Source organism: Lepidochelys kempii, chromosome 6, assembly GCF_965140265.1.
Source record: "Lepidochelys kempii isolate rLepKem1 chromosome 6, rLepKem1.hap2, whole genome shotgun sequence".
NCBI lineage: Eukaryota > Metazoa > Chordata > Testudines > Cheloniidae > Lepidochelys > Lepidochelys kempii.
The window spans coordinates 15084734-15154923 of record NC_133261.1 but is presented as its reverse complement, the minus strand read 5'-3'; the positions used below and the strand labels follow the sequence as shown (position 1 = coordinate 15154923).

The 70190-nt window shown below is 49.3% G+C and overlaps 2 protein-coding genes and 2 non-coding genes across 9 annotated transcripts in view; 3 read left to right on the top strand and 1 right to left on the bottom strand.

Annotated features, from left to right (window-relative positions):
* Window positions 1-10369, top strand: part of PATL1 (PAT1 homolog 1, processing body mRNA decay factor) — a 22692-nt gene extending 12323 nt beyond the window's left edge. For 4 of the 5 annotated variants that reach the window (XM_073346867.1, XM_073346865.1, XM_073346868.1 and 1 more), the window contains 4 exons: window positions 1440-1595; window positions 3188-3279; window positions 8506-8655; window positions 9160-10369. In XM_073346867.1, coding sequence (XP_073202968.1) covers window positions 1440-1595; window positions 3188-3279; window positions 8506-8655; window positions 9160-9181 — 420 coding nt within the window. In that variant the 3' untranslated portion in view covers window positions 9182-10369. Of the gene's footprint in view, window positions 1-1439; window positions 1596-1933; window positions 3142-3187; window positions 3280-8505; window positions 8656-9159 lie in introns of those variants that run through there. The other variant, XM_073346869.1, reaches the window with a different exon arrangement.
* An 11716-nt stretch (window positions 10370-22085) lies between these two features.
* On the top strand, window positions 22086-47808 carry OSBP (oxysterol binding protein). 2 transcript variants are annotated; one of them, XM_073346862.1, is made up of 14 exons: window positions 22086-22514; window positions 35181-35389; window positions 38156-38406; window positions 39610-39808; window positions 40330-40432; window positions 40751-40805; window positions 41231-41362; window positions 41569-41814; window positions 42045-42165; window positions 44102-44205; window positions 44497-44592; window positions 45195-45367; window positions 45645-45865; window positions 45959-47808. In XM_073346862.1, the coding sequence occupies exons 1-14, from the start codon at window positions 22198-22200 to the stop codon at window positions 46099-46101; spliced, it is 2370 nt and encodes a 789-aa protein (XP_073202963.1). In that variant the 5' UTR covers window positions 22086-22197; the 3' UTR covers window positions 46102-47808. The 2 variants fall into 2 exon arrangements, with proteins under 2 accessions (XP_073202963.1, XP_073202964.1); XM_073346863.1 differs by lacking the exon at window positions 22086-22514 and adding an exon at window positions 22826-22904.
* Window positions 47809-52426: 4618 nt separating this feature from the next.
* On the top strand, window positions 52427-52499 carry TRNAV-UAC (transfer RNA valine (anticodon UAC)). Its single transcript has one exon. It is a non-coding gene; the product is annotated as a tRNA-Val (tRNA).
* A 548-nt stretch (window positions 52500-53047) lies between these two features.
* Window positions 53048-53120, bottom strand: TRNAK-UUU (transfer RNA lysine (anticodon UUU)). The gene has a single exon. It is a non-coding gene; the product is annotated as a tRNA-Lys (tRNA).
* Between the last annotated feature and the right edge of the window lie 17070 nt (window positions 53121-70190).

The following is a 70190-nucleotide window of genomic DNA, read 5'->3' as shown; positions in this document are numbered from 1 at the left end:
AAATAATTGAGAGAGAGAGAAGTTTTTGAAAGACTCAACACCCTCATTCCCTCAACTGAGGAATGAGAGCACTCCCACTTCAGTTTTCTAGTCTTCTAAGGAGACATCTAGCAGAAACAGGAAAGACCAATATTTCTAAGGTAAAAAGACGAGCTGGAAAATTTTTTTAAAAGTAAACAAGAAGTCTTTCAGACCTTCTTCAGACTTTTTTTTTAAATAAACGAAAAAGGCATTATTCCAATCTTCATTTTCTTTTAAAATACAGTTTAATATGGAGAGATTCTCAAAAATGGCTGAACTTAAAAGGCCAGAGTTTTTTCCACCCTCTGAAGAAGTGTCAGCTGTTTTACAGGACACATGGAAAGTAGTGGAATTGAAAATTCACTTCTACTTATGCAAAGTTCACAGTTTGATCTTGGAGTTTGTTGTTTATGTGGCTGTGACGGAGAGTAAATACATAATATCACTTGATACCCTTTCTGAGGGGCTAGAGGGAGTCTCAATTTCCAGGTACCTGGTTGAAACCCTATGGAATTAATAATAGTACAGGGCTTTAATAAAGTAATAGAGACCAGAGTGAAATCACCAGTGAGGCCAGCTGTTTGTTTTTTTGCTGATTTTTTTAAAAAGGGAAATGAAAAGATCTCAAACTTTAACTTCAGTGTTGCATTTACAAGCACTCAAACGTCTGGAACTGTCAAAAAAAACAGGTCTTGGAGTAACGTTAGCCACGCTGTATGTGAGGTGCATTTCAGAGTGCTAGCAGGATCAGGTATTGAGGGCGCGTGCTGTGCTATAACCCGCTGAAAGATTCAGAGGCCAGGCTTCAGTGCAAAGAACAAAGATCAGGAAATAAATCAGAATCGGATAAAATAAGAATCCTCCCTGGACGTTGACCCAAACCCATACTGAACCAACTCTTTTTCTGAGGCTGCCTCAGAACAAAACGTCAGCAACAAATGGAATGAGGGAATATTAGTAGCATGACTCCTTTTGTATTGCAGCAGCAGCATGTAGAAGCCTTTGGTGTGATTGGGGCCCTATTGTGCTGGGTGCTGCACAAACACATAGACAGCTCCTTTCTTCAAATGGAGACAATCTACATAGACAGGATTGGGTGGGAGAACTTAATAATATGTAGCCATCCCTGTCTCATCCTGGAGGTGATGCTGTCACTTCATTCCATGCAGGCAAACATCCCATTATTACTTTCCCTTCAGTTCCTGCCTGTCTTTTCTCTCTCCTGTTTTGTTAAGCATCTCCACTCTGTGTCACCTGGATAACTGGATTTACTCAAAAAGGGAACGCCCTTGAGAGCCCTTGCCCTGCTCACCAATAGGAAATGATACCTGGATTCGGTCCGATGGCCCCTCCTGGAGTGTGGGGAGCTGCCTGCCTAGTCAGGTGTCTGTGACTCATGTTGCTCTTCTCTCCCTCAGGTGCTGCTGTGCCTGTTGAGGCCGTTCTCTCTCGTTCTCTATCATCTTCCGTCGGGGACGGTCACCAGCCTTCTGCAGCAGCTAGCGAACCTACCTCAGAGCGCCACGGCGCCAGCACCTGCCAACCTGCACCTCGCAGCTGTGCTCCAGAACAAGGTGCCTATGCCTGAGCTATTGCTGAGCACTGTGAGAGGCTGCAGCATCTGCCTACTCAGTCCCTTCACTGCTGGGACCCAATTAGGGTATAGACCCATCTGGTACCCTCAGAACGTGAGAGATGCTAGAGACACTTCCCTTGAGTCTGTCCTTTCTATTTTTAACTGGAGGGTACCCTCATTAGTCCAAACACCCCCCACCCAATAGGAGAACGAGAGAGCTGGTCCCCTTCTCCACCCAGGCGGTGTGGAACCCCCATAAATGTGATTCCTGAACCCAGGGACAGGCCAACAACTCGTTGAGAGGCCGCCCTTTCTGACCAGCAGTTTCCTTGGCAGGAGAGGTAGCGTTGAGCTAACTGGCACTGAAGTCTCCTGCGTTGAATTGCAGCAACAGGGGTGGATGAGCAAGGCGCTAAAGGAATGGGACTGACTTGGGGAAAGGGAGTAAAATCTTCCTGCAGAGCACTTCCATTATCTCCCCTCTCCTTGCACTGCACAGCCAGCTGCGGGGTGAGTAGCTTTAAATGAGCTGAGAATTGCATATCGGAGTGAAAGACACCTTAGAAGTACCACCAGTTAGACGTGCAGATGATAGGAGTCTTTCTCCTTGTGCATCTCGTCCTCACAGTAGGGTCTGTTTCTCTGGTCTTCACTGCTTTTGCTTTAATGGTAGATAAGGCTGTATAGCACTCCTGGGGCCTGCAACATATCAGTTACTTTCTTTAGGATTCATTTGGATCCAGAGGAGAATTAATGTAAAAGAATGAATCCTGGAATTATATAAGCTCAGCACCTCCAAAAGCATGCTAAACAGATTCTAGTGGCTCTCCAACCAAGGCAATTAATGTGCCAAAGCATGATGGTGCTGGCTGGCACAAAGGGTGCTGGGCAGGTTTGGGAGCAGCATGCTGTTCTGGGGCAGTGTGCTGCAAAGGAGGAACAGTGCTATGGGAATTGTAATTCAACGCAGGGGCTGTACAATCCTTGCTGAATCTGGGAATAGGCTGCTTCTGGGCAATGGGAGTGTCTGCTTTGATAAACCCAGCACAGCAAAGGAACCAGAAAAGTATAATGGGGCTATTACAGACAGGAAACCAAGAAGCACATGTCCAAAAAGCTGAAGGGAAAGAAGACATGCTGTTGTAGCAAAGCAACACCTCACATTTCCAGTCCTACCCAGTGTCGCTCTTGCACCGTCTAAGGCTAAACATGCTAGGCAGATGGTTTGTGTCTTAATCTGACTTTTCCCTCTCTGTTATTACTAAATCTTGTATATAGGGGTCCTGGTCTATTATTAGGGCTCCCAGGTGCTGTGGTAATACAAATAATAAATGAGACTGTTGGGCTCTGGAAACAGTGCCTGTGCTGGAGTAGGTCTCGCAGATACTGGCTGCAGTCAATGGGCACAGGGAAAGTCAGAGGGCCATGAGCAGAGGCCAGAAAAGGGGAAGTGAAGGCTTCAGACCTAGGAGTGGGAACTGTGGTCGTATAGCAGCACCAGGAAGAGAGAAGAGTCTGCCTGCTGTGGGTCAGGCCCACAATCGTCCCCTCCTCCATCCACACGCTGTCTTACTACTTCTCTCTCTGCAGTTTGGCCTGTCCCTGCTGTACTTGGTCCTGAGTCGTGGGGAGGAATTGCAGAATTCCAGTGCTGCTACGGAGCTAATGCAGGACAACCAGTGGTGAGTTCCAGCTGCATCCCTTAGCTGCGTCCCCCCCAATTTGCTGACAATGCATGTTGACCAGTGGTGAGCAGAGCATACCCTGGATCAATGTAGACACTGAGTAATATGGCCTCCTAACAACAGATGCGGTTTGGTCTAGTAGTCAGAGCATAAGATTAGGAATTGGAACAGAACCCACAACTCTCCAGCTGGAGGAGGGATCACGCTGTGAGTTGGCAGCCTGCTACAGTAATTCCAGGCTTCTTATTGGTGTCTTGCTGATGTCTGTTACTACAAAGCTCCTGTGTATCCAGGAACTGATATTCAGTGGTTCTTTCTGGGCCTTCTTTGGAGTTAGTTGTGGAGAAGGTGAGCCCCACTGAAGGAGTCTAACTTCCTCCTAGGAAGGGGGACACTTCCTGGCCGCCAGGGGAATGTTCTGCATTAGAGTCCAGAGAGCCACAGAGGCACCCCAGTGACGGTGCATAGTTTTGCTGAATGCAGTCTCCGCCTGAAACATGGGACTCCAATGGCTGAAAAGGATTTAATTTCATAGAGGGAAAACAACTGAACATGAGCTTCTAGTGTGATGCAGGAGCAAAACGGGCTAATATGATTCTTGGATATAGAAACAGCCGGGAGGTGATTTTTCCATCTTTATAAGGCATTGGTGAGACAGATAGTGGAACACTTTCTGCTCTTCTGATATCCACATTTGTAAAAAGGATGTTGAAAAATTAGAGAGTGCTAAGAAGAACCACAAAGAACTGGAGAAAATGCCTGATAGTGAGACACCTGAGGAGTGGAATCTGCTTACTTCAATCCAAAAAAGTTCAAGAGGTGACTTGATTACAGTGTATCTGCACCTTCAAGGGGAGAAGATACTGGGTGTTACAGGAGTCTGTCATCTAGTGGAGAAAGGCAGAACAAGAACCTGTGGCTAGAAGTTAAAGCCAGAAAAATTCAACTTAAGTCACAATTTTTAACAGTGCCAGTGATTAACCATTGTAACAGATGACCCAGGGAAGTGGTGGATTCTCCATCTCTTGATGTCTGTCTTCAAATCAAGACGGAAGACCTTTCTGGAAGATGCTTTAGCCAAACACAAGTTACTGAGCTCAGTACAGGGGTAACTGGGTGACATTTTTTGGTTTGTGTTATGCAGGAGGTCAGACTAGATGATCAGACTAGGGAACGGATGGCCAGGATCCCCTGGGGGACTAACTTGAAGGGGAAAGGAGTCCAGGAGAGCTGGCTGTATTTCAAGGAATCCCTGTTGAGGTTACAGGGACAAACCATCCCGATGAGTCGAAAGAATAGTAAATATGGCAGGCGACCAGCTTGGCTTAATGGTGAAATCCTAGCGGATCTTAAACATAAAAAAGAAGCTTACAAGAAGTGGAAGGTTGGACATATGACCAGGGAAGAGTATAAAAATATTGCTCGGGCATGTAGGAATGTTATCAGGAGGGCCAAATCGCACCTGGAGCTGCAGCTAGCCAGAGATGTCAAGAGTAACAAGAAGGGTTTCTTCAGGTATGTTGGCAACAAGAAGAAAGCCAAGGAATGTGTGGGCCCCTTACTGAATGAGGGAGGCAACCTAGTGACAGAGGATGTGGAAAAAGCTAATGTACTCAATGCTTTTTTTGCCTCTGTTTTCACTAACAAGGTCAGCTCTCAGACTGCTGCGCTGGGCATCACAAAATGCGGAAGAGATGGCCAGCCCTCTGTGGAGATAGAGGCGGTTAGGGACTATTTAGAAAAGCTGGACGTGCACAAGTCCATGGGGCCGGACGAGTTGCATCCGAGAGTGCTGAAGGAATTGGCGGCTGTGATTGCAGAGCCACTGGCCATTATCTTTGAAAACTCGTGGCGAACCGGGGAAGTCCCGGATGACTGGAAAAAGGCTAATGTAGTGCCAATCTTTAAAAAAGGGAAGAAGGAAGATCCTGGGAACTACAGGCCAGTCAGCCTCACCTCAGTCCCTGGAAAAATCATGGAGCAGGTCCTCAAAGAATCAATCCTGAAGCACTTGCATGAGAGGAAAGTGATCAGGAACAGCCAGCATGGATTCACCAAGGGAAGGTCATGCCTGACTAATCTAATCGCCTTTTATGATGAGATTACTGGTTCTGTGGATGAAGGGAAAGCAGTGGATGTATTGTTTCTTGACTTTAGCAAAGCTTTTGACACGGTCTCCCATAGTATTCTTGTCAGCAAGTTAAGGAAGTATGGGCTGGATGAATGCACTATAAGGTGGGTAGAAAGCTGGCTAGATTGTCGGGCTCAACGGGTAGTGATCAATGGCTCCATGTCTAGTTGGCAGCCGGTATCAAGTGGAGTGCCCCAAGGGTCGGTCCTGGGGCCGGTTTTATTCAATATCTTCATAAATGATCTGGAGGATGGTGTGGATTGCACTCTCAGCAAATTTGCGGATGATACTAAACTGGGAGGAGTGGTAGATACGCTGGAGGGGAGGGATAGGATACAGAGGGACCTAGACCAATTGGAAGATTGGGCCAAAAGGAATCTGATGAGGTTCAATAAGGATAAGTGCAGGGTCCTGCACTTAGGACAGAAGAACCCAATGCACAGCTACAGACAAGGGACCGAATGGCTAGGCAGCAGTTCTGCGGAAAAGGACCTAGGGGTGACAGTGGACGAGAAGCTGGCTATGAGTCAGCAGTGTGCCCTTGTTGCCAAGAAGGCCAATGGCATTTTGGGATGTATAAGTAGGGGCATAGCGAGCAGATCGAGGGACGTGATCGTTCCCCTCTATTCGACATTGGTGAGGCCTCATCTGGAGTACTGTGTCCAGTTTTGGGCCCCACACTTCAAGAAGGATGTGGATAAATTGGAGAGAGTCCAGCGAAGGGCAACAAAAATGATTAGGGGACTGGAACACATGAGTTATGAGGAGAGGCTGAGGGAGCTGGGATTGTTTAGCCTGCAGAAGAGAAGAATGAGGGGGGATTTGATAGCTGCTTTCAACTACCTGAAAGGGGGTTCCAAAGAGGATGGCTCTAGACTGTTCTCAATGGTAGCAGATGACAGAACGAGGAGTAATGGTCTCAAGTTGCAGTGGGGGAGGTTTAGATTGGATATTAGGAAAAACTTTTTCACTAAGAGGGTAGTGAAACACTGGAATGCGTTACCTAGGGAGGTGGTAGAATCTCCTTCCTTAGAGGTTTTTAAGGTCAGGCTTGACAAAGCCCTGGCTGGGATGATTTAACTAGGAATTGGTCCTGCTTTGAGCAGGGGGTTGGACTAGATGACCTTCTGGGGTCCCTTCCAACCCTGATATTCTATGATTCTATGATCTCCTAGTCCCTTCTGGCCTTATCTATAAAGGGCTTCACCCACCCACCAGCCCCTGGGGTTCAGTCTGGAAATGAGAGATTGGTGGTCAATTGTTAAGGCACTGGGTGTGGCCAAAGTGGTGACCAGTCTGGACTCAGATGATTCCTAGAGTTCTTCAGAGTCAGCCACTATTCATTAGCTGACTTCTTATAGGCCAGCTAAGCTGTCTCTGGGAACTGAACTGTGGCCTGCATACCCTATTGGATCCTCATATGGGAGCATGACTGAGTGATTGCTACTTCTCAAACAGTCTCCCAGTGGCATTTCAGCCAAGTTGGTGGAGGCTTTTTGAGCTTTTTCTAGTAGGAACCATTGCTTAGGGTTTCACTGTCACATGATGGTGCTTCCTTCCTGCTTCTTGACACTTACCCTCTTTCACTTTTTGTTTGGCTTTGGTTTCATTAATGGCTACATGGCAAAAAGTTTCTTTCTGGTCTCGTTGAGTGCGTTTTACATGTCTTGGGGTAGAATGTCACCCTTCTTCCATGCTTAGACTAGGCCCTGGGCTATAGCACACTGTGTATCCGCTGTGCTAACCCAGCAGGTCCAGCTGCTTTGGACACTTGCAGTTTCTTGTCTTGGGGGCATCTGACTAGAGGTGAATAAACTGACCATCAAGCTTCCTTAAGCCAAAGTTAACAGGAGGAGATTTTAACAGGAGGAACAAAGCTTGCAGTAATTGCATCGCTTGTGTGCGTCCACATCTTTGCTACTTGTGTCGGCGGTGCACGTCCTCGCCAGGAGCACTTGCACCGATTGAAGATGGCTCCTGAAAGCCAGCAACAGCCAATGTAAGCAAGACAGTGTCTACACTGATGCTGTGTCAACCTAACTTCATTCACATTTCAGAGTAACAGCCGTGTTAGTCTGTATTTGCAAAAAGAAAAGGAGTACTTGTGGCACCTTAGAGACTAACCAATTTATTTGAGCATAAGCTTTCGTGAGCTACAGCTCACTTCATCGGATGCATACCGTGGAAACTGCAGAAGACATTATATACACACAGAGACCATGAAACAATACCTCCTCCCACCCCACTGTCCTGCTGGTAATAGCTTATCTCCCCCCCCCCCCCCCCCCCCCCAAACTCACTCTCCTGCTGGTAAAAGCTGTAGCTCACGAAAGCTCATGCTCAAATAAATTTCCTTTTCTTTTTCATTCACATTGATTCTATGCTGCTCATGGAGGGGGAGTTATTAAGTTGTTATAGCAGACAAATTATGTTGGCGGGAGCAAAATTTTAGTGTGGACTCTTAGTTAGGTCAACATGAGCTGCCTTGTGTGGACCTCACTCTGTAGTGTAGACCACAGCTTAGTCTGGTTCCCCTGAGCAACTTTCCCTCTTTACCTCTCTTATCCTTCTTGAGAGAATCCCTTTCTAAATAGCTATAGTCCTTTTGATCTGCCATGTGCATGGGCCTCTTCCTGGTCATGATGATGTCTCTTAATGACCCTCAGTTGTTTGCAGAGGAATGGCTTATCTGGAGCCATTCTGTTTCCTTCCTGCTTGTTTTGCCTTGTCTTCTCTCTTAAACTAAACCAATATAGTCCTATAGCAAACATCCCAATAACCAGGTCAACATACAGAATTAATAAATTATTGCAGAGCGTCTTCAATTTGGTCACAACTGGATTCCTCAGTGAAACAGACCCTATATACCGTCAAAACCTTGTTGAAACTGCCAGTCTCTATCTGCTGATAGGAGGTCATCTCACAGAATCTAGCTGGGTTTAGGAGAAGCCAATTAGGCTATCAGTAGAACTCCCATTCCTGTGCTTCTTGTCATCCACCTTGACCGCTAAATCCTGCCTGGGGTTGATGCAGGGAAGCTCTGTCATCTTGCCACCTACTCACACCTTCATCTGTGCCCTTCTCCTTGGCAGGACGGAGCTGATGTTCATGGCAACCCGAGAGCTTCTGCGGATCCCTGAAGCAGCGCTGGCAAAGCCAGTATCCACCCCCTCTAACCTGCTGTCCCTTTTTTCTCGCTATGTTGATCAGCAGAAGCTGAACGTGCTGGAGACAAAGTTGCAGTAAGTCCCTGTTTCTCATCTGGTTTAGTGCTGTGTTTGCTGTCCTGCTTCCCATGTGTAATAACAGGGAGGGGGGCAGGGAGTTGTGCAGTGGCAGTGAGGATTTGAGTGACACTCAGCAAGTGAGGAACAGGGAGTCAGGCTCTGTTGTCTGGAGCTGGGTGGATGTCAGATGCTTGAGGGTGGGGAGGAAGGAGTATGGCTGGGGAAGAGGTGACCAGGAGATATGTAGAGTTAGAAGGGTGTGGAGGGGGAGATTCAGGAGTTCAGCCCTGCTCTCCACAGTTAAACCATCAGGGATTTTAGGAGAACAGAAAAGTGGGAATTGCCAATGCTGGACAGGCAGCGATGAAGACCAGTGAAGGTGGCGGGGATCTCAGTGGTGTTAGATGAGGCTTGAATGTCTGCATGTGCTCCAGCCAAGGAGGGGACACCGATCTCCATCACACCCTAGTACTGCGGCTATCTAACTCTCTCTTGTTCTTGTTTCCTCTGCCCTGCCAGGTTAGTGCAGGGGATACGGTAGGAGGTCTTGACAGGTCCTCAATGCCGGCTGCCATCCTTGCCGCCGCCGCCGCCACCACCACCACCACCAGAGGATTGCAGTGGAGGAGGGGAGGCAGTTGCTCCCCTGAAGCAAAGCCTTGTGGGATTTTTCTCTTGGATATCTGGCATGGAAGACCTCTCTTATGCTCTGTGAACTTGGTTGGGTGTGTGTTTGGTTTGTCCTCCCACCCTTCGCTGCTAGGTTGCAATTCGGCATGTCCTTGCTGTGTTCCCATTTCCCTCTGCATCTTCACAACAGCTGCTGCTTTCTCCCAACACAGCCCTGTCTTCCCCCACCTACCACATTCAGGCTACTGAGGGAGTGGTGAGGAACCCACCCTCTCCTCCTTCCTGCCCCCCTGTCAATGCAGAATCCAGATAGCCAGGGAGACCACTAGTTGTGGGGAGAATCCCCATGTGCTCTGGAAGGTGGAGTTGGGGGCCTAGAGAGACATCTGTTGCCCAATGTCTCCTAAATGTTTGGAGGGTGTGACTTTTAGATGACAGGATCAGAGGGACAGTCTCTTTCTTCAATTTTTGCTCATTGGCTAAAACGTGAGAATCTGCTGGCTACTCCCCACCCCCATCCAAGCACTGAGATTTGGTCCCACCCCTCATACTGCACAGGGTGGGCTCTCCTGTCCCAGCTTGTCTTGGGCCTCTCATTCTTTCTGAAGTTGCACAAGCTGGGCTCCCCTCTGTCACCCCTCCTAGTCCTGTGACACAGTGAACACACATCTTTGCACACTTGCCTTGTCTTCCTGAGAATCATTTTGCACCCCTCTCTCTCACACCTGCCCCTTGGGTCAGGCCCATGCTGTCAAGAGCCCTCCAAGACAATAACCAAGGGGCCTGGCTTTGATCCCTAGTGGATAGAGCCGCTAATCTGAATGAATTTTCCATACCCAACCACTGCTAGATCCTGCTGTTTTGCTCCTTTTGGAATGTGGTGGGGTTTTTAATCTTACTTTGCTTTTAACAACAAAAATATTTGCACATGTAGGTATTCTACAACCAGTAAACTCCTCCCTATTAATAACCAGCTGCCCCTCCCTCCTAAATCCGCTGCTTTCTCCTAATCCCTCTCCCCAAAGAATTCTCCCCTCCAACCAAAACCACCTCCCCATAACTACTCTCCATACCCACAGTCGCCCCCCACCCCACACCCTCCATTTCCCTCACAACCAATCGAGTGGACCGTTCTTTTATTATATTATTCCTTTTTTGTGCTTTCCCCCTCCCTCCCTCCCTGTTTTTGGTTCTGATGAAAATAAGTTTCTAAATTTACATTTTTATAGGGTATTGTAAATAAAAATGAATTGTATACTTGGGGGAGAGTAGAGTGCTTCCTTCCACTTGGTGGTCTTGTGCCTCTTGGAGCTTTTTCCATCATCCCAAAGTGCCTTCCAGACAGGCTATCAGCAAATATCTCTTACCTCTAAAGCCTGAGGTGCAGAAAAGATTTTGATAGAGGGCTCTTTAATCTAGTGGACAAAAGTATAGCAGTATCCAAGACCTGGCACTTGAAGCTAGACATTTTCTGACTGAAAATAAAAACTTGTGCCTCAAAAACGAGGGTAATCAGCCATTGGAATCACTAGCCGAGGGCTGTGGGGGAATTCTCCATCTCTTTGTTGTTGAATCAGAATTGGACATCTTCCTAAAACAATATGCACTAGTTCAACCAAACATGGGCTCAGTGCAGGAATTGCCAGGTGCCATTCTCTGGCCAAACTGTGCAGGAGGGCAGACTAGCTGATCATAATGGTCCCTTGTTATACTCTGTCTTGATCATAGTCTTGGGAGTGGAGTGGGGGAGCTGTTTAACAGGGCATAGCACCACTACTGAAAGTTACGGCAGGATGTTAAGAACATCTCCACTGGAAATTGCAGGACTTGTCAAATCAATGTGAATCTTCAAGGCAGAACCTGACCAGGACCCCACTGTTACCATCTTGTGAACTTGCCAACTTTTGTGAAAAGTGCCAGGGAGGTTTTAACAACCAAGAAGTCTGCACTTCTGTTTCACGTCTCATTTGGAAAAGGGGACGTGTGGGCTCTTGCTACTGATTCAGAGGAAAGAACATATCCTGAATCATCAATGCTGCTCCCCTTAATAGCAGCCAACTTAACCTTTGAGGTCTCCCATCTCTGTGCTGACAATCCTGCTTAGCAGGTGCAGTTAGGCACTCTCCCCTCTTTCTGTACCTGAAGTGGAATGGCTGGATGATGAAGTTGTTCCTAATGGAATCTCAGTGCAAGCATCAGTTACCTACCAAAGGAGCAGCCTGAGAAAGTGCCAGGGCTGATATGTTCAGCACCCAGAGCTACATGTGAAATCAGATCAATCTCCGCTAAGCTGCCATTTGTACATGATATGGGTACATACTGGCAGAGCAAGAGCTGAAAAGATCACATCCCTGGGGACAGGTGGCCCTGCCACCCTGCATTGTTGAGTACGTCAGCCGCTCTGTTCTGAACCAATTGGAGTGGTTTTGTTTCAGGGGTATGCAGTCTCCTGGGCAGCTATAGATGGAAGCACCCTTTTCTCTGGGCCAGGGTTAGCCGCAAGGATTCCAGGTGAATAAGGAAGTAATGGCTCATTTTAGCAATCCAGCAGCAAGCTGCTTTCAGTGGAGAGTGATGCTATGGAGATAGGGAGTTCTTCAATGTGCTTCCATTGCCAATCACCATCTCCTCAGACCTCGATTTGGCCTCAGCAGCTGCTCTTCATTTAGGGAGTTCATCTCAACCAGCATGGGGGGGGGGGGGGGTGCAAAGATGATGTAAAGCTGGTTGGTGTTTCCCTGGTGCTGGCATTTTAGACCATGTTGTTCACGTAGCTCTTGAATACGGACCCAACCTCTCTCTGACCCTAAGGAACTCCGGAGGGGGAGGATCGAGTGGTCATAGTGGCACAACTGAAACCCTCTAAGTGCAATCCCACGGGCCTTTGCTGCTTGTGAGGCAGAACAGCAGGATTTCATGGTTACTGTAGAGAGGTCCAGCAATGGGAGACTGTGTAGCTAGTAGGAATGGGTAGGAAAAGGATTTCCTGTCCTTTGAGAATTTGAGGTTTCAAAGAATTTTGCCCTCCCAACTCAGGGTGATTTCTAAAATATGTATAAAGAACAGGAGGACTTGTGGCACCTTAGAGACTAACAAATTTATTTGAGCATAAGCTTTCGTGAGCTACAGCTCACTTCATCGGATGCATGCTGTGGAAAATACAGTGGGGAGATTTTATATACACAGAGAACATGAAACAGTGGGTGTTACCATACACACTGTAACGAGAGTGATCAGGTAAGGTGAGCTATTACTAGCAGGAGAGGGAAAAAAAACCTTTTGTAGTGATAATCAAGGTGGGCCATTTCCAGCAGTTGACAAGAACATCTGAGGAACAGTGGGGGGGGAGATGTGTAATCCACTCCCAGTCTTTATTCAAGCCTAATTTAATGGTGTCCAGTTAGCAAATTAATTCAAATTCAGCAGTCTCTCGTTGGAGTCTGTTTCTGAAGTTTTTTTGTTGAAGAATTGCAACTTTTAGGTCTGTAATCGAGTGACCAGAGAGATCGAAGTGTTCTCCGACTGGTTTTTGAATGTTATAATTGTTGACGTCTGATTTGTGTCCATTTATTCTTTTACGTAGAAACTGTCCGGTTTGGCCAGTATACATGGCAGAGGGGCATTGCTGGCAAATGTACATTGGCCAAACTGGGCACCTGAAGCCAATTAGAGCACCTGAAGTCACCTGATAAAAACCCCCTGCTTCAATCAGCCAGGGGAAGGAATTGGAGCAGAGTGGTTTGGAGTTGGAGCAGAGAGCAGTTTGGAGGAGTTAAAGTAGAGGAGAGTTTGGAGAAGTGCCGTGGCTGGCTAGAACACCAAAACCCCAGGTAAAGATACACCTGCCTTGTGCACAGAGAGAGGGCAGGAAGCCCCACAAGCTGAAGAGCAGGAGAGGGAAGTAGCCCATGGGAAGGAAGCACTAGTTCAAGTGGTTTGCCACTATCCCTGGGCTGGGACCTGGAGTAGAAGGCGGGCCCAGGTCCCTCCCTCTCCACTACCCTTCTCTGAGTTACTAGTGGGACAGTAGATACCCTAGTTCAGGGACAGGAAACTGTGCCCTGAACACACCTCCCCTCACCCCCTCAACACCCCCCCCACACACACACACGAAGAGGAAGTGTGGGACCCATCATCATCGTCCCAGCGATTTGCCACAATATTGAAATGGGATTTTGAAACTTTTTACCCAAATTTTTTGAGTCAGATTTGTCAAACTTGACCCTACTTGGAAACAGTTTGGGGTTTGATGAATAGGCATTTTTTATTTAAAAAAAAAATTTTTTTTTCAAGAAATTCCTGACCATCTCTTACATCTGTCAATAACACCAACACTGTCTGTTCCACAGAATCACAGAATCATCCGTGACAGATCAGGGTGGTGGTGGTGGTGGGTGACTCTTGTGAGGGGGACGGAGGCACCCAGGAGGTATGCTGTGTGCCAGGGTCCCGTATTCAAGACATTACAGAGGGATTGTCGAGGATCACCACCCTTTGACTCCTGCCCCCTACTGGTCATCCATGTGTGCACTAATGATACTGCAAGGTATGACCCTGAGCAGATCAGAAGTTACTACAGGGCTCTGGGAATAAGAGTGAAGGCGCTGGAGGCGCAGGTGGTGGTCTCTTTGATCCTTCCGATCAAGGGTAGGGGGCCAGACAGAGACAGACACATCCTGGAAATGAATGCCTGGCTGTGAGGATGGTGGCGCCAGGAGGGCTTCAGCTTCCTTGACCATGGGATGCTGTTCCGGGAACTAGGATTGATAAGCAGAGATGGGATCTACCAATCAAGGCAGGGGAAGAGCATATTTGAATACAGAGTGAGGAGGGCTTTAAACTGGGTTCAACAGCAGCAGCTGACAAAAGCCCACAGGTAATTCCAAAACATGAAGACCTGGGAGAAGGGTTGGAATCTGGGTGGAGCATGGGCCATTACAGTAGGGGTAAGAGAGAACATAAGGGAGAAATCAAATCAGTATCTTAGATGTCTGTATACTAATGCAAGAAGTATGGAGAATAAGCAGGAAGAACTAATGCTAGTTAATAATACACAACTATGACATAGTTGGCATCACAGAAACTTGGTGGGATAATACACAAGACTGGAATATTGGTGTAGATGGGTACAGCTTGCTCAGAAAGGACAGGAGGGAAAAAAGGGAGGTATTGCCTTATCTATTAAAGTATACGCTTGGGCCTAGGTTAAGAAGGAAATAGACAGACTTGTTGAAAATCTCTGGGTAAGATTAAAGATTAAAAAGGGTAAAAAACAAGGGTGATGTCATGGTAGGGGTCTACTACAGACCACCTAATCAGGAAGAAGAGGTGGATGCAGCTATTTTTTTAAACTACTAACAAAATCATCCAAAGCACAGGACTTGGTGGTGATGGGGGACTTCAGCTACCCAGACATATGTTGGAAAAATAACATTGCAAGGCACAGATTATCCAACAAGTTCTTGGAAGGTATTGGAGACAGTTTATTTCAGAAGGTGGAGTAAGCCGCTAGGGGAGAGGCTGTTCTAGAACTGATTTTGACAAATAAGGAGGAACTGGTTGAGAAGTTGAAAGTGGAAGGCAGCTTAGGTGAAAGTGATCATGAAATGGTAGACTTTATGATTCTAAGGAATGGTAGGAGGGAAAACAGCACAATAAAGATAATGGATTTCAAGAAGGTAGACTTTAGCAAACTCAGGGAGGTAGTAGGTAGGATCCCATAGGAAGCAAGTCTAAGGGGAAAAACCGTTCAAGAGAGTTGGCAGTTTTTCAGAGAGACATTATTATGGGCATGAGAGCAAACTATCTTCCTGCGTAGGAAACATAGGAAGTATGGCAAGAGACCACCTTGGATTAAGATCTGAAACTCAAAAAAGAGTTCTATAAAGGGTGGAAACAAGGCAAATTACAAAGAATGAATATAAACAAATAACACCAATATGTAGGGACAAAATTAGAAAGGCCAAGGCACAAAACAAGGATTAAACTAACTAGAGATGTAAAGGATAAGAAAAAACATTCTACACATACATTAGAAGTACAAGGAAGACCAAAGACCAGGTAGGCTCGTTACTCAGTGATGATTGGAGGGGACGGACAATAGCAGAAAATGTGGAAATGGCAGAAGTGTTAAATGACTTCTTTGTTTTGGTTTTCACCAAGAAGGTTAGTGGTGACTGGACATATAACATAGTGAATGCCAGTGAAAATAAGGTAGGATCAGAAGCTCAAATAGGGACAAGTTAAAAATTACTTTAAAAAATTAGATGTCTTCAAGTCACAAGTGCCTGATGAAATACATCCTAGAATTCTCCAAGGAGCTGACTGAGGAGGTATCTGAGCCATTAGCAATTATCTTCAAAAAGTCATGGAAGACAGAAAAGATTCCAGAGGACTGTAAAAACACAAATATAGTGCCCATGTATAAAAAGGGAAATAAGGACAACCTGGGGAATTACAGACCAGTCATCTTAATGTCAGTACACGGTGGAGCAAATAATCAATTCACAAACACCTAGAAGATAACAAGGTGATAAGTAACAGAATGGATTTGTCAAGAACAAATCATGTCAAACCAACCTAATAGCTTTCTTTGACAGGATAACAAGCCTTGTGGATAGGGGGGAAGCAGTAGATGTGGGATATCTTGACTTTAATAATGCTGTTGATACGGTCTCTCATGAAGAAAAGGAGTACTTGGGGCACCTTAGAGACTAACAAATTTATTTGAGCATAAGCTTTCGTGAGCTACAACTCACTTCATTGGATGCATTCAGTGGAAAATGACTGTCTCACAAACAAACTAGGGAAATGCAACCTAGATGGAGCTACTATAAGCTGGGTGTATAACTGCTTAGAAAGCCATTCCCAGAGATTAGTTATCAGTGGCTCACAGTCAAGCTGGAAGGGCATATTGAGGGGGCCTTGCAGGGATCAGTTCTGGGTGTGGTTTTGTTCAATATCTTCATCAGTGATTTAGATCATGGCATGGAGAGTACACTTATAAAGTTTTTGGATGATAACAGTCTGGGAGGGGTTGCAAGTGCTTTGGAGCGGGGTTCTCAATCTTTTTCTTTGAGACTTACCATGCTATAAAAACTCCACAGCCCACCTGTGCCACAACAACTCTTTTTCTGCATATAAAAGGTTGGATATTCGGAAACACTATTTCACTAGGAGGGTGGTGAAGCACTGGAATGGGTTACCTAGGGAGGTGGTGGAATCTCCATCCTTGGAGGTTTTTAAGGCCCAGCTTGATGAAGCCCTGGCTGGGATGATTTAGTTGGTGTTGGTCCTGCTTTGAGCAGGGGGTTGCACTAGATGACCTTCTGAGGTCTCTTTCAACCCTAATCTTCTATGATTCTAAAAGTCAGGACTGGCATTAGTAAGAAGCAAGCAGGGCAATTGCACAAGGCACCACACCACAGGGTGCCCTACGAAGCTAAGCTGCTCAGGCCTTGGCTTCAGCCCCGGTGGTGGAGCTCAGGGCAGTGTGGGCTTTCTGCCCTGGGCCCCAATGAGTCTAATGACAGCCCTGTTTGACGGACCCCCTGAAACCTGCTCACATCCCTACAGGGGGCCTCAGTCCTCTAGTTGAGAACTGCTGCTTTGGAGGATAGGATTAAAATTCAAAATGATCTGGACAAACTGGAGAAATGGTCTGAAGTAAACAGGATGAAATTCAATGACATGCAAAGTAGTCCACTTAGGAAGGAACAAATCAGTTACACGTCTACAAAATGGGAAATGACTGCCTAGGAAGGAGTACTTCAAAAAGGTATTTGGGGGTCGTAGTGGCTCACAAGCTAAATATGAATGAACATTGTAACACTGTTGCAAAAAAAGCAAATATTATTCTGGGATGTATTAGCAGGAGTATTGTAAGCAAGACACAAGAAGTAATTCTTCTGGTCTACTCCATGCTAATTAGGTCTCACTGGAGTATTGTGTCCAGTTCTGGGTGCCACATTTCAGGAAAGATGTGGACAAATTGGAGGAAGTCCAGAGAAGAGCAACAAAAATGATTAAAGATCTAGAAAACATGACCTATAAGAGAAGATTGAAAAAAAATGGGTTTGTTTAGTTTGCAGAAGACTGAGGGGGGGCATAACAGTTTTCAAGTATATAAAAGGTTGTTACAGGGAGGAGGGAGAAAAATTGTTCTCCTTAACCTGTGAGGATACGACAAGAAGCAATGGGTTTAAATTGCAGCAAGGGTGGTTAGGTGGTCATTAGGAAAAACTTCCTGTCAGGGTGGTTAAACACGAATAAATTGCCCAGAGAGGTTGTAGAATCTCTATCATTGGAGATTTTTAAGAGCAGGTTAGAGAAACACCTTTTAGGGATGCTCTAAATAATACTTAGTCCTGCCTTGAGTGTAAGGCACTGGATTAGATGACCTCTCGAGGTCCCTTCCAGGCCTACAGTTCTATGATTCTCTGACCAGGCCCTGAAGCCTGACAGAGAAGACTAGGGTAGATGGGGTCTTCTATTCACAGGCCCTCTCTGATCTAGGAGCCTCATTGTAGAATAATATATATGTTGGGCTGGAAGGGACCTGGAGAAGTCATCAAGTTCAGCACCCTGAGCTGAGGCAGGACCAAGTAAACCTAGACCATCCCTGATAGGTGTTTATCCCACTTGTTCTTAAAAATCTCCATGATAGGGATTCCACAACCTCCCTTGGAAGCCTATTCCAAAGCTGAACTACTCCTATAGTTGGATAGTTTTTCCTCATATCTTACCTAAATCTCCCTTGCTGCAGTTTAAGCCCATTATGCCTTGGCCTACCTTCAATGGACATGGAGAACAATCGATCACTGTCCTCTTTATAAAAGCCCTTAATGTATTTGAAGACTGTTATCTGGTCCACCCTCAGTCTTCTTTTCTCAAGAGTACACATGCCCAGTATTTTTAACCTTTCTTTGTAGGTCATTTTTGTTCTCTGGACTCTCTCCAGTTTGTCCACATCTTTCCTAAATGTGGCACCAACTGTAATGGTTGCAATGCTGTTTGCCTGAACTTGCACAATGTCTGAAACGATTGCTCCTTGTGAATTGCTCCATTCATTTCAATGGCTGCTCACTCAGAGGATACTACTTCAAGATCATACTACTTCGAAGTTATGATTATTAACTATTGCACTGCTTGTTACAATAAGTAAGAAAGGAAAGTACATAAGGGCAGGTGTGTGAAAAATGTATGACCTAAACCCTGGTATAGACACTGCGAGGTTGACAGAAGAATTCTTTTGTCAACCTCATTACTGCCTCTCAGCAAAGTGGATTTACTACAACTATATAATATGGAGCTATACCTATCTCATAGAGCTGGAAGGGACCTTGAAGGTCATCAAGTCCAGTCCTCTGCCTTCACAGCAGGACCAAGTACCATCCCTTATTTTTGCCCCAGATCCTTAAATGGTTCCCTCAAGGATTGAACTCACAACCCTGGGATTAGCAGACCAATGCTCCAACCACTGCGTTATCCCTCACGCCCTAAGAAGAACCCCCTCCAGTACTGTAGTGTCTGTGCTACAACACTACAGTGGTGCAGCTGCAGCAGTGTAGCTTAAAATTTCTAGTGTAGATATACCCTAATTTAAGAAAATCCACGTTATACTTGGAGTGACTGCTCATGCTGGTGCTACAAATGGGTAGTCTCTGGCGATACCACCGCTCCTTCCTACAATCAAAAAGAAGTGAAGTCCAGGGAGCACAGCAAGGCATCTGACTCCCACTGAAGGGATGCCATGTCCAAGGATCCATGGATGCAAGATGTTTTGTTAGAGGAAAATATTAATGTTGCAACGTGTGTGATATTTGTAATAGTTGTTGCAAAGAAATTCTAGTATAGGCTGGATAAGTGATGATGTATTTCAGTTTCAAATGATGCAATAACTTTGTATTCAATATTCCCTATTGAATATCCACCATTCTTGAACATCAACATGTAAAGACATGTTTTAAAACACAGTTTAATTCACTTTAATTAAAATACTGGCCGACTGTTAAGAATACAGAGTAGGGTTGGAGGGCTGGGAGTGCTTGGTTTGAAAAAAGGCAGCAAGGATCAGGATGAGAACCACTGCTCTAGGAAGCGATGGTTGGGCCTTGGAAAATGCCCGTCACGCCTCATGGGCCTGAGAAGGAGGCGGATTGGGTGGCAAAAGGAGATAGACACCAATCCTAGCCTATGGGAGATGGAGGGAGAGCAAAGGGTTTTTTTGGGAGGGGATTCTCATGAGTGTCTGGCTGCTGCTATGTCCCCTGGAAGGAGACAAAGAGAAGGGATGAGAAGAGAGGCTAGGAAACGTCCAAGAGCTGTCACTAGCAAAAGGAGCCAGAAAGAAGAAGGGTGGCTATTTGTTTCTAGAGGAGATGAGAACCAGTTATTTGAATCCAGACGGGATGGCTTTCAGATCAAAGATGTTATCAGTAGCAGTGGTGTTACAGCAGCCTTGGAAAGGAGGATCCAGGCTTCAGACGGTGCTGCCAGAGAAGGATCATTCCTCCTCTAGACCTCAGCCCAATTCACATTAAGGCTGGTCCAGCCTTGACAATGGGCTTAGCTTGGCTGAGAACCCAGTGCAACCTAAAGAAGGAGCCAGCTGGAGAGGGGGACGGGGGGGAAGGATGTCCAGCCTCATCTGGGCCCAGCCTGTTAAGCTAAGGGAGACCACAATGACCAGGGAACTTACCCTAGCAGCAACGATTTCCATCTCCACTCCAGTGGGACAGGGTACACCTGAAAAAAATGATACATGAACAAATGATACCTGGAGTGAAGCATAATATCAAATGTGCACAGATGGGAAGGTGCTTTAAATAAATACTTATTCTATACACCTAATTAAAATGAGGCAATGCAGCCTTTGAGAATACCTGCTGCTACCCCAGCGGCTCACAAAGAAAAGCACAATTCTAAAAGTGAGCAAAGTAGTGAGAGCATCCACTGTGTGTAATTAATTAGGCAATCACCTAGTTATTGGCTTGGGCTAAGATCCTCAAAGGTACTGAGGTGCCTAACTCCCACTGATTTCAATGAGTGTGAGGTGCCTAAATACCTGTCAGGATTTGGGCCTCTCTTAGTCAGTAACAACTCCTCACAGTTACTGCAGATCAAGTGATGACTGTCTGAAGAAATCAAGGTGCACTTGAAACATGCAATGCCCATATGTACAATACACCAAATTCTTCATTATTTGTGTTAACAGTGCCGTGATCTGGTAGCAGCATCATCTAACCACACACAATTTTCTTATGCTGTTTCTAATCCCATCTTCTCAGTTGAGAGTGTGTGATGTCAGAGTCTGCATGGCATTGGATTGGGAGGGGTTTCATGGTGTATTTGGGGTTTGATCTTAGAGGAGGCTTGGAAGTTTGATTGATTTCACTGTTACACAGACAAACTGATGAAACATATTACCATCAATAATAATCAAAATGTACAGATGGGCAAAGTAAGCAAAATGCTGCTTGAGAACTTCTTAGAGTTTGATTTAAGGATATTTACTTTGTATATGTTGACATGTGACGCTGACTTCCTCTGTGACCTTGGGCAAGTCTCTGTGCCTCCATTCCCCATATGCAAAAAACAGAGATAATAGCACTGTCCTGCCTCTCAGGGCTGTTTGCAGGAGAAATACATTAAAGATTTTGAGGTGCTTTGAGATCTACTGATAAAAAGCTCTATATTATTATATTCTGCATCCATTAGTCATTGTCCAATCCTGACTGGGCGGTAAGGTGCAGTGTTTCATGACAGTGGTGCATTTGCCATCTTTTCCACACAATTATGCTTTTTGTTTTCTTCATTGCTCTTCATGGAACAGTTTTTTTCTCACAGCTGATAGGGAAATCCTTATCTTGAACTTCTTCATATTTTGGTTGTGACAAGCAGAATATACTTTTCCATCATGCTCTCTTTTCCAGGCTCTACATGTCTCCTAATTTCTGCCTCTAATTTATGGTCAACCATTTGGCCAGGGTCTGTGGATTTCCCTTAATGTAGAACAGCTTGGTGGGACAAATCCATGCAGGGATAGGGGAGCAGCCTGGCTTCAATTCACTCCTCCAGCCCTATGCCATCCTTTTCAGATGGTGGTTTAGGAGCCTGTGTGTCTGTGGGGCTTTGATCGGGGAACTCGGGTTCCGTTCCCGGCTCTGCCACAGACAGCCATGTGACGCTGGCTGAGTCCGTTGCCATCCTGAGCCCATTTGCCCAGCCATGACCTGGGGCCTCAAAGAGGCCAGACCCAGCAGATGGCGACGCTGGTAAGTCATGCTAGGGTCCTGGCGTGGGGACAGGTCAAGGGTCAGCGATTGGCAGTCCAGGGTGAGAGTAACTCAGGGTCAGGGGTCACAGGTCACCAAGGTCAGAGGTCACCGAGACCCTGGCTTGGACACGTCCACGAGCCCTACTGCTTCCTGGATAGGTTGGCTCCTGGTTCAGCCAATCCCAACATTAAACTGGTGGAAACCCCGCCTACTGGAGCCTACCCAGTCAATCAGACACAGGATGAATCACCTCTCAGTGTGTGGCGTCGCCTTATCAGCACCTCCCCCAACCAATAACGTCTCTGCTCTACGGCGACGTTAGCTTATCCCCGCCCACATCTCCCCATTGGACGCAGATAGCGACGAACAGGCAAAACAGCCAGGGGGAAGGAGGAAGACTAGGCCAATGGGATGGCAGTGATGGCTATCGCCAGCCAATACGCTGCCAGGACCCGCCCAGCAGAGGCCGCTGTGCCAATAGGAGCGCACGGGCGGGGCCGCGGGGCTGGCGGGCGGGTCTCTTGCCCCCGGAGAGGGGTAGCGCTGCCAATGGGCAGAGCGCGGGGCGGGTGACGGCGCAGCGCACGGAGAAAGGAGGGGGGCAGGGCACTTGGACTCCGGCGCGACGAGCTCTCGGACGCGGCGCGAGATGTCAGAGCTGCGGGCGGCGGGTCCCGGGCCCGGGACAGGCCCAGCGGCGGCGCCCGGACCCTCGGCACCGGCCGCGGGAGGCGGCGGAGGCTCCGGGCCCGGCCCGACCACCCCGCTCCCCTCGCCGGCACCGGGCGGCGGCGGGCCAGGATGCCCCGTTGGAGCGGGCCCGGGAGGGGTGACAGCCGCTTCCGGGTCGGCCAGCTCCGCTTCCGGGTCGGCCCGCGAGGGCTGGCTCTTCAAATGGACCAATTACATCAAAGGGTATCAGCGGCGCTGGTTCGTGCTGAGCAACGGGCTGCTGAGCTACTACAGGTGAGACCCCGCCCCCGGGCCGGGCCGGGCCCCGCCCCCAGCCCTCCTGCCCCATGGCAACGGGCTGCTGAGCTACTACAGGTGAGACCCCGCCCCCGGGCCGGGCCGGGCCCCGCCCCCAGGCCTCCTGCCCCATGGCAACGGGCTGCTGAGCTACTACAGGTGAGACCCCGCCCCCGGGCCGGGCCCCGCCCCCAGCCCTCCTGCCCCATGGCAACGGGCTGCTGAGCTACTACAGGTGAGACCCCGCCCCCGGGCCGGGCCCCGCCCCCAGCCCTCCTGCCCCATGGCAACGGGCTGCTGAGCTACTACAGGTGAGACCCCGCCCCCGGGCCGGGCCCCGCCCCCAGGCCTCCTGCCCCATGGCAACGGGCTGCTGAGCTACTACAGGTGAGACCCCGCCCCCGGGCCGGGCCCCGCCCTCCTGCCCCATAGCGATGGGCTGCGGCGGCGCCACTACAGGTGAGACCCTGAGCTCATTTGTGCTCTGTGAGCTGACCTTCCCCAGAGCAATGGGTGCTGACCTACTACACCCCGCTGGAGATGGGTCCTGCCGACTGAGTCCCTGCCCCACCCCCAGTGGTACGTCCCAACTCCTGAGCTATGGGTGAGACCCTTCCCCTGACAGCAGTGGGGTCCTAAGCTGCTTCAAGGAAATCCCTATTTCCCTTTCTGAGCTAGACAGTCTCCTCACCACTGTGTCGTGGCCTCCCTCCCCCAAGCTACTGCAGGTCATGCGGACTGCCTCCCATTGGGACCCCATCCTAGGGAGAGTGATTTAGCTCTGCAGCTATTATCCCAACCCTTCCCTCACACTGATACTTCTCCGGGCCTGGGATGTCCCAACAAAGAGGCTCCTTTTCCCACCCAAAGCAATGGGTTCCTCGGGTACTGTATCTCTTGCTCTATATCCCCCTCCCTGTCTAGAGCTTGCTGGGAAGGGCCCCTTTTACATTCTCCTAAAGTAGCATTAAGCTGCTCAGTTCCTGTCCTCACATCAAAAGACTTATACATTAACTCAGATAGTGATTATTTCCCAGTAGGGGGAGTTCTCCCCTTCTGCCCCTCACAAGAAAGGTTGTTCTTGTAGTTAAAGGACTGGATTGGGTCATTCAGTTCCCTGCCGTGCTACAGACTCCATGTGTGACCTTGGAGAAGCCAGATGCTCTGTGCCTCATCTGTAAACTGCAAATAATATTACCCTGCCCTGCAAGGGTGTGGTGATGATGGGCCAGATAAGTACGTAAACCAACAGACTTTTTCAGGTAGCAAGGTCCCTGCCCCCACATGTGAGGAAGACTCAAAACCCCTAGGGAAAGAGAGAGGACCCCCTTGCTTATGCCCTGAACAGTGGGCTTATCTGCTGCTACAGGTACCTACCCTTAGGAAGAGACACCAGTCATGCCCCCCCCCCCACCTTTGCAATGAGCTCCTCAGTTACAGGTACTGGTGGCAACCCCTGCAGAGAGAGTTTCCCAAGAGCACCAGGTTCCATGGTTGCTGTAAATATCAGGGATCTTCCTGTACAACAAGACCCCTGTAGAGAGAGATAGTAGCAGAACTAGAGGGAGTTCAGAGAAAGGTGATGAATATGATCAAGGCCTGGATAACTCTCCCAGGCAGAGAGATTGAAAAGACTGGGATTGGTACTTTAGAGAAAAGGTAAATGAGAAGGGTCATGGTAAAAATCTATAAAATAATCACTGGTTTTGAAAAGGGGAGATTGGGAGCTTCTGTTCTCCGTGTTTTCTAACACTAGACCAAGGGACATTCAAAGTCAATACTTTTTTCACACCAGTGTGGTATTAGCCTGTGGAACTCACTGCCACATGAAGTCACTGAGGTTCAGAATTTAGCAAGATTCAAAAAGGGATTGGACAGCTATATGGAGATTAAGAACATCCCGATTAATTAAAGATTTTTGGAAGGGATATTAAAGATTGGCTTAAGTCTGAAATTTATTAGGATGAGAGGTTTCAGAGTAGCAGCCGTGTTAGTCTGTATTTGCAAAAAGAAAAGGAGTACTTGTGGCACCTTAGAGACTAACCAATTTATTTGAGCATAAGCTTTCGTGAGCTACAGCTCACTTCATCAGGAATGCATCCGATGAAGTGAGCTGTAGCTCACGAAAGCTTATGCTCAAATAAATTGGTTAGTCTCTAAGGTGCCACAAGTACTCCTTTTCTTATTAGGATGAGAGGAGGCCTAAGGTAGGAGACAGATTATCCCTCTCCTGCCATGGCAGCGTTCTTACATCTTCTTGTGTGCTGACCACTGGTTGAAACAGAGTATGGGACTAGATGGACCTTGGACCTGATCCAGTCTGGCAGTTCCTATCCTTACCCCCAGAGCAGTCAGCTACTGGGGATGACTAACCAGAAACCCCCTCTGTCCTTGTTACAAATTCCAGCAAATAGATCCTCTTCCAGGAGATTCCATCCCATCCCCATCTCTTGGTAGCTATGGGCTTTTCAGCTAACACTGGCACTGGAAAACCTAACTGAGGCTCCTGTGGGAGAGATCTACTCCCATCCCCTTTTCTGTGCAAAGAGCTTCTAACTAACAGAGATACAATGATCTTACCTCCTGAGCATCTGTGGAAGGAGACACACGTCCAGACTAGTGGGTTCCTTAGCTACTACAAACACATGGGCAACCAGATGCCCAAACAGAGCAGCAGACTCCTCATCTACCGTAGGTATTTGGGCATGGGAACTCCCTCCCCTGCCTGCCCTCCAAGGGAAAGACAAACCCTTCCATATCTCCACCCAGCACAATGGGCTGATGGTCTGTTATAAATATGGGGGCGACCAGGGCCACTCACTCCACTTATTCCCTGGGACTGCCACCCTCCCCCATCCAAACCCAGAGCAACAGGTTGCTGAGCTATTCCAGCTACAAGCAGAGCAGTGTTGCCTAGTGGATAGAGCACTGGACAGGGACTCAGGAGACCTAGGTTCTCTACCCAGCTCTGCTACTGGCCTGCTGGACCACCTTGGGCAAATCATTTCCCCTCTGTTTCCCCCATCGGTAAAATGTGGGTAATGATACTGACCACTTTTGTAAAGCACTTTGAGATCTACTGATGAAATTACTAGATAAGAGCTTGGTACAACAACTGGCTCAGCCCTGTCCCAGGGAGAGACCCCCTCCTCCCCCAAAGATCAATGGGCTTCTCAGCTGCTAAAGATAACTCCAGCAAGAGAGATGTCTTTTGTCCTGGGGACATTCTTCTCATGAAAAGCAATGAGCATTCAGAGTGCTGAGATACTTAGGTAGAGAGATGCCTGCCCAAACTCTTGCTGGATAAAGATCTCCCATCCCCCTGCTGAGTCTGCTCCCTCCCCCCAGCACTCACCCAGCCAGAGTTACTGAGCAAAGGTACAGGGGCTGCCCTGCCCAGTCACCTTAACTGGGCTCGCTGGACAAATGGTTCCTAAGTTATTGCAGAGACTGGGGTTCCCTCTTGCTCAGAGTCACCTCCCTCCTCCTCACTGAGCTACTGCCGGGGCCAGAATTTCCCCTCACTCAGTGGGGAGATTCCCCCATGTTATCCCTTCCTTGGAGCAATGCTGCTACAGATGAGGGGTTCACTGCCAGTCGCTGCCCCATCTGAACTCTCCTCCTCTCTCACTCAATCATAACCCCTATGTACTGAGGCCTTCTCTTCCTGATGTTCCCTCTGAGGCCCAGCTGGCTGAGTAGAGCCCCAAGAATTCGGTAAAGTAGCGGGAGGGTGACTCCATTGTTCTTTTGGTTGGTGGCTGGTGCCCGTTAGGAAACTTCAGGGCCAGGAGGCCAACTCTAAGTCTGTGCACTCGCTCAACACCGTTCTGCTATTTGGCCGGTAGAGAATTGAGCAGACATCATTCACATTCCCTTGTTCAGCTCAGTTTTGGGGCATCCTGAGCTGCTGGAAAACCCTCCTGCTGCCAGCCTGTAATTCCCCTTCCCCAAACTGGGAGATGGCACCTCGTTTCCATACCTAAACTGGGTTACACACACACACTGAGCTAGTGACCTATAAGTAGCACTGGCAGCTGCTAACCCTAAGCCTCTTGCAGCCCATTGTACGTTGCCCTGCATCCCCTAGGTTGACACCCTACCCAGAATCACAGGCTACGCACAGCAGCCCCCGGCATGGCAGTTGGTCCATAACACGTCTCCTGGGTTCCTTCCCCACTCTGGGGACTAATCTGAGCTTTAAACAAAATATTTCTTGTTCTAAGTGCGTGGATCAGTGAGGTGTAAGCTCAGGGGATGTGTGGTCAGTCCAGCCCTCTAGTGCCTTGCACCAGGAGGGAAGTGGAAAGCAACCTCTCTGTTTGGGTGAGTGGGGTAGCAAGGGCATCGCCCACCCAGCCAGAGGGGCCATGTGCACCTCCTGCCCCCTCTGACTTTTGGAACTCTGAGGCAGCTCCAGTCTGCTCCTTGTGTAACAGTGCTGCTCAGTCTGGCTGTTTGTGGGTACCTAGGCAGTAAAGTGCTACCGTGTGGGTGGAGGGATTCTGTGCTCTGGGCCCTCCAAGATGCTGGGGTGGGAATAAGGACTGCTCTCCTGTACCAGGGTGAGCAAGTTAGAACCTTCTGTAAAAACCCACTGAAATCTTTCTCCAGTGCCGTCTTCCCTGAAGGATCTCAAAGTGGTGTTTAGATTGGATTCAGGGATCACTGAATTGGAGTTGGCCAACATGCCCAGGTTCCGGTGGGGAGTGTGATAAGATTTGAATCACCAAGGCCATTTACATCAGCACTTTGTGCAGCCCGGTATCCACCACCACACTGGGGCCTTGAGTCACTATTTCCTCCAGGGCATGCCTTCCTGAATTTCTCACGCTACTGTTTGTGGTGCAGGGGTTCTGAAACTGGGGGTTGGGACCCCTCAGGGGGTCACGAGGTTATTACATGGGGGGGTCGCGAGCTGTCAGCTTCCACCCCAAAACCTGCTTTTCCGCCAGCATTTATAAAGATGTTAAATATATAAAAAAGTGTTTTTAATGGTGTTGCACTTAGAGGCTTGCTATGTGAAAGGGGTCACCAGTACAAAAGTGTGAGAACCACTGTTGTAGCACCTCAGGGTTCGCTGAACATCTCCCATCTGACCTGGCTTTGCATGCTTAGGTTTGGGCAGCCAGGAAGTAATTTCATTGCCACCTGCATAGTAAATATTTTCAGGTAGAACAAAACTGTTTGCACACCCTGCCTGTAGCTGACATCTGAGCCCCAGAGTCTCCACAAGGGTTAAAAACTTTACCAGGGGCCTGGATTGGAGAGAGAGGGAGGGGGTGGTTCTTCCTGCCAAGCCCGGCCCTACCCCCCCTCTTCCATCTCCTGACTGTTGGGCTCTCAGTACTCTGCTCTACCCCAGCCTCCTAGCTGCTTCGGGTGTGAGTGTATGGGGCTATGGGTACACTACACATGCTACAGCTGTGGCTACCCCGCTGTAGCACTGTACTGTAGAGGGGGCTTTGCAGCTGCAGCTACCCCACTGTATAGGGTGACCATATGTCCCAATTTGGCCAGGGCAGTCCCCTTTTTCAAATCTGTCCCAGCCGTCCCTACTTTTTCACCAAAACTGGGCTCTTGTCCCAGCTGCAAGGCAGAGCAGAGAGCAGCGGCTGCTGCTCGGGGTTCAGCTGAAGGCAGCGTAACCCTCCAGCAGCAGTGGAGAAACGTGATGCTGGCAGGCAGTGCTGCCTTCAGAGCTGACTCCTCCTCCCCGCCCAGGCTGCACAGAGCTCAGCAGGTCAGCCCCAGCTGCTGGCGGCACAGGGCTTGGCAGGCTAGCCCCTGGTGGCATGGGGAGGGTGGCTCTGGGGACAGCTCGGGCGAGCCCTCTGGGTGGGGGCAGCTCTGGCAAGCCCTGGCCATCCTGTTTTTACTTTAAGAAATATGGTCACCCTATCGCTGTAGCCCTGGACTCGAGAGGGGGGTTTGCAGCTGCAGCTACTCTGCTGTAGCCCTGGACTCGAGAAGGGGGTTTTCCTTTGAGGTAGGAAATTCACATCCCCTAGAGGTGGCAACTAGGTCCATGGAAGAATTCTTCTATTAGCCTAGCTGCATCTACCCCAGAAGGTTAGGTTGACCTAACTGCAACAGTAGACATGGAACTTAACAGCCCTGAGTGACGTAGCCAGATTGATGTAATTTTTAGGTGTAGACCAGTCTGCTGCTTTATTGCTTTGGGTCCTCCTGAGGGCCTGCCACAAGGCCTGCTTCTGCTCATATCTTTCCTCAGCAGCAGCCTAAGGGAGAAGGACAATCCAGTGGTCAGAGCACTAGCCTGATACTTGAAAGACATAGGTTCAAATCCTGGCTCTACCACAGACTCCCTGTGTGACCTGGAGCAAGTCACGATGCATCGGTGAAGTGAGCTGTAGCTCACGAAAGCTTATGCTCAAGTAAATTTGTTAGTCTCTAAGGTGCCACAAGTATTCCTTTTCTTTCTGCAAATACAGACTAACACGGCTGTTACTCTGAAGTCTGTGTGTGTGTCTCTATTTTACAGATGTCAGAGTGGCACTGCCCAGCTTCTCCGGGGTGTAGTGGGAATGTTAGATTGTGAAGTGCTCAGATGGTGATGTAAGTGCAAGTAGCTGAGACAGATTCTTGAGACCCTCACTGTGGTCCAGAGGGCTGGGAATGGCAGCTATGAAACTGACAGGTTTCAGAGCAGCAGCCTGTTAGTCTGTATTCGCAAAAAGAAAAGGAGGACTTGTGGCACCTTAGAGACTAACCAGTTTATTTGAGCATAAGCATCCGATGAAGTGAGCTGTAGCTCAGGAAAGCTTATGCTCAAATAAATTGATTAGTCTCTAAGGTGCCACAAGTACTCCTTTTCTTTTAGCTATGAAACTGACCAGCATCTTGTTATGTCACTCTGCTGATGCTCAGGAAAGCCATGAGCAGAGACACTGCAGCCTCAGGAAGGCAGCCCTGCATTTGGTCATGTTGGGAGGATTTTCTTCCCAACCTTAAGGGCTAGAAACATCATTTCGTAAATAAATGAAAGCTTAAATCCTCAGAAGGCGGTGACTTATCCTCCCCACTCTTGACACCAGGTCTATGGCATCTCAGAAAAGTCCCAGGAAAATGGTTCAGGAGTTATGTCTCAGGCAGGCATCTTGATTATAAACTGTTTAAAGTGACAACACAGAGGAAGGGTGCCCAGCCTGGCTGAACCCAGGGTGGGGTGGCTGCTTGTTAGCTGTTCTCCTCTAGGTAGCCCTGTATTATTCATAGAGTAACTAGAGCCTGGAGGGTAAGAATAGCTGGCAACACAAGCTCATGTTACACAGCTGGGGGTGTGGGAGGGCAGAATGCACAGTTCCCCTCCCCCAGCCTTCTTGTCTGATGCTCTCGAGCAAAGACTTCCAGGGTTTAGAGAGTGCTCAGGAAAAGTGGCAGCCCCTGAGATAAAGCAGCTCACCCCCATGTTGTCTTCTCCCCCATCTCCAAGAGGGTGACCTACATCAGCTTCCTTGGTGTGCCAGCTGTAAGCTGCCAAGGCCAGGGGGAAGGTGTGAGTGTGTGCCAGCCCTTGGCTGCCTAGGTGTTGCTTGGTTATGCAGGCAGGGAGATGGCCCCGCATTGTACCACAGCGATACAGTGGGAACTTTGAACTCATCCTGAGCTGGGGTGGGGGAGGGAAAAGTTGCAGCGTGAATAACTAGATTGGCTGCTGAAGAGCTCATGTGACCTTCAGGGCAGGGAGGCTGTGTGTTCTTGCTAAAAGTGAAGTTGAGCCAGCAGGGGGCATATGGAGGGGGGGAAGGGAGATCCCTTGACCTTAATGGGGGGGGGGGCAAGAGAGGACCCACCCTTCCAGCCATGCTAATTCTGCCATGGCTATTTGGGGGCCTTTCTCTTCCCATCACTATTGCCCAATCAGTGAGATCAAAGGACAGGATCTAGCAGGGACATCTCCCCTGGCCAGCTCTGGAATTTCCTGCTGGGTGGTGGGTGTTCTGTGCATGCTCCGCTCCCTGCATTACTGGGCATGTTGACAGCAGTGTGTGATGTGGCTGGCCGGAAATTCACTAGTCCACTTGGTTAATATTTACTTTGGGGGCGGAAGACTGTTGTGTGAACTCTGTGAAGCCACATCCACCTGGGGCTTAACACCCCCAAAAGCTCGCCAGTCTGGCCGAGTCCCAGCAGTGAACATAAAATCCCCAAAAAGAAAAGGAGTACTTGTGGCACCTTAGAGACTAACCAATTTATTAGAGCATAAGCTTTCGTGAGCTACAGCTCACTTCCTCAGATGCATATCGTGGAAACTGCAGCAGGCTTTATATATACACAGAGAATATGAAACAATACCTCCTCCCACCCCACTGTCCTGCTGGTAATAGCTTATCTAAAGTGATCATCAGGTGGGCCATTTCCAGCACAAATCCAGGTTTTCTCACCCTCCACCCCCCCACACAAATTCACTCTCCTGCTGGTGATAGCCCATCCAAAGTGACAACTCTTTACACAATGTGCATGACAATCAAGTTGGGCTATTTCCTGCACAAATCCAGGTTTTCTCACATGTATGTATGGGGGTGGGGGGGATGTGAGAAAACCTGGATTTGTGCAGGAAATAGCCCAACTTGATTGTCATGCACATTGTGTAAAGAGTTGTCACTTTGGATGGGCTATCACCAGCAGGAGAGTGAATTTGTGTGGGCGGGTGGAGGGTGAGAAAACCTGGATTTGTGCTGGAAATGGCCCACCTGATGATCACTTTAGATAAGCTATTACCAGCAGGACAGTGGGGTGGGAGGAGGAATTGGTTCATATTCTCTCTGTATATATAAAGTCTGCTGCAGTTTCCACAATATGCATCTGATGAAGTGAGCTGTAGCTCACGAAAGCTTATGCTCTAATAAATTGGTTAGTCTCTAAGGTGCCACAAGTACTCCTTTTCTTTTTGCGAATACAGACTAACACGGCTGTTACTCTGAAACCTGTCATAAAATCCCCAGCCATCTGGCTTGACTAGTGTGCGGCTGGCTGGCTGGGCTAAATTATCAGGCCGTTCTATGAAGTTCAAGATGTTGCCCTATTAATAGAAATGCCTGCCAGTGTAGAGATCACATGAGCATAGAAAAGCCTCCCCACCCAGACTCTTAAAAGGGGATAGGCCTGGCCCATTAATAGAACAAACTGGGAGCCACTGCCAATGTGGGGGGTGGCATGGGAGGCGGAGAGAAATGCCTCTGGAGCTTGCCATATGCTAGTGAAAGCTGGCAGAGAAGAGACCTGGTTAATAATGTCCACATAGCAGGGAGCTCAAATCAGAATAAACCACCAGCATATGGGGTGCCCGGCACTCCACAACCACCTCTCTCGCTGATTCTGGGGTGAAGCTGCTAAGGTCTCAAAACCCCCACCTTCTCCTCCTTGGCTGGAGTTCTGTCTAGGAAAGAGGATGGGATGCTGGGGGAACAGGTGGCTGCTGAGATGGTGCCATGTCATAAGAACAGATATGTTGGGTCAGACCAATGGTCCAGCTAGCCCACTATCCTGTCTGCCAACAGTGGCTGGCACCAGATGCTTCAGATGGGGTGAACAGAACAATGCCAATTATCAAGTGAACCATCCAGTCCCAGCTGTTGGCAGTCAGAGGCTTAGGACGCCCAAACCATTGGGTTGTGTCCTTGACTATCTTGGCTAGTAGCCATTGATGGACCTATCCTCCAGGAACTTATCTAATTTTTCTTGAACCAGATTATACTTTTGTCCATCACAACTTCCCCTGGCAAAGAGTTCCACAGGTTGACTGTGCATTGTGTGAAGAAGTTCTTCCTTTTGTTTGTTTTAAATCTGCTGCCTATTTATTTCATTGGGTGACCCCTGGTTGTTGAGTTATGTGAAGGAATAAATACTTCCTTATTCGCTTTCTCCACACCATTCATGATTTTATAGACCTCTGTCGTCTCCCCTCTTAGTCCTCTCTTTCCCAAGCTGAACAGCCCATGTCTTTTTAATCTCTCCTCATATGGAAGTTGTTCCAGACCCTTAGTCATTTTTGTTACCCTTCTCTGTACTTTTCCCAATTCTAATCTATCTTTTTTGAGATGAGGCGATCAGACATGCACTCTTTATTCAAGGTGCAGGTGTACCATGGATTTATATAGTGACATTATGATATTTTCTGTCTTACTATATCGCCCTTTCCTAATGGTTCCTAACATTGTTAGCTTTTTCTACTGCCGGTGCACATTGAGCAGATGTTTTCAGAGAACTATCCACAATACCTGCAAGATCTCTTTTTTAAGTGGGAACAGCTAATCTAGACCCCATTGTTTTGTATGTATAGTTGAGATTGTTTTCCAGTGTGCATTAGTTTTCACTTACCTACACTGAAATTCATCTGCCATTTTGTTACCCACCTGCCCAGTTTTGTGAGAGCCCTTTGTAACTCTTCAGTCAGCTTTGTACTTAACCATCTTGAATAATTTTTTGTCTACAAACTTTGCCACCTCACTGTTTACCCTTTTTTCCCAAACCATTTATGAATATGTTGAACAGCTCTGGTCCCAGTACAGATCCTTGGGAGAACCCACTGTTTACCTCTTTCCAGTGTGAAAACTGATGATTTATTCCTACCCTTTGTTTCCTATCTTTAACCCAGTTACCGGTCCATGAGAGGACTTTCCTCTTATCCCATGACTGCTTGGCTTGCTTAGGAGCTTTTGGTGAGGGACCTTGTCAATGGCTTTCTGAAAATCCAAATACACTGTATCCACTAGATCACCCTTGCCCACGTGTTTGACCCCCATCAAAGAAGTTTAATAGATTGGTGAGGCATGATTTCCTTTACAGAAGGATTCTTCCCCAATATATTGTGTTCGTCTATGTGTCTAATAATTTTGTTCTTTACTATAGTCTCCACAAATTTGCCTGGTACTGAAGTTAGGCTTAGTGGGCTACAATTGCCAGGACCAGCTCTGAAGCCTTTTTAAAAGTCAGTGTTACATTAGCTATCCTCCAGTCACCTGGCACAGAGGCAGATTTAAGTGATAGGTTACAGACTACCGCTATGGCTTAGTGTGGGAATCTCCTTCTCATGCTCTCCGGTGAAGACTGATGCAAAGAATTCATGTAGTTTCTCTGCAATGGTCTTGTCTTCTTTGCATGCTGCTTCAGCGCCTGGATCATCCCGTGGCCCCACAGAGAGTCTGGCAGGGTCCCTGCTTCCCCTGCACTTCCCCCCCCCCCCCCCCCAAAAAAAAGTTGCTGTTTAGTTTTTGAATCTTTTGCTAGTTGCTCTTCAAATTCTGTTCAGCCCAGGGGTGGCCACCCTGAACCTGAGAAGGAGCCAGAATTTACCAATGCACATCGCCAAAGAGCCACCGTAATATGTCAGCAGCCCCCCCTCCGCTCCCAGAGCCACCTTCCCGATCCGCTGTTTCCTGGCATGCCGGAGGAGGGGGGAGGAGCAGGGCATAGCAGGCTCAGTGGAGGGGGCGGGAAGGGCTGGAGTGGGGGCAGGGCCTGTGGCAGAGCCAGGGGTTGAGCAGTGAGCGAACACACACACGCCCCCCCGCCCCCCCCCCCCCCCCAGTGGAAAGTTGGCGCCTGGAGCTCCAGCCCCAGAGTCGGTGCCTGTACAAGGAGCGCATAGTAACTTCTGAAGAGCTGCATGCGGCTCCAGAGCCACAGGTTGGCCACCCCGGTTTAGCCTGCCTAATTATACTTTTACATTTGACTTGCCGGAGTTTGTTCCTTTCTGTTTTCCTCAGAAGGATTTGACTTCCAATTTTTAAAAGGTGTCTTTTTGTCTCTAACCAACTCTTTTACTACTGTTTAGCCATGGTGGCATTGTTTTTGTTTGGTCCTCTCACTGTTTCTGTTGTTTGGGGTATACATGTAGTTTGAGCCTCTATTATGATGTTTTTAAGAAGTTTCCATGCAGTGTGCAGGCATTTCACTCTTGTAACTGTTCCTTTTAATATCCATTTAACTATCTTCCTTATTTTTGTGTAGTTTTCTTTTTGAAGTTAAATGCTACTGTGGCTTGTTGTTTTGGTATTTTTCCCCCTACGAGGAGGTTAAATTTAATTACGCCATGGTTGCTATTACCTAGTGGTTCAGCTATGTTCACCTCTTGAACCAGATCCTGTGCTCCATTTAGTTCTAAATCAAGAATTGCATCTCCCCCCTTGCGGGTTCCAGGACTAGCTGCTCCAAGAAGCAGTCATTTATAGTGTCTAGAAATTTTATCTCTGCATCCCATCCGGAGGTGACATGTTCCCAGTCAATATGGGGACAGTTGAAATTCCCCATTATTATTGGGTTTTCTGTTTCTGCAGCCTCTCTAGTTTCCCTGGGTATTTCACAAGCACCGTCAGCATCCTGGTCACATGGTCAGTAGTTTATTCCTATTGCTATACTCTGATTAGTCAAACATGGAATTTCTATCCATAGAGATTCTATAGTACAGTTGGATTCATTTAGGATTTTTACTTTATTTCAGTCTGCTTTCTTTCACATATAAAACCACTCCCCCACTAGCATGACCTGTCGGCTTTCCCCCAGCCCTTAGTTTAAAAACTCCTCTGACTGTCTTAATTTTACATGCCAGCAGTCTGGTTCTGTGATGCCCATCTCAGTGTTGACTTGGGTTACCCATTGTTTGCCTTTGTTCCCCAACCTTCTCCACCATAATTGCAGATCGAAAGCGGAGATGCGTCACACCTGTCGTGGGACCATTAACCTAGCCACAGCCAACATCACTGTGGAGGACTCCTGCAACTTCATCATCTCCAACGGTGGGGCACAGACCTACCACTTGAAGGCCAGCTCAGAGGTGGAGCGGCAGCGCTGGGTCACGGCCCTGGAGCTGGCCAAGGCCAAGGCTGTCAAGATGCTGGCTGAATCAGGTAAGTGGTGCCATGCGCGGCTTCTCCGAGGGAGCTCTGTGGAAGAGGAGGGAGGGACCCAGTGGTGGTGCAGTGCAGAGGACTTGGGGGAAGCTAGGAATGCGTGAACATGAAGACTGAATTCCCTTCCTCTCAGGGGAGGGAGTGCTCTCCTAGGTGGGGCTTAGGGTCCCAGGGTGCAGTGCTGTGTGTCAGGAGGCGGGATCTGAGACCCCTAAGTAATTGGATCTCCCAACTCCTGTAGCTACCTGCTCGGAGCTCTCTTGGGAGCTGCAGATGATGAGAACCTCGCACCTGAAAGCAGCACCAAACGCTTCACCCCAAGATACCAATCACCTTTCCATTTTAGGGATGTGATGTGTAGCGTGGGGGTCGATACAGTTTTACAATTGGGATTCCTGGCATGTTTCGTTCCATCCTATTTAGATTTTCAGCTCCTCGGGGCAAAGACCACGCGTCTCCAGCCTTCCCCAGCACCAAGCCCATGGTTCTCCAGTCACTGCTCAGTGCTGAACTGCGTGCCCGATGCCCCATGGCAACACACGGCCTGGGGGCTCGTTGCCTTCCAGTTTGCTTTAGCATAAGGGGCAGATGGACCCTGCTTTACCCAGTAGGCTGTTCAATCTCTGGTAGAGCTGTATCTCCACAACTACACCCTGTTTCTGTATCGTAAATCTGCCTGGCTCCCCATCCCATGGCTAAGCTGCTGTGTTCTGCAGCAAGAGGCTTTTGAGGCCGTTCTTCCCCCTGGGCTGATGTATTTAGCTCCACTGAATTTTATTTCCCATGGGAACACGGGGGTCTGACTGTGGCTCAGCTACCGCCTCGCGCTGTCTGGGGCTGTGGCATGAATGCACATAAAGATCTGCTCATGCACTTACATTGGCTCTCCACACTCAGGCAGCCGCTGCTTGGAATGTTCAGGAAAGTGAAATCAGCACCCTTGGTAGGTGTCCAGCCATACCCAGGGGCTGAGTTTTGTGTGTGACAATCGGAGTTGTCTCTGAACCTCTCTAATAGTGTCAGCTGTTACCTCCCTTAATACAAAATCCCAGGTCTTCTCTGACTGCTGCTTGAATGGCAGCTGTCACTTTCGCACCATGTAACGTAGAACAAATGATGGAACAGGTCTGGAAAATGAAAGATTACTTGCAGTTTTGAGGCGGGGGGAGAATATCCCAATTTTTCTATACCTTTTCCAGATTAGCCCCTATGGACATAGCAAATGATTAGCTATATCTGTTTGGGACAGTATGTACAGCTGCCAGCACAGTGAGGTATCATTCCTGAGTAGTGCCTTTGGGAGCGACCCCCAATACAGTTATTTAATGTAGCTCTGCGTTGGCCTGCTTGGGATTTCTGGACCTCTTTTTTTTTTTTTTTTTTTTCAGGACAACGTAGACCACTAAAAGATCAGCTGTCATGTCTTTACTGACTTTGACAATGCTAAGTCTTGATTACAATCTCTGCCATCTCTAACCGTGAATTCCAAGATTCGGGGCTCTGGTATTCCTGAAATGTCTTTGTTTTCTGAGTTCTAATATATACCCTAGTGTTGACTCTCATACAAGATGTGTGTTAAACAGCAAGCTAGCCACATGGTCAGATCAGATCTTTCCCTTAAGATTTCCTGGCTTGATCTGTTCTGATAGTGTATTGGACTTGGATAGTGTCTTGGATAGACTTCTTGGAGCCACTTATGCAGTGAACAGCCCTGCCCATTACTGTCATCCTGGCTTTAGAATAATCATTTCAGATTCTGTTTTGAAATAGAGGAGAGCGCAACAAATAGCCTGTCTGGAGTAAAAATATTCTCCGTCTTTAACTCCAAATCCATGCCCCTTCTCAGCTGTCTGGGGAGCAAGGTGAGCTTTACGCTATGGCCTGTGGGTGAGCAGACATGTGCTGTTAGACCAAGGAAGGAAGCTCAAAAGCTCCTGTCTGCTGAAGCTCTGCCCTAACAGTTCAACCAGGGCTCCAGCACTTCAGCTGCTGAGATGTCACATGGGTGGAAAAGGCAGCGTCCAGTCTGCTCCGAGGGTAGAACCGGGAGCTGAGACATGTTGGTAGCTGGCACGGAGCATAGGTGTAATAATTCTTGCCAAGCAATTGGGCTGCTGCATTGAGCGCTAGCTGAAGTTTTGTGATGTGGCTTATGTAGATTGCAGTACGGGAGCCCAGCTGCCAGCATGGATGGGTCACTAGCAGTGGTTCTGTAACCCACAGCCACTCAGCCTGGCACTCTGTGCCCACCAGCGGTGGCTGGGCCACAGATGGAGCCATGGCTAACAGAGCTGGCTCTTTTAGTCCAGGTAGGAGTGGCTTATGGTTTGAGAACCGATGAAGTGAGCTGTAGCTCACGAAAGCTTATGCTCAGATAAATTTGTTAGTCTCTAAGGTGCCACAAGTCCTCCTTTTCTTTTTGCGAATACAGACTGAGACGGCTGGTACTCTGAAAAGAGGTCCTAGGGTCAGTCCCCACTGCTGAGGCCCCAGCCAGGTGCTATAATTCCAACCTGAGCAGCCATTGGATGACAGCTGCTGTCAATCATTACTGACCTCCAGCTGGATTGGACAGGATGAGGCACCATTTCCCCTGAGCTGTCCAATCCACTACCATCACTTTGTGGAGACAGAATGTAGGAAGCGCTGACTGTGTGTGGGGAGCAGGGGAGGGTTTGGTAACACACTTGGCTGGTCGGTGCTGAGTATCCCTTCCTGGCTGGATGTGATGTGGCTTGTCCTTGACCCCCCCTCCCCCCCCAGATGAGTCGGGTGATGAAGAGTCCGTATCACAGACAGACAAGACGGAGCTGCAGAACACACTGCGCACCCTGTCCAGCAAAGTGGAGGACCTGAGCACGTGCAACGACCTGATTGCCAAGCATGGCACGGCGCTGCAGCGCTCCCTCAGCGAGCTGGAGACCCTCAAGCTGCCCGCTGAGAGCAACGAGAAGATCAAGCAGGTCAACGAGCGAGCCACACTCTTCCGCATCACCTCCAACGCCATGATCAACGTGAGTGTGGCCAGCTGCGGGGGGTGGAGCACATGGGAACTGCAGGGATTACACACCCCAGCGTGCACTGCTCCAGATTGGAGAGGCTTCTCAGATCAGTGCAGAACTGTGCATGCTGGATCATGTGCTGTGTGGGGCAAGCAGCCATGGCCTGGGTCTGTGCGACACAATAAGGCCCTGATCACTATTGCAGTGAAGGCGATCTCTGGAGCAGGGGGCAGATGTATTGTCCTCTGTAAATCAGTACAGGTAAACTACGGGTTCCTGCATTGCCATCGGAGCCCTCTGTTGGGCAAAACACGAGCACCTGTGGCCTACGTGCCCTCCCTGTTATGGTGAATGCCCTGCGGTGCCTATCTAGGGCTTCTGTGGCTATTGCGATCAGCCCCTGCAACAGCACATTGAATTGGGTCGCCTGGTGGGCAGAGAAGAGGTGTAAAAGGATGTAAATCCCTTGCACCCTTTTACACCTCTGCCCACCAGGCAGCCTGATACAGTGTGCCACGCTGGGGGTTGATCGCAGTAGGACGTAGGAAGGGATGGGGATGGGGCAGGATTCCACATGGAGAACGGTTCCAGCTCAGCTCTGTGATTTTCTAAGAGGCCAGTGAAGGCATGGTTCAGTGATCGCTCATCTGGCCATAGAGGGTTGAGGTATCACCGCCCTGGTGTCAGAGGGAGATGGGAAACCCAGTTATAGGATGTGGGGTGTGGGAAGTTCCCAATATGGGCTGGTCCCCAGAAGGGAGCTGGGGCTGTGAGGGAAATGTGGATCTATGCTCGCTCAAATGACTGATCCAACGGTGGCTTCAGCTGGGAGCCCCCTCCATTTCTCTGCCTGCTGTCCCAGCTTTGTAAGCTGCCAAGCACTTGCCAGGGAGTCTCTGGCCTCAGAGCTGCCTCTAGTCTTCAGAACCTCAGCACAGGGGCTCACAAGGAAGATGTTGTCTTGACTGGCCAGAAGGAATTATCGTCTGGGTGGCTACAAGGCCACTTGAGCTGGGGTGGTGGCTGGGACACTGCCAATGGCTTGAAAATTCCCCTGCAGCTCTTGTTTGTCCACAAGGGGGCAGCATTGCCCCGGGTGGGAATAAGAGGCATCTGAAGCCTACCAACGCATGCTGAGCAGACCCCTCTAAGGCAGCGCTTCCGGGGCAGGGTGGAGTACAGAGCTGTGGCAGTGACCTGTGCTCTTCCTTGCAGGCCTGCCGAGACTTCCTGATGCTGGCGCAGACGCACAGCAAGAAGTGGCAGAAGTCCCTTCAGTACGAGCGAGACCAGCGCATCCGTCTGGAGGAGACTCTGGAGCAACTGGCCAAGCAGCACAATCATCTAGAGAGAGCCTTCCGAGGGGCCACCGTGCTGCCAGCCAGCACTCCCCGCAGCGGGGGCTCCGCTAAAGGTCAGAGGGCAGGGCTCCTTCCCCGAGGCTGCACTACAGCTGTCTGCTGTTGCTCTTGCTGGGTGATGCAAGGACTGGTGGGATTGGGAGCTCTCTCTCAGGCATCTCCATCGTTATGCACTGCTCCCTTCTAGAGCTCCCCCTGCTGAGAGAGGCTGGGACTGGAGTAGCCAGGAGCTTCTGCCACAGCAAGTGATCCTGCCCTGCTCCTGCTGGAAGAGATCAGGACTGAAGTAGCTGGGAGCTCACCCCAAAAGCAGCACTGCTGCCCCGCTCCCAACAGTGCCCTCTGGTCTGGTGGGAGAGGCTGGGGCTGGAATAACTGGGAGCTCCCCTATAGCCAGCACTCCTGCCCTGCTCCTTGTAGCACCCCCTGCTGGGAGAGGCCAGGACTGGAATAGCTGGGAGGTCCCCACACAGCCAGCACTGCTGCCCTGCTTCCCATAGCACCTCCTGCTGGGCTCCAGGCAGATGGAGACTGAAGACTCTCGTGTATAGCTTGCCACCATTCCCTCTTGCAGATGAATGCTGCCCAGGGAAAGGAGACCTGAGCGACGAAGATGATGATAATGAGTTCTTTGATGCACCGGAGATCATCACCATGCCGGAGAGCATGGGCCACAAGTGAGTGATCTCGGGCTGAGTCTTGGGCATCGTTCTCCCTACTCCTCTGCCTAGCAGGGAGGATGCCCCTTCCCTACGCGTACATCTGTGGATGATCATGTAGCTCTGCTTCTGCTGGTAAGCACCATACTGTAGGTTACTGTGATGAAGAGGGGTAGCTATCAGCATGGCCTGGGCCTCTCCACCTCCCTGCCATGTCCTGTACCATTCCTTTGCTCTTCAATGTGCATCAGACTGAGAAAAGCCTCTGATGGCTTGGGGGAGGGAGGGCATTGAGGGGTGCAATGTGCTGACTTTTGTTTTCTCTACTTCCTGTAGACGCACCGGCAGCAACATCAGCGGCGCCAGCAGTGACATCAGCCTCGACGAGCAGGTAGTTCTGTACCCAGGGCAGGTACAGTCTTGTTGCTGATGGAAGCCCCCAGAGAGAGAGAGAAGCTGTCTGGGGGACATGGGCAGATATCCCAAGGAATGTTCCTGGCACTGTTGACTTGAGCTTGCTGGGTGCTTTAAGCAGGCATGAAGCCAAGGGCCTGACAGGCAGGGCTGTGGGTATGGGAGTGCATGAAAGCTGAGTGGGGGAAGAACTAGGCCTTCTGGGAGTGGAGTGGGAGGAGATCTGGTGGACTTGGTCAAGCAGGGTGTCCCAGGCATAGGAAGCTGCATGGAAGGAGGCTGGAGGTAGAGAGAGGGACATGAAGGGAGGGAAGGAGTCAAGACTGAGAAGAAGTCATGCAGGGCCAGGAAAGCCTGCAGACCGGCTTTCCCTTGGTCATGCCAGCATGGTCTTGCCCTCAGTACAAACATCAGCCAGAGGACACGAAAAAGGAGAAGAGAACTCGGATTCCCAACAAGCCGAACTACAGCCTCAACCTGTGGAGCATCATGAAGAACTGCATTGGGAAGGAGCTCTCCAAGATCCCCATGCCGGTGAGTCCCCCAGCCTGCGGGGGTGCTCTGGGGCTAATCCTTTGAAAGAGGGTGACCTCCAGTTTTCTGAGGAACAGCTGGGACTGAGGCTGCAAATTGATGAGCCCCATTGATCTAAGGTTGTTAGGTTCCCAGTGCTGCGGCTCCCTGGGCAGCCAAGATCCTGGGCTCCTCTCCTGTCTCTGACTCCTCTCTCCTGCTCCCAGGTGAACTTCAACGAGCCTCTGTCCATGCTGCAGCGCCTCACCGAGGACCTGGAGTACCATGAGCTGCTGGACCGAGCAGCCAAGTGCGAGAGCTCCCTGGAGCAGCTCTGCTACGTGGCCGCCTTCACAGTCTCCTCTTATTCCACCACCGTCTTCCGCACCAGCAAGCCATTCAACCCTCTCCTGGGGGAGACCTTCGAGCTGGACCGGCTGGAGGAGAACGGCTACCGCTCCCTCTGCGAGCAGGTGTGAACAGCCTCTGCCCTAGAGGGCAAGCCAGGCTGCCATGCCGTCTGTGCTGGGGCTCCTTAGAGATCTCCTCCAGCTGGAGCTCCTGGTGCTGCCATCCCTCTCTACCCAACCCCAGGGCCCCACAGTTGTGTCTCTTAGAGAGAGCCAGGTGCTGGGCTTGGGAGTGGCAAGTAATGGCACAGGTCCCTTGGCAACTGTCTCGTTCTCTCCCTTATCTCTCCCAGGTAAGCCACCACCCTCCCGCTGCTGCCCACCATGCTCACTCCAAGCACGGCTGGACGCTTCGCCAGGAGATCAAAATCACCAGCAAATTCCGTGGCAAATACATATCCATCATGCCCCTCGGTGAGTCCTGGCCACCAGCATCCCTACTGCTAGGCACTAGGGAGGGTTCCTCGAGCCATGGCAGAGTGTCCCAGGCCCCTTAGTGGGGGTTTCTATCTCCACTCCCCTTGCTGTTACCCTATGTGCCAGCGAGGGTCTCCAGCCCCTCCTGTAGTGTTGTCAGCTGCCCAGGAAGGAGGATGGTAGAGTGTGGTGAAGATGATGCCCCCTCTCCTCTCCCAGCTCAGTGCTCCTTCTGCCCCAGCCCATCGCAGGAACATGCACTGGAGAGCCAGATTTCTGGGATCCATTTCCACTCCACCACTGCCTTGCAGAGTGATCTTGAGCAAGCCACCCAGCTGCCATGCCTCAGTTTCCATAGTGGGAATGGCCTGAGCTGGTGGGGAGCTTGGAAAGCACGAAGCAAGTGCCACTGCAGCAGGCTAACCCCAGCCACACAACTAAGGTGACATTTATAACACCTAGCTCTGACCTAGAGCTTTTCAGCCATAGAGATCAGGGTCACAACCCCTATTTTACAGGGGGGAACTGAGGCACAGAGAAGGGATGTGACTTATACAAGATCACCCTGCTGACTGGGGCACAGCTGGGAGCTAAGCTTTCTCTAAGCTGCGCGACCATGCAGCAAGCTATAAAAGGGCCACGCAGGCGGGGAGAGGCGCCCCTCGCCCAGCCCAGCCCTGCTGCAGCTGCCAGTCCAGGGAGAGGCGCCCCTCCCCCAGCCACTAGCTGCTGCAGTGAGAGAGGGCTGGGGGAAGTCCTCTCTCCCCGTTGCAGCCCTGGGGCAGCCTGCACCTCAAACCTGTCATCCCTGGCTGCACCCTCTGCCCCAGCCCTGAGCCTGAACCCCTCATCCCCGGCCCCACCCCGGAGCCTGCACCCCCAGCCAGAGCCCTCACTTCCCCACACTCCAACCCTCTGCCCCACCTCTGAGCCCCTCGGCCCCACGCCCGCCACACATCACTTCCATATTGGTGCACGTAACAAACTTCATTCTGCACATGGATGTAAAAAATTAGAGGTAACATTAGCTGGGATTAGAACCCAGGTGCCCTGACTCTCAGCCCGGTCCAGTAGGCCACGTTGTCTGAGTTTCTTTGCCAGTGGAAGGAACAGTGAATATCATGGGTCTGAGGGAGTTCTAGTCAATTGGATGGTAACCCCAGAGTGGTGGGGGATTGGTTGTACAATTGGAGATCTGGAAAGCTGCTTATAAGCTGTTGAGAAATCGGCGTCTGCAGTATTTGTTGGAGAGTGTCTTGCTCTTTTATACCCCTTGTGCAAGAAATCAGACATGCTCTGGGACCCGTCCTTCAGCCCCCTGGCTGCTGCTCGTGTGCTGCTTCCTGGAATTGGTTACATGGCACAAGCATCTGTCCAGAAACCGTGTTAGACATAACGGCAAATACACACATCGGGCTGAAACCACCAAAGTAAAGGGAAGTGCCGCTGCGTGAACGCAGTTGGTCACCTCTGAGGAGATTGGAAAACAAATGAGCCCGGCAGTGTTATGGCTCCTGCAGGGACATCCTCAAATCCAGTGCTTTCCCCATCCCCCGCTCCCTACAGTGCTCTCTTCTGGGAGAGGCTGGGGCTGGAGTAGCTGGGAGCTCCCCACACAGCCAGCTTGGTACTTCCTAATTGCATGGCACATGTGATTGTAGGATAAAAGCAGATTGGGTTGCTGTTAAGTGTTGGGCTGGGTGAAGTCAGGTTCGTGTTGCATTGGGGGCTCTTCTAGAGATGGGCGGGAGGCCTGGATGGGCGCAGGTGTGTGCTGTCTGCAGCATTGTAAGGCAGCCGCTGGGGTTAGACTGGCCATTCCCTTCCCCCATTTTTACTGCTTCTGCAGCGTGGGTGGGTGGAGTTCGTCCTGTCCCAGCGCGGAGGGGGTGTCTGCTAACGGCTGTTCCAACCTCCACCTCCCTGTCTCTAGGTACCATCCACTGCATCTTCCACTCCTCCGGCAATCACTACACATGGAAGAAGGTGACCACCACAGTGCACAACATCATAGTGGGCAAGCTATGGATAGACCAGGTGAGCAGGCGGGTTTGGGAACATGTTCACGTGGCAGCACTGGGAGGCAGGATTCCTGGGTTCTGTTCCCAGTCCTGCAGCAGCGTGGATGGGAACAGGGGCAAGTAAGTCCAGGAACGGGTTGTACAGCAGCAGCCAGGACCCCTGGGTTCTATTCCCAGCCGTGTGACTTGGGCTAGGCACCTAACAGCCATGGCTTAGTTTCCCCATCACTACCATGGGGGTGGGGGCTTGGAAAGTGCATCGTGAGTGCTGCTGAGCCTAGTTAACCCAAACCTTACTCCCCTGCAGTCTGGTGAGATCGAAATCATCAATCACAAGACGGGCGACAAGTGCAATCTCAAGTTTGTTCCTTACAGCTACTTTTCCCGGGATGTGGCCAGGAAGGTAAGAGGGGGATTCATGGCTCATCCTCATCCCGAGTCTCCTCCCCCACCCCCGAGCAGGGTGCAGTGCTCATCGGGGCAGTGCAGGAGAGGGGCTTGGGGGATAGAGGAGGGGAGAGAACAAAAGGGCCAGGTGCTGTGGGGCAGAGGGGGAGACAGGATGGGAAAGGACCTGTGTGAGCTGCTGCCCCATGACAGGTGAAGGAGAGGGCAGCACGTGGGGTGTGACATGGCAGCTACATCTGGGGAGTGACCTGCCCAACCAGCCCTGTATTGCTGGCTCAGCTCCAGTCCCAACTAGCTGTTCCTCTGGGGTCAGGAGCGCGGAGATAACGGGGCTGGGGGTAGATGGGATCTGGGGAATCCATGGAGGGCGCAGTGGGTCTGGGGCGAGGAATCTGGTGAACTCCTGAGCGGAATGATGGGTTAATGGAGAGGAAGGGGGTGGAATATGGTGAATTTCTGGCTCCTGCAGCTGGCTTTGGCTGCTGGGAGTGGCACTAGAGGCTCATATGGGAACTTCCCCATCTCTCTGCTCCTGTGCTGGGTGGCTGGGGAGACAGCTGCACCCAGTGCCCCACTTTGTACTTTCCATCCCGGCAGGTGACAGGGGAGGTGACAGACCTCTCGGGGAAAGTGCACTTTGTCCTGCTGGGCACCTGGGATGAGAAGATGGACTGCTTCAAGGTGCTGCCAGGCAGTGGGGAGAACGGTGCTGAGGGGAGGCAGAGAGCCGAGGAGAGTCGGGTCCTGCTGTGGAAAAGGAACCCCCTCCCGTGAGTGAGGGCTGCTGGGCTGGGGGTGTGGCGGAGACACTGGGGGCTAGATGGTCCAGCATAGCCCCGGCTTCCTTCTGGGCTGTCTGAGATGCAGGTGCCGGCTCACGCCTTGCCATCTCTGCCCTCCAGTGCAGAGATCAGGGATTCCCATGGGACAGGGAACCGCTTCCCCACAGGCGGAGCAGGCCGCAGGGCTGGAGGGAGGATGCCATGCTGGCAGGATCTTCAGGGGTCGCGTCCCCCGGCCGTGTCTCACCCTTGTCCCTCGGCACAGGAAGAACGCGGAGAACATGTACTACTTCTCTGAGCTGGCTCTGACGCTCAACGCCCTCGAGAGCGGCACCGCCCCCACTGACAGCCGGCTGCGGCCTGACCAGAGGCTGATGGAGAACGGGCGCTGGGATGAGGCCAACGCCGAGAAGCAGCGGCTGGAGGAGAAACAGCGCATCTCCCGCAAGAAGCGCGAGGCCGAGGCTATGAAAGCCACGGAGGATGGTAAGGAAACTGTTGGCTCCCTGCCCCTCTCCTCGCCCCAGGCGGCGCTGGTGTGTCTGACACCCCTCCCGCCAATCTTCCTTCCCCCTCCAGGCGCTCCCTACGACCCCTACAAGGCTCTGTGGTTCGAGCGGAAGAAGGACCCTGTTACAAAGGAGTTGGCGCACGTGTACCGGGGAGGATACTGGGAGAGCAAAGAGAAGCAGGACTGGAGCTCGTGTCCGGACATTTTCTGAGCTGGAAGTGGCAGGATCAGCAGCAGGAGGAAGAGAAGGAAAGAGGATGGAGGTTGAAGGGAAGCAGCCGATCATGTGACTTCCTTGCCTAGCGCTTTCCTCGAGTGTCTGTCTGTCTTATCCAATCGCTCGTTCCGAATCAATCACCACAAGCAAAAGCCAGTGGCGGTGATTGGCTGGGTTGCCTTAGCTGATTGACACTGACATTGATGTCTAGATCCCCGGGGCTGGTGCTCTGTGCCCCAGGTGGCCGTGTCCCCCAGCTCCCTTACGCGGCTGTCTGTCTGTCCAGCTTGGCTCAGCCCGACTCCTCTGGGAGCTGTGGGAGGGAAGAGCTCTGGAGCTGTTAGAAAAGGACTGGCCCTTGTTAACACCCTTAGACAAGGGGATGCACACAATGGGGCTGTGGGACAGAACAGAAGCCTCCCAATGTACTTCCCATGGGGTGGGGGGCTGTTTGCGGGAGCTGGGGATATCCTGTATCTCATTATTGTGGTGGGGAGGGGTCAGTCTCTCCTCCCTTAGGCAGGAGCTAGGGGCACCCAAGTGGCTGGGGGAGCCTGGTGAGTGCCCATGGAGACGGAGGGATGTTGTGGCAGGCAATGCAGAGCCATAGCTCCTCTTCCATCCCGGAGCAGGGGATGAGGCTGTGACTGGCCTTGCTCTCCGAGAACCCTGTCTGGGGCAGTGTCTGCTGAACTTTCTGTCTGATTTCAGAGAGGGCTGTGGGCAATGAGACCCCCACCCCCTCTGCTCTCCCCTCCTCTCCCGCCAAGAGGCACCCACCCCACTGTCTTCCCCCTCCCCATGTGCACTCTGGAAGGTGGGGAGCTGCGGTGGGGGTGGAGCATCCCTCTGGCCAAGCGAGCGCCTGTTATATAGCTGTATATTATATATATGTAGAGAGAGCTAATATTTTGTTTGATTTCTGCCCCCTCCTCCCACAGTGGGTCTCATTTTTGTAACACCCACATCTCATGTCTCCTGCACAGTGAGTACCCATGCTCTGTAGAGCTCCCACCCAGCCCCTCAGGCACAGCACTGGTCTGGGGGAGAGGGGGAGGAGGTGCTTGGGCCCAGAGCCATACTGGCTTTGGGCTAGGGCCCTGCTGACTTGGGATAGCATCCCTCCTTCTCCACTTGGCCACTCCCCCCCCATGTTAGTCACCTGCCCCTTCCAGCAGGAAGGATGGAGGCACTGATAGCGGCCACAGTTGGATCCTGAGGTTCAGAGGTGCTGCCAAAGCAGGAGAGGATCGGGCAGGGCCAGGAAACAGGCCAGCCCCAAAATCAGAGGGGCGTCTCTCTGCAGCCCTGAACCTGGCTGAGAATCACACACTGAGGTGCCTTCCTTGTATGTTTCATTCTGGGTTCGTTCTTTTCCCCCCTTGACTCCACCACCTCTGCCAACCGGGTGAGGGGGCAGTGTTCGTATAGACTGCTGGCTGGACGGGGCAGGTCCCCTCTCGCCGGCTGGGTGAGATGAGGCCAAGCCCAGTGCTAGCTGATCCCTGCTTGTTGGGGCAGGAGGAGGCACAGAGGGGGCATGGGCCCTGGATTCCCATGGGAGGGACACTGGTAGATTTAAAAAAAACTAAAACAAATCCCTCCACTTCTAGTTTTGGGGTTTTTGCCTTACTGTTTTTTTTTCTCTTTTTTTTTTTTTTTTTTCCAAGAAAACAACTAAATTAAAAAAACCTGAAAGCCCCACGGGGGTGTGTGTGTCACTGCCAGCTGATTCACTGAAGAGACCAGCTCCTGGCTGGGTTGGTATGTAGACCTGCTCCTGCCCAGCTGGGATGCTGGGGCTGAACTGGTCCCTGGCTTGGGGCTGTCTCTGTGGCTGGCTGCTTCTGCACAGGGACTGGCAATCAGGATGTTGGTCCCAAAGTCCCCTCCCCCTCTGGTTATAGTAGGTTCATCTGTGTACCTGGAGCAAGAGGCCCTGGAATGAGTGAAGACAGCCACCCCCCTGCTTTTCCTCCCTGACTTGTGTAGGTGTCTCTCTCCCCCTCTTCAGCATGCAGGCCTTCAGGCAGGCTGTATATGGTGACAGAGGCCTGCAACGCCAGGATGTGCTCCCTTCAAGCCACTGCCCAGCAGAGTTGGCGTAGGCTCAATGGAAAGATTGAGGGTGTGGGTATGATTTTGCAATGAGGGGGTCACAGGCAGAGGGTAATGAACCTTCCGCCCCGCCCCCCCCTTTCCTTCTCCATCATAGATGCACTTGGCTTCCCTAGGACCCCCACTTCCTGGCTTTTGCCAGTCCTTCCTAGGCTGGTTAGAGATAGGCCAGGTCCAGTCCATACCCCTTGGTTCCCTCTAGTCAAAGCAGTGGTGGACAGCTGTCCCCTGGTTCAAACAGGGCCACACAGTGTCAGGGGGTGAGGGGCATTAAGTGCTGGCCTGGCAATGTTTTAACAAGGCCCTCCTTTCAAAAAATCTTCTGTCACTGGCCCATCGGCTACTCCATGGCAGGGGGGGCATTCCCCTTCCCTCTGCCCCCAGAATGCCCTGTTGTCCCCTCTCCCACACATCCCCCCCTTTCACACTCTGGCTGTGCTCATGTTAGCAGCATGCACACAGCCCTGGTTAGAAGCTGTTCCTTGAAGCACTGGTGAAGCAACTAGGCCTGTGGTCACTAGTTGTGGGGGTGATGGACCCTCTCTGGGTTGGGGGGTTAGGTGGGGAATCTAGGGAACCCCCCCCCCAGTGTCCCCACCAGCATAGGAGAGAAATAGAGCTCCCTAGGCTGATGGGTGGGTGGGGCATGGCTCCAGCCTCCTCTCTCAGCTCTGTAGGTGCTGGTGCAGAGGGGTTTGCAGCACCCTAAGTCCCCAAATCCTCTTGCACTGGAGGAAGGCAGCGGTGTGTCCTAGGACCTGTAGGGGGTAGAAGTGGGAAGTTCCCCATTGCAGCAGCACCAGATAACAGCGGGGGGGCTCTCAGAGGAGTGAGCTGCTTACCAAGCTAAGCTAGCCCTAGCCCTAGGGTGTAAAGCCAATTATTCTCTGCTTCCCCTTCTTCCACTAACCAATTTTGCTCCATGCTACACCCCTGCGTGTCCCCTAGAGTCAGTTTCAGACCATAATACTACATGCTTCCCCTGCCCACCCTGGCTAGAGGACTGGGAGTGGGAGGCGCAGGGCAGGGATCCTCAGGGATAATCACCAAAATAAACTGACTCTCATAATGCATTGAGGGGAGCAGGGGGAGGAATTGCACCCCTGTAGCCTCCTGCTGCAGAAGCAGCATGCGAGGGGGTGATCCTTCCTGGCTTAGCCCTCCCTTTGCACCAATTTATGGTGCAAGGAAAGAGTGAGATTCATCCTGCTACTCAACCCTCCTGCTTCAGTGTGACTGCTACATATCTTCCGCCCAGAACGCTGCAGCCTCCTGCAAGCTGAAAGGTTGGGGCAAAGCTGCCTTCAGAAATAATGACACCTAGTGCTAGTTCATCAGCAGAGCAGGGTTATCCCTGTTCTAGAGTGGGGGAAACTGAGGCACCTACATAGCACTGGTAGGAATTAGCCACTGGCCTGCAGGGTGACATTGGGCAAGCTGGGACTAGAACCTGACTATCGTGTGCCCATCCACTGATCTATCCAGTAGACTATGCCATCCACCATGTATTTAATTAAACACATACAGCCCTGGGTGAATGCAACTGGAGCTGCTGCAAAAGCAGGGCACTCACTGCAGGACCAGGGCTGGCTGGCAGAGGGACACCCCCTCCAGCCTGGTTTATGGCTACCAGCCTAGCCCAACTGTAGTGTTGCCAAGTCTCAAGGAGGAAAAAAAACCCAGCACTGCCTCTCAAACCACACAAAATCCATTTCAGAGGGAGGGGAATGGGATCAGGGCTTAATTTGTAGTGAAAAGGCTGCCCCCGCACAAATTAAGCCCTGCATAAACACCAAAGGGGGCAGGAACAGTGGGAGATTTTCCTCCTCCAGCTTCTAAACGAAAAACTCAAATGTTTGCAACAGGGTTTAGCAAGATGGGGGAGGGGGAGAGATGACACACACGCACCTCTGTCTTTCCATAGTCAACAGCCAACACTGACTAGGAAAGGTCTTCCCCACCCTTCAGCCTGAAGCCTCCTTGAGGATGAGTGGGGTGAGCACTAAGCTCTGCTAGCACATGGAGGGAGAGCCAGACTGTGAGCGAGGGGCAGGGGATGGCCCTAGGACACCCAAGGGAGGGAGCGAGGCGTGGGAGGTGGTGCCAGGGCCATTCTCTGGGTGACTGACCCCAGCCAGCGGGACAGAGGAGGCTGCGGCAGGAGGTGGGGTCGGCAGCACATGTCCTGGTTGACGGCAGCACTGCATTGGGCTCATGGACCTGGGGGTGGCCGGCCAGGCCCCTATGTAATGGGCTGGGACCGCTCCAAGCTTGCCGCTCGACTCCCCTTGCAGTGCCCTGCGGAGAGAGGAGCAGAGGCAGGTTCTGCGCCAGCAAGGGCTGGCTGGGTTCCCATCCTGCTTTCTGGCTAGAACTGCCACTTCGTCATGGGTCTCAGGGCCTATTGTGGCCTCCTGGCACTGCCCTCTCCCCCTCCCACCCCTGCTTCCTACAGCAGCTCTCAGTGCCTGGAAGCCCAGCTGGGGGAGCCACAGCTGCGGGCACCAGAGCCCCCAGGGCGGAGCATCTGGTTGGGGCAGAATCCTGCACTCTCCCCAAGGTCAGCCTGACATCCCCATGCAGGGGGCTCTCCTAGGGGCAGCAAGAGGGTGCGGGGGGAGACCCTGCTTGCCACCCTATCTCCGGGGCAATGGATCCCAGGGGAACAAGGCAGGGGAGTCCCTGCCACTGCCTCCCCATCCTTGCATGCTGTGGTGTACAGCCACCCTCACTTCTCGCTGCTGCTGGCAGCGGGCTGCTGCCTTCAGAGCCGGGCGGCTGGCGAGCGGGTGGCTGCTGGCTGGGCTCCCAGCAGCACAGAAGTGAGGTGCCTATTGCATAGAAAGCCCAAATAAGCAATCTCCCAATAAAAGCAGCGCAAAACCCTGCGGGCCGTGGCGCCTCAGAAATTAAAGAGACTAAAAAGCCCAATTCTGCCTATTAGGGCCTGACACCCCTGAGCTGGGGGCTGCAGTTGTCCAAGTCCTTCTGCAGCAGCGCTGCAATGGCCGCTGCCGGGCGCCAGAGACCACTGCGGAGTCACTCGGCTGGTCCTGGCTGGAGCCCAGAGCCGCGGAGCCACAGGTGGCAGCCTGGGGAGAGACCAGCTCCGCCCTCGCCCCCTGCTCCCCCAGACCACGTGCAGTACTGATCCGCCCGGCCCCCTCCCTCCAGCGGCCAGCCGGGGCCCAGACTTCTCTTCAGCCACTGACCCCACCACCCCCAGCTTCCCATAGACCCCCGGCCTCACCCACTTGACTGTCCAGCAGCCAGCTGCTCCCCCCACCTCTCCCCTGAGAGACCCTCCTGGGGCCCCCCATCTGGCCCCACCCACTCTCCCTAGACAGCCCCTTTTTGCATCTCCCCAGCACCCCATTACTCAGCCCTGCCCCCACCTAACATCCCAGACAACCATCCACTCCCCTTTGAGCCAGCCTCCCCTGATACCCTGCAACCTTCACTCACCTACCACTGACCCCGCGCTTAATCCAGCCCTCCCCCAGACCCTCCCCCCCCCCACTAGCACTCCCCCCGTTCTGTGCAGCACTGTCTCCTAGCCCTTGCACTGCCTGGGGGCAGGGCGCGTTGTTCACGCAGGTAGGGTGCTGGAGGTGGTGGTGGCCTAGTGGGTATTGCACTGGGCTAGGATTCAGCCCTGCCTTCCAGTCTCAGCCTGGCCAGGTGACTCTGAGTTATGATTACCTTCACCTCAGTTTCCCCATCTGTGAAATGGAGGCAGTGACCTTGCCATCCTCTGTAAAGCTATGTGAGAGCTACCGATTAAAGAGTGGTAGCTAAACACGTGGCATTATTATATACCAATTATTTTAGTCACTCTATAACGGGCGCAAATGGGAGCAGCAACAGAGGGGGAGCATTTCTGGACATGGCTGGTTTTTCTAGGGTGCACACAGCTGGCTGGCATTCACCATAGCTCTGGGATCCTTCCCATCCCCACTTCCCCAGCCCCATGCATGCAGACTTCGCACCCTTCTTGGGGAAGCAGCTGGTCATAGTGAGTGATCTGCAAGCAACCACCGCACTGACCCTAGCTGTGTGGTTTCCTGCAGCCAGGCAGGTGCTCTGAGCACTGGGCAAGGTGAACTCCCAGCATCTCCTGGGCCTGTCCACAGCAGCTGTGTTCCTCCCAACTGCTGTATGACCCCTGGCCTGCGAGAAGGGGAGCCACCCTACAGAAGATGGTTTCATAGTGTAGTGGTTATCACATCTGCTTTACACGCAGAAGGTCCTGGGTTCAAGCCCCAGTGGAACCAACTGTGGCTCATTTTACAGGCAGCAGTGAATAATGCTAGTGAGCCCTATGTACCTCTCCTCAAGAGTTGATTTTATCCCCCAGCAGGGGAGAGGTGGTGTCACCCACTGTTTCTACCAGTTGCCCCTGATTGAACGTACTACATCCAGCCCTGGGAGTGCAGGGCTCTGTCATTTCACTAGGGACTGGCAAAGGTCCCAGCACCAGCCCCCACTCCAAGCAGGGCAAAAGGGATCAGTAGAATCCCCACCACCACTCCCAGGGGTGATCAGAGGGAGGAGCCAATTGCCCCCTCACAGGTGTCTGCCCCTGAACCCTGACCCTGCTGGTGACATTCCCTCCTGGGAGAAGAATGTAACTGCCCCTGGAGAGAGAGACAGAGAGAGCAGTGCCAGAAGACTGGAGTAGATAGGTAAGGGCCAGAGGGCGGCTGGGGTAGGTGGTCAAAGGGTCACTTGGTCCTGGCCGTTTCCCAGAACCACCCCATGGTCTGCAGCCTCTGTACGTCTAGGTGAGGCAAGGAGATGGGGGATAAAAAGTCATTGGTATCACCCAAACAGGGACTTGAACCATGGACCCTCAGATTAAAAGTCTGATGCTCTGCCAGCTGAGCTACCCAGGCAGCCACCTGCTGTCTTTTCCCACAGCTGAGAATCACTAATCCAAGCAATTGTATTAGCTGCAGTTTCGATGCATTTGTAGCCACATCTGCATGTTCATTTAAACAACACGGGACGTCCAAAACCTGGGGAGAAAACATACAAGAGACAAAAAAAGAAAGAAAGAAAGAAGGCGACGAAGCAGCAGCTCTTAGATAAACTAAATTATATCAGAAGCAGGAGCTTGAACCTGGCTACCCCCCAAAAAAATTATTATACCTAACCCTGGCCTGCATTGTGCTTATCTTCCAGTTACCTTTTAACCACCCCTGGAGTCCTAGGGCTTTGCCCCTTCCTCCATCTCTCCCCAAAAGGCTGTCGTGGATGCAGGAAAACTCCCTGGTGGCTGCATGTGGACACAGTGGCCACATCTGAGAAATGCTAACCCTGCATTCCCTTTGTGAAACTTCCCTGGGTCCTGTTTATCGGGCACACACTGAGCAGCGCCCTGAGCTCGAGCATGCCACCCAGGTGTAGAGCAAATTGCACTCTGTTCTAATGCATTATTTGAGAAATAGGGTATGATCTGCTAAATTCATATGCCCTAGTGTGTTTGAGACACACCAGTTCAACCGAGGTGATGCCCAGCCACACGCAACCACTGAGATTACCTTCTTCACCTGGGGGACTTGGTCCCATCACTCTCTTACAAACTGTTACACTGGCTCCCCATTTGCCATCACAGCAACATTAAGCTAACCCTCCTTCTCCCACATTGTGGGGGCGGGTGGGAAACCAGGAGTTCCCAGTCTCACCACGCTCTCCTGCTGGGGTAAGGAAAGCTAGATAAAGAGCCACCCCCAAGGTGGGTGTAATGCAGACATGATGACCATTGAGTACATTCTCTTCTGGACTCCATAGGAGATGAATGCTTCAGAAGGGATGGGATGGATCATAGCTAAGCAGGAAAGCAATGGAGCTCAGAGTGGCCCCAGAGGGCTTGAGGTAGAGAAGAGGGAACATCTGCTTGTCCTCACAGCTCCCCACCAGGCTGCTGAAAAGACATGAAAACCCGCAATGAGAGAATCCTTATTCCTCAAAGCAAAGCTCACTATAGCAAAAACAGCAATAGGGCACTCACCAGACCAGTGGGCCTTAAGCGCCAACGGATGTGTACCTGCCTAGGTTCATGTCCCACTTTTGGTAAAAGTGATCCTTTTCCTGCTCTCAAATCCTCTGTTCAGCATAGAGGTCACAGATCACAGGATTCAGATCTCTTCTCGGAAATCGCTCGGGCTGAGCCAAAAGCAAGCAGCCCTCCAACCACTAACAAAGGACAGCAGAATTCAAGGCCAAGTCATGTCAGGAAAGACCCAACCATTGAAAGAATAAAGTGTTCCTCATGAGACTTACAGCACGTAGGTTAGGGTCCCATCCTCACCACCAGTTGTATCTTTTGCTCTTTAAACCCCCCACCCTCCCAAAAAATGAAGCCTGGCACAGCTGAGTCCCCCAAAAAAAACAATTTACTAAATGCTCATAAACAAGCTAGGCCTGGCTATTCACCAGTGGCAACTCATTACTTTTTCGAGATGTGAGGCACAAGTCACAAATAATTATTTTCACTCCCACCCAATGTATAATTTATTAGCTATTAAAAGCTGGCATTTATAGTGAAGCAGCAGCAGGTGGACCAGTCATCAGCTACAGCTTCTTGCGCTTATGCACCATGGGGCCCCCATCCCCATCCCCTGCAGCATAGACTTAAAGGCTACAATCCTGCCGTGGCCGCACCAAGCCATGGCTACCACAACACCACCATTAGAAAGGGATTCCTGGGCATGGTAAATTGCCATGGTAACAAGGCAGCTTCATGAGGCACTCTTAGCTATACCAACGTTTGGGCCTCCCACAGCATGGCATGCTTCAAACTTCCCAGTGGTGCATTTCACTGCTGGAGAGAGTGAGTTTTGACATTTTAATCAAATCACAATTTGTCCTTAAATCAGTATATATTTATCAGTTAAATGACAAAAGAATATGCCAAATGTATTCGGGAGCTTTTGGAACTTCTTGGTTCGGCTGTGCCTCACTTGCCTGGACTGATGAGCCCCCCCGCCCCGCTGCTTACCCACCACTACTCTAAGAACATAAGAACAGCCAAACTGGGTCAGACCAATGTTCCTTCTCGCCCAGTATCCTGTCTTCTGACAGTGGCCAACGCAAGGTGCCCCAGAGAGAATGAACAGAACAGGTAACCATCAAGTGATTCATCCCCAGGGACACCCAGAGCATGGGGTTGAGTCCCAGCCCATCTTGGCTAACAGCCACTGATGGACCTTTCTTTTTTGAACCCCTTTATAGTTTTGACCTTCACAACAATCCCTGAAAACAAGTTCCACAGGTTGACTGTCCCTTGTGTGAAGAAGTGCTTCCTTTTGTTTGTTTTAAACCTGCGGCCTGTTAATTTCATTGGGTGACTCCCAATATAATATGTGAAAGAGTAAATAACACTTCCTTATTTGCTTTCTCCACAACTGTGATGATTTTATAGATCTCTATTATATCCCCTCTTAGTTGTGTCTTTTCCAAGATTAAAAATCCCAGTCTTTTTAATTGCACCTCATACAGAATTTGTTCCATGCCTTTAATCATTTTATTGCCCTTCTCTATAGCTTTTCCAAGTCTATCTTTTTTTTCAGATGGGACGACCAGAACTGCACAAAGTATTCAAGGTGTGGGTGTACCATGGATTTATATAGAGGCATCATGATATTTTCTGACGTATTATCTCTCCCTTTCGTAATGGTTCCTAACATTCTGTTCCCTTTTTTGACTGCTGCAGCACATTGAGTGGATGTTTTGGGAGAAATATCCACAATGATCCCAAGATCTTTCTTGAGTTGTAGCAGCTAATTTAGACCCCATCATTTTGTATGCATATTTGGGATTATGTTTTCCAATGTGCATTGCTTTGCATTTATCAACATTGAATTTCACCTGCCATTTTGTTGCCCAGTCAGCCAGTTTTGTGAGATCCCTTTGTAACTCTTCCCAGTCTGCTTTGGACTTAAGTATTTTGAGTAATTTTATATCATCTACAAATGTTGCCACCTCACTGTTTACCAGATCATTTATGAATATGTTGAGTCTTTGGCTACTTGCTCTTCACATTCATTTTTGGCCTGCCTGATTATACTTTTACACTTGACTTGCCAGAGTTTTTGTTTATGTAGGATTTAACTTTCAGTTTTAAAAGAATACCTTTTTGCCTCTCACCGCTTCTTTGATTTTGTTGTTTAACCATGGTGGCACTTTTTTGGTGCTCTTACTATGTTTTTTAATTCGGGGTATACATTTATTTGAACCTCTATTGTGGTTTTTTTTAAAGTTTCCATGCAGCTTGCGGGCATTTCGCTTCTGTGACTGTACCTTTTCATTTCTGTTTAACTAGCTTCCTCATTTTTCTGTACTTCCCCTTCCTGAAATGCTACTGTGGTAGGCTTCTTTAATGTTTTCCCTACCCACAGTGATGTTAAATTTAATTACATTATGGTCACTATTACCAAGTGGTTCAGCTGTATTCACATCTTGGACCAGATCAAGAATTGCCTCCCCCATTGTGGATTCCAGGATTAACTGCTCCAAGAAACAGTCATTTATCTCTGCATCCTGTCCTGAGGTGATATGTACCCAGTCAATATGGGGATATTTGAAATCCCCCATGATTACTGAGTTTTCTATTTTATAGCCTCTTTAACCTCCTGGAGCATTTCACATTCACTATCACCATCTTGGTCAGGTGGTCGGTAAAATATCCCTACTGCTGTAGTCTTATTATTTAAGCATGGAATTTCTATCCATAGAGATTTGAGATTTTTGCTTTATTTGTCTCTATGCTTTGTTTCACATATAGTGTAAGTCCCCTAGCAGCACGACCTACTCTGTCATTCCTGTATATTTTGTATCCTGGTGTTACCATGTCCCATTGATTCTCATCATTCCAACAAGTTTCTGTGATGCCTGTTATATTAATATCCTCATTTAATACCAGGCACTCAAGTTCACCCATCTCAGGATTTAGACTTCTAGCATTTGTATACAAGCACTTATAAAATTTGTCACTTTTTAGCTGTCTGCCATTATGCAATGTAATTGAATGGGATGCTTTCATTTGACTGTTTCTCTTCAGTTTCTACCTGTACTTTATCAACTTCTATCCTCTCCTTCTTACTAGGATATAGAGAATCCCCATGAAAAGATCCCCAGAGGGATGTCTCTGCCTTTACCACGTGCTCCTCCGCACCTGTCAGCTTTCCCCCAGCCCCCTTAGTTTAAAAACTCCTCTACAACCTTTTTAATTTTACATGCCAGCCATCTGGGTCCGTTGTGGTGTTGATGGAGCCCATCCTTCCTGAGTAGGCTCCTTCTTTCCCAAAAGGTTCCCCAGTTCCTAATAAACCAAACCCCTCCTCCCTACACCATCCTCTCATCCATTCCTTGAGACCCTGCAGCTCTGCCTGTCACTGGCCCTGCACATGGAACTGGAAGCATTTCAGAAACATGGAGGACCTGGATTTTAATCACTTACCTAGCAGCCTAAATCTGGCCTCCAGGACCTCTCTCCTACCTTTCCCTAATGTCATTGGTACCCATGTGTACCACGATCACCGGCTCCTCCACAGCACCGCACATAGCCTGTCTAGATGTCTCAAGAGATCGGCAACTTTTGCACCCTGCAGGCAATTCCCCATGTGGTTCTCCCAGTCATCACAAACCCAGCCATCTATATTTCTAATAATCAAATCCCCCATTACTATAAGGAAGAGACAGGTAATAACTGGGATTCCCTCCCTTGAAGAGGTATCCTCATTGCAAGAGGATACTATGACATCATCTGGAAGGAGGTTCCTAAATATGAGATCATTTCCCTCCACTTCACTTTGATGTTCTTCTTCTCTGAGACATTCATCCTCCTCATCAACACAGAGGCTGTCAGACTATGGGTAGGACCACTCTGCTGTGTCCCGGAGAGTCTTGTCTGTGTACGTCTGTCTCCCTTAGCTCCTCCAGTTCAGCCTCTCTGGTCTCCAGAGCCTGTACTTGGTCTCTGAGGGCCAGGAGATCCTTGCATTGAATGCACACATACGCCACCTGCCCCCAAGGCTAGCAATCAGACATTCTGCATTCAGTGCAATAAACTCTGCCACTGGACTTCTACTTGCATTCTCTTTTTACTCCTGCAGCCATATTCGTTGGGTTTTGTTTTTGTTTTGTGGGAGGGTCTTTATTGGCCTAAGTCTAGAGACTGTTCATCAGGTGTATCTGGCTTTCCCACTCCCTTGCAAAACTCCCATGTTCACTAGCTCCTCTGGTCACTTAGGAGCGGGCTTTCTAAAGCCCTGAGTAGCCCCACTCCCGGTAAAGGGTTGATGGGTACTAAATGGTTTAGGGATCAAAGCCTAGTTAAGAAGCTCTCAGCTTTGCCTAGCAGGCCAGTAGTCTCAGCACATGGCCCCCGAACAAACAGACCACACTATATACTTCAGTCAAGCTGCAAGCACACAACAAACTGACAACAAAATCACTCCAAGGTTCACATAGTCACTCCTACTTCACCTGGAGAACTCCCTCGCAAAACTCCCGTTAGCTGCTCCTGTTCACTGGCTGGGATCTGGTCCCTTCAAAGACATAGGACACGGTGAGCACCACTAAAGGGCTCACAAACTATTTAAAGACATACTACCCTATTCCTATTCACTATAATCCACCACTCCCCAACCCACTACGGTGGGTAACATTCATCCCCTCCCCTTCACTGACTCTCCACCCCCCAGTCTAACCATCACCCCCATTCTCTGGGGAGTTAACGCTGTGACCTACCCATCACCCCAGCTTCCCTCTCCTTCAGCAAACATCACACCCCACCTGCCCCAGACCTCCATCGAGCAACATTTCCCCTGAATGCATCCGATGAAGTGAGCTGTAGCTCATGAAAGCTTATGCTCAAATAAATTTGTTAGTCTCTAAGGTGCCACAAGTCCTCCTGTTCTAGTTCCCCTACAGTTGGGGAGCTGGTCCCTTTGCACTGTGCTACAATAGAGAAGTGGCCAGCAGGTGTCACTGTGAGATCAAGGAAGAAAAGGAAGATGTTCTTTCGACCCAGCTATCACGTGCTCATGGCATGTGGCTCAGAGGCACTAAGTCAAGGATGGTATTAGCCAATGGTCTATGTTAAGTGTAGTATACACCACATTAATAAGTATTATGTGCCTGGTATTACTCACTCACATCCACACAAACACACAAATAAATGTGTTAGTCTCTAAGGTGCCACAAGTACTCCTCATTCTTTCTACACCTATATACGTGAGTGTTGGGAAGTTTTGTTAACCAACTGTATTATGCTTTCCCCGCAGTTCTGGCACACACATCAAGTATCCCACAACACTTTGCAAAGCTGAAGTCAGCTTTGACATTAGACAATAGGAAACGTATCAAAGGCAAAATACTTTAATGTGTTGCCAGGGTACAAGCTGATACCTTCGCAGACCAGTACCTGGAATGCTAATATCCAGAACAAAGATAACGAAGGTACAGAACAACAAGTTAAGGAACTGGGACAAACTGATGGATTGGATTTTAGTGACTTTAGAAAGTTTTGTAACTTGTAAAATCATCTGATAAATTCTGCTATCTGGAATGTGTTTCTTTGAAGCACATGTTCTGTGTAAGGTGAACATGCAGTGAGAATTTGCTTCTGAGAAGTATTGTACTGATTTGTCTTTAGACAATAAATTTGGCTAAGTTCATTTATTTGGTCTCTTGAACATTTTAAGAGCAAACTGCGAGTGTGGTCAGACAACTGGCTACACCTTTTAGTCAATAAATGGGAAACAGAAGGGCAAAAATAAAAATCAGTCAGTGATTAAAACAGAAAAAGCCATTATTTTTCACGGCTGGTTCAAGGAAATTTGGTGTGAATCACATCAATTGTTTTTGGATGGAAAGGAAATTTTGGGAAGAAAAGTACCACATTTGGCAACATTCTGGGGGTTTTCATCATCCAAATAAAAGTCATTTTTCAATGACAACCTCAGAAAAAGAAATCTGAAAAATCTGGGGGGAAAAGAGCAAGAAAAGAGTTTCCAAAAATTTCATTGAAATTTAAATATATTTTCCAACCAGCTCTGCCTGAGCCATGTGCAAGGGCCAGAATGGTGAGGGGGTAGGCACTCTGAGCCCCAGGGCCTGTATAGAGGGACCTGTGAGCTCTGCCCTCTGCTGTTTGGAAAAAGAAACAAAAAATGTGGGTCCATCAATAGCTCTTCCTTGCAAGCAATCTGCAGGAAGGGGATGTCGAGAAAATGAGAAGGAAACTCCAGCCTTTCCCTTCACTGGGCCCCTCTCTGTGAAGGGCTCACTTCTTCCTGCTCTTCCTGAGATGCTAAAGGTCCACCTTGCAAAGTGAGATTCTGTAATGTAGTAAAAAGAAGAGGAGTACTTGTGGCACTTAGAAACTAACAAATTTATTTGAGCATAAGCTTTCGTGAGCTACAGCTCACTTCACCGGACGCATATTGTGGAAAATACAGAAGATGTTTGTTTTTATACACACAAATCATGAAAAAATGGGTGTTTAGAAATAGAAAATAACAGAACGCCACTAGCCGTCACCTTCAGCCCCCAACTAAAACCCCTCCAATGCATTATCAAGGATCTACAACCTATCCTGAAGGATGACCCAACACTCTCACAAGTCTTGGGAGACAGGCCAGTCCTTGCCTACAGACAGCCCCCCAACCTGAAACGAATACTCACCAGCAACCACATACCACACAACAGAACCACTAACCCAGGAACCTATCCTTGCAACAAGGCCCGTTGCCAACTGTGCCCACATATCTATTCGGGGGACACCATCACAGGGCCTAATAACATCAGCCACACTATCAGAGGCTCGTTCACCTGCACATCTACCAATGTGATATATGCCATCATGTGCCAGTAATGCTCCTCTGCCATGTACATTGGTCAAACTGGACAGTGTCCACGTAAAAGAATAAATGGACACAAATCAGATGTCAAGAATTATAACATTCATAAACCAGTCGGAGAACACTTCAATCTCTCTGGTCACGCGATTACAGACATGAAAGTTGCAATATTACAACAGAAAAACTTCAAATCCAGACTCCAGCGAGAGACTGCTGAATTGGAATTCATTTGCAAATTGGATACAATTAACTTAGGCTTGAATAGAAACTGGGAGTGGCTAAGTCATTATGCAAGGTAACCTATTTCCCCTTGTTTTCCTAACCCCCCCTTCCTTAGACGTTCTTGTTAAACCCTGGATTTATGCTGGAAATGGCCCACCTTGATTAGCATACACATTGTAAGGAGAGTGATCACTTTACATAGGTTATTACCAGCAGGAGAGTGGGGTGGGGGGAGAGAAAACCTTTTGTAGTGATAAACACCCATTTTTTCATGATTTGTGTGTATAAAAACAAACATCTTCTGTATTTTCCACAGTATGCATCCGATGAAGTGAGCTGTAGCTCACAAAAGCTTATGCTCAAATAAATTGGTTAGTCTCTAAGGTGCCACAAGTACTCCTTTTCTTTTTGCGAATACAGACTAAGACAGCTGTTACTCTGAAACCTGTAATGTAGTAGTTACTATGCCTGCTGTATATCCCAAAGGTCCTGGGTTAGAGTCACTGGATTTGTGCTGAAGTGACAGTTTTCATATCCAACCCCATGCTGTGATTTCCAGGGACTGATTGTGTTGTGATGGAGTTTTCCAGGCCCTTGATCATTCTCATAACCCTTCTCTGAATCCCAAGATCCTCTTGGAGATGGGGTGACCTGAGTGGCCACACCATTTATTTATACGCAAAAATATTATAATAGTCTTAGTATTATTCTCCATCTTATTCTTTATTCATCCTGACTGAGTGAAAAGATACTGCATTGTATTACTCCAAGCATTCAACAATCACAGAAATGGAGGGCTGGAAGCGACTGTAAAGGTCATCTAGTCCATCCTCCCTATGTGGAGACAGGGCCAAGTGTACCTAAACCATCCCTGACAAGCGTTTATCCAACCTGTTCTTAAAACACCTCCGATGATGGGGATTCTACAACCCCCCTGGAAGCCTGTTCCGGAGTTTAACTAGCCATATAGTTAGAAAGCTTTTCCTAAGATCTAACCTAAATCTCCCTTGCTGCAGATGAAGCTCATTACTTCTTGTCCTTCCTTCAGTGGATACAAAGAACAATTGATCCCTCTCCTATTTATAACAGATTTGAAGACTTATCAGGCCCCCCCTCAGTTGTCTTTTCTCAAGACTAAACATGCCCAGTTTTTTTTAAACCTTTCCTCATAAAAGGTTTAGAAAACCTGATCTATCATTTTTGTTGCTCTCTTCTGACTCTCTCCAGTTTTCCACATCTTTCCTAAAGTGTGATGCCCAGAACAGAACTCCAGCTGACGCATCACCAGTGCTGAGCGGAGAGGGACAGTTACCTCCCGTGTCTTACATACAACACTCCCGTAAATACACCCCAGAATAATATTAACTTTTTTTTTTTTTGCAGCTGCGTCATTGTTGACTCATTCAGTTTACTCTAACCCCCAGATCCTTTTCAGCAGTACTGCCACCTAGCCAGTTATTCCCCATTTGGTAGTTGGCGATTTGATTTTTCTTTCCTAAATGAAGTACACTAAACTGGGAGGAGAGGTAGATACGCTGGAGGGGAGGGATAGGATACAGAGGGCCCTAGACAAATTGGAGAATTGGGCCAAAAGAAATCTGATGAGGTTCAGCAAGGACAAGTGCAGAGTCCTGCACTTAGGACGGAAGAATCCCATGCACCGCTAGAAACTAGGGACCGAATGGCTCGGCAGCAGTTCTGCAGAAAAGGACCTAGGGGTGACAGTGGACGAGAAGCTGGATATGAGTCAGCAGTGTGCCCTTGTTGCCAAGAAGGCCAATGGCATTTTGGGATGTACAAGTAGGGGCATTGCCAGCAGATCGAGGGACGTGATCGTTCCCCTCTATTCAACATTGGTGAGGCCTCATCTGGAGTACTGTGTCCAGTTTTGGGCCCCACACTACAAGAAGGATGTGGAAAAACTGGAAAGAGTCCAGCGGAGGGCAAAAAAAATGATTAGGGGACTGGAACACATGACTTATGAGGAGAGGCTGAGGGAACTGGGGATGTTTAGTCTGCGGGAGAGAAAAACGAGGGGCGATTTGATAGCTGCTTTCAACTACCTGAAAGGGGTTCCAAAGAGAATGGCTCTAGACTGTTCTCAGTGGTAGCAGATGACAGAACAAGGAGTAATGGTCTCAAGTTGCAGTGGGGGAGATTTAGATTGGATATTAGGAAAAACTTTTTCACTCGGAGGGTGGTGAAACACTGGAATGTGTTACCTAGGGAGGTGGTGGAATCTCCTTCCTTAGAAGTTTTTAAGGTCAGGCTTGACAAAGCCCTGGCTGGGATGATTTAATTGGGGATCGGTCCTGCTTTGAGCAGGGGGTTGGACTAGATGACCTCCTGAGGTCCCTTCCATTCCTGATATTCTATGATTCTATGAAGTACTTGCACTTGTTTTTATTGAATTTCAGACCAGTTCTCCAATTTGTCAAAGTCATTTTGAATTCCACTTCTGTCCTCCAAAATGCTTCCAACCCCTCCCAGCTTGGTGTCATCTTCAAATTTTGAAAGCATATTCTCCACTCCATTATTCAAGTCATTAATGAAAATATTGACAAGTACCAGACCCAAGACTGATGCTGGCAGGACCCCACTAGATACACTTTCCCAGTTTGACAGCGAACCATTGATAACTACTCTTTGAGAATGGTCTTTCAACCAGCTGTGCATCCACCACAGCAATTGTCATCTGCACCACATTTCCCTAGTTTGCTTATGAGAGTGTTGTGGCACTGTGTCAAAACCCTGATTAAAAATCAGGATATATCATGTCCACTGGGTCCCCCCATCCACTTGGCCAGTAATCCTGCCAACAAAGGAAATTAGGGTGGTTTGGCATGGTTTATTTTTGACAAATCCACACTGGTTATTCCTCATTACCCTATTATCCTCTCAGTGCTTTATTGTTTAATAATTTGTTCCAGTATCGTTCCGGGTATCAAAATTAGGCTGACTGGTCTATAGTTCCCCAATTCATCTTTGTTCCCCTTTTTAAAGATAGGTACTATGTTTGCCCTTCTCCAGACATATGGGATCTCTCACTCGTCCTCCAAGCATTCTCAAAGATAATTGCTAACAGTCCCAGCCCCCAATGTATTTGAAGACTGTTATTAAGTTTCTCCACAGCCTTCTCTTTTTTAAATTAGATACGCCCAATTCTTTCAACCTTTCCTCTTAGGTCATATTTTCCAAACCTTGCATTTTTGTTGCTCTCCTCTGGATTCTCTCCAATTTGTTCACAGCTTTCCTAATGTGTGATACCCCAACCTGGACGCTGTTACACAATACTCCAGCTGAGGCCTCATCAGTGCTGAGTAAAGCAGGACAGTTACCTCCTCGTGTCTTACATACGACACTCCTGTTAATTAGAAACCATTCCTTCCCCAAGAATGACAAGAATCATAACCAAATGGGGGGGGGGGAGCAACAGTGAGAATATTTGGAACTATCAACTATTCTCTTAAGAAAAGAAAAAGAAAAGAATCTCAAGCAATTGAAAACCCCTGATAGCAGCAAACGCTCTACGGAAAACCAATACTCTTTAGATCTTCAGTCTAATGCACTCTCAACCAAGCTATTTCAGCTGCCACAGGTCAGGCGGGCATGGATGCCAGTAAGAAAAAGCCAGACATGATGGACATCTGTGTGATGTTCTGTACCTCGTGGGAACACCCTACACCCCCACGTTCATCTTTAGAAAATGATTGTGTGGTATCCAATGCAAAGTTTGTCATGTTGGGTGTCTTCGGAAGGCTTGTGATGCACCGAGCATTGTTGTTATAGTGATGTGATAGTAATTGTTGTTACAGCAATGTTATAGATTATCATTTCATGTATATAGTTATGAGGCTGAAAATGTGTCTTCGTGGCTTAAAATAAACCCAGGCAAAAACTCTCCAAAAGCAAAGAGGCAGTTCACACCTCCTCAGGGCATGTATGGGACAAACCCAGCCCAGCCTCACAGGAACAAAGGACACTGGCCTAGGCAGCAACAAAAGGATCTTCCCCCCAGAAGTCACCCCCGCCTCACCTTTGGTCAGTTTGGGACTGCGATGAGGTAATGCTCACTTGACTCTGAGGTGGGGGGGCAAAGTCAAGAGGGAAGAAAGGACATGATAAAAGGAAGAGACGTTTGCCATGCTCTTCCTCTGTCTTCCACCTACATCTACAGACACCACCACGTGACTGAAGCGCTGATCAAAGGGGAGAGGCTGGTTGAAGGGCAACCAGCCAGTCTGTGGTGAGAAGCATCTAAGGGTACGTCTACACTGGAAACTTCAAAGTGCTGCCACGGGAATGCTCCCGTGGCAGTGCTTTGAAGTGCGAGTGGTCGTGTGCGAGCGCTGGGAGAGCGCTCTCCCAGCGCTCCTGATAATCCACCTCCACAAGGGGATTAGCTCCCAATGCTCGGAGCCTGTCTACACTAGCACTTTAAAGCACTCAGACTTGCTGCACTCGGGGAGGTGTGATTTTTCAGCCCCCATGAGCCAGCAAGTTAGAGCGCTAAAAAATGTAAGTGTAGACATAGGTTAAGTTTGTAAGGGCATTGAATCATAGAATATCAGGGTTGGAGGGGACTTCAGGAGGTTATCTAGTCCAACCCCCTGCTCAAAGAAGGACCAATCCCCAACTAAATTGAAAGTGTTAAGATCAGCTAAGAATGCATTTTGCTTTTATTTCATTTGACCAAATCTGACTTCTTACGTTTTGTCTTATGATCACTTAAAATTTATCTCTGTAGTTAATAAATCTGTTTGTTTATTCTACCTGAAGCAGCGCGTTTGGTTTGAAGTGTGTCAGAGACTCCCCTTGGGATAACAAGCCTGGTACACATCAATTTCTTTGTTAAATTGACAAACTTATATAAGCTTGCAGCATCCAGCAGGCATAACTGGACACTGCAAGATAGAGGTTCCTAGGGTTGTGTCTGGGACTGGGTCCGGAGATATTGGCTAATGTCATTCACTTTCAAGTAGCTGGGAGCAGCTGACATGCCAGAGGCTGTGCATGAACAGCCCCAGAGTGGGGGTTCTCCCAGCAGAGCAGGGTAAGGCTGGCTCCCAGAGTCAAGGATTGGAGTGACCTAGCAGATCACCAGTCCACATAACACCAGGGGAATGTCACAAGCTGACTCTAGTGAAGCAATTAATCCAGGAGCATACATGACAGCAGGCATTAAGAGGGAAATGAGAAGGGCCAAAATGGAGTTAGATGAGGAAATAGCTAAAGGTGTAAAAAATAAACAAGAGATTCTTGAAATAGATCAAGAAGCCTGTGAAAGAAATTGGTGGACCCATGGGTCACTGGGAGCTAGTGGGAGCAATTAAAGAAGATAAGGACATTGCTGAGAAGCTAAATGAATTATTTTATTGGTTCTCATTTCTGTATATTGACTTTTGACCTGCCTTGGAAGATAACACCAGGGCTGCAGATCGGGACAAATCACGTGCCCAATGCTGAAAAAAAGACTATGATTGTGATGGAAGGACACAAGAAGATGGAGGTGACAGAAGAAGGCAATTCCTAAATTCCTTCTGTCTCCCTGCCCCTTTCTCATAGCTCCTTTGCCCATACCTTCTCCTTTATCCATTCAATCTGTCCCAAATTCATACTGGACTTAAAGATATGAAGGAGGAGTTTGCTTTTTACCCCATCTGGGTTGTACCCACCAAGTGGCTCCTTTGTCCTTTCTTCCCAGTTTGGGACGACCTTATCTCACTTTCCTTCACCCTTGTGAGGACTGATTGAAGGGCACATTAGGGCTTAAACAACTGTGTTTCTAGGAAATCAATGGCTTTTTCCAAAAAGCAACCCCACCTGAACAGGGACTTGAACCCTAGGCCCTCAAATTAAAAGTCTGTTGTGCTATCAACTGAGCTACTCAGGCTTTTATATAGCTTTTTTCGCCCTGCATATTAAGGAACATAAGTCACTCAACTCCAGCCTAGAAAACAGAGACTTCATAGAAGAGAAGGAGATTCCCAGACATGGGGCTTTTTGCAGAACACACATTTCAACCCCCACCTAAACATCTTTCCTCATGTGAAATGAAGTTTACAGACACGTGGCAGTTCGCGCTCTAGACTCACCATCCAAGACAGTAGAATGTAAGAATAATGCTACATGCCCCCTTTTAGGGCTTCTCCCTGAAAAGAACTCAGATTTTTCCACTCTGCTGTAGACCCTGACACTCAGGTGAGATGCCTGCGTGGGTAGGAAGGAAGAAAGGAAGGAAGGAGAAGGAAAATACTCCCACAGGAAGGTTCTATAGCGTAGTGATTATCATATAGGCTTTACACGTAGAAAGTCCTGCGTTCAAGCCCCAGTAGTGACAATGTTTACAAAAATCCAACATTGTAGTTTTCAGGGGCTAATTTTGTTTCATTGGGGCAGATGGTGTTTGTGTGACACCACCAAGCTGGCTCCAAATGCGTCCCATTGCAGAGGAGTATCACCAGCCTCCAGCATTATGAGACAATCTGTAATAGCCAAGTGTCTACTATTCTTCAGACAATAGAATCTCACGCAATTTTTTTGCATCTTTAGATACGCTTCTTCTCATATTCAGTATAGCCCACCCCAAGAGGTCAAATACCTGTTGTAAACCCTGTGTCCCAAAGCCCTGGAGAGAAGGGACCTGAAGCAGAGCTCTGTGTAATCAGAAAAAGCTGGTCTCTTTTGCCAATAGAAGTCAATTCAATAAAAGGCATTGTCACACCCACCGTGTGCCTGTCATAATGCAGACGCCCTAGGGACAGCCAGATGGGGTGATGGTCAGCTGCAAAGGGCTACATTTGGAGTCAGCTCAATGATGGAGAGGTGACAGCGTCACAAACACTGTCTACCCCAGCAAAACGAAAATCAGCCCCTGAAAATTGCTGTGCTGGATAGGCGGGGTCTTAAACACCCACAGGTCCCAAGACAATACAACAGAATCTCGCACAATCTCTCTGATGCCTTAATCATAGGTCAGACCCCAAAATCAGGAGATTGGCTACATGGTAAAGTTATTAATGATGTAGAAATGTTCACTTTTTTATTTGGAAAGGAAGAGGATGATGTATTCATAGCACATGAGGATGCTGAGCTACTAGCCCTTTTGTAACTAAGAAAGATATTAAATAGCATCTGCTAGGAGTAACCATTTTAAAGTCAGTACGCCCAAACAGTTTGTACCCGAGTCCTAAAAGTTGGCTGAGGAGGAGATCTCTGGTTCATTTTTAATAAGTTTTGGAATACTGGGGAAGTTCCAGAAGACTGGAAGAGAGCTAATGTTGTGCCAATATACAAAAAAGGCCGACGGAATGATCCAGGTAATTATAGACCACTTAGCTTGAAATCAGTTCCATGTAGGGAGATCAATTGTATGGTCTTAAACTGGATGGTCCTGTTTTTGAGAGGCTTTTCCCACATCCGGTACTGAGACAAAACTGGATGTGGTTTTGTGGGGTATCAGATGGGGAAACGCCACTCCGCCCTCTCTGGCTCTTACAAATTACACCTCTCCTATGCTGTGACCGCAAATGCATTGTCACGTTGATGGGGGCAGGGTAAGGCTGGCAAGGGCTGGGCCACGCCTTGTTCCCAGAATGTCCAGTATTCCAGGAACATGGCCTCCTTCGTACTACTGCAAAATACTGGAAAAGCTGATACACGATTCAATCAGTAAAGACTGGGAATATAATTAATGCCCATGAACCTGGTTTTATGGAAAGTCAGCCTTATCAAACCAACTTGATATTTTTGGATGAGATGACAAAGTTTGGTTGATAAAGGTAACATATATTTAGACGTTTGTGAGACTTAGCACTACACAGCATTCTGATTAAAAAATTAGCCCTATCCCACATCAAGAGGAACCATCTAACCCCTCAGGAGCAATGGGATCAGCTCTCTCTTTTTTCTGTGATACAGGCTTCATCCAGATACCAGCTCCTAGGCATCTCGTGATGTGTGACTTTGGGTGCTCTCCATGTGAGCAACTTTGTGGTGTGATGGGGTAGCGTGCCAACCTCAGGCCTGGAGAAGAATTCAGGGGCGTGGTGGTATGAAGTAGCTCCTTCAGCACTGCTACAAATATCCTTCCCCCCGCCCCCCAAGCCCCATCCAGTCCAGATCAAGGAATTCAAGGGAACGATTATGACAGGGTCTAGAGAAAAAGCTAAACCAGACCAAGTGAGTTAGGGGTGGCCTAAGTTAATCATTTACTTTAGTGTTGTTCAGTGTGATGACTGAATGTCAAGTGGAGTCAGTCACGATTCACTATGTGAAGAACTGTGGAGAGAAAATGGTTTTTATCCCTATTGTTAAATGGAGATATTGGGGGGTAAAACATCTCAACCTGAAGTGGGGTTTGAACCCACATGGGCATATATCTATACAATCTTAATTCCAATGCCTTAGCCACTCAGCCATTCTAGCAAGTGACCTGCTGGCCCTTTTGCCATAGTGCCATTTATTTCCTGGAGCAATGACTCACTCACTGCAAGGTTTCCTGACTCTTTAGTGAGTCAGGGGTAAGCTGTGAGGACAGGTATTTCCTGTTCTCTCCCTCATACACTTTCAGCTCTGTTCATACCTCTCTAAGCTCCATCTCTTTCTTCCTGACTGTAATTTGCAGAGATCCTGCCTACCACAGCTGCAAGGATCACCTTTAAATAGAGTCCTGAGGGGCCCTTATCCACCAGCAAATTGCTTAGTGTAGTGGTGTGCTTGGTTCTTTTACATGCAGAAGTCCTGCTTTGAGCAGGGGGTTGGACTAGATGACCTCCTGAGGTCCCTTCCAACCCCGATATTCTAGGATTCTATAAGGAACTGAGTTTGAGGCTCATGCCAGTAGAACCAGCAGCTCCTCTTTGAAGCACCAGT

Bases quoted from the DNA above. Each gene is read 5' to 3' on its own strand.
- OSBP (XM_073346862.1), top strand. From the start codon at position 22,198: ATGTCAGAGCTGCGGGCGGCGGGTCCCGGGCCCGGGACAGGCCCAGCG. The intron at 22,515-35,180 runs GTGAGACCCCGC...CCATAATTGCAG, and splicing joins GGGCTGCTGAGCTACTACAG to ATCGAAAGCGGAGATGCGTC. The intron at 41,815-42,044 runs GTGTGAACAGCC...TATCTCTCCCAG, and splicing joins ACCGCTCCCTCTGCGAGCAG to GTAAGCCACCACCCTCCCGC.